Here is a 72,089-nt window from a genome sequence, read left to right on the forward strand (position 1 = left end):
GGAGCACCTTGGAAATTTCCTATTGGGTTGAACCCTGCCAGATATCCTGCTTAACACAGGGTCAACCTAAGAATCTCCTCGGCCAAGTAATCATCAAGGGCATGCCTGGATTGCCTTCCCAGTACTTGATCTATGCAGATGTATTAAGCAAACAGCAGGTGGAGATCCTTCCTCCCCATCGTGTCGACTGTCCATAGACTTGCTTCCGGAAAACATAAGAACATAAGAACATGCCATATTGGGTCAGACCAAGGGTCCATCAAGCCCAGCATCCTGTTTCCAACAGTGGCCAATCCAGGCCATAAGAACCCGGCAAGTACCCAAAAACTAAGTCTATTCCATGTTACTGTTGCTAGTAATAGCAGTGGCTATTTTCTAAATCAACTTAATTAAATAGCAGGTAATGGACTTCTCCTCCAAGAACTGGGAGGCCGCCGCCGACTCCTCCGTTCTTCGCGGCCTGGAGCCACCACCCATGCAATCTTTGGCAGGCTTGGAGGCCTGCTCCTCAGCGGCATGGATGCCTCTGACATCTTCTGTCTCTGGGTCCTCCTACTGCATGGCTGAGACACCGCTGATGGCCGACTCCTTCCTGCTTCAACATCTGCAGGGCCACTGTCCAGGTGGTGCAGATTTCCTCTGACTGCTACTCCTAAATGGCAGGCCCGTGGCTTTCCCCCATTCTTATGGGGCTAGCCAGGTGTGGTCCTCCAGACAGCTCCTACCAAGGAGTTGCCTCTTCAGCCCTATAAGAGGGCCCTGCTTTATTTCAGCTTTGTCTTCGCATCAGCTCAGTTGCTCCTGAAAACGTCTCTTCATCTGGTGGCCTGTTCCTGAGTTCTGAGTTGGGATCCTGATGTTTGATTCCTGAGTTGGGATCCTGATGTCTGATTCCCGAGTCCAGATCCTGATGTCTGTTCCGAGTCCGGATGTCCGTGAGTCTAGCTCCCGATGCCTGCTGCAAGTCCAGTGTCCGTGAATCCAGTTCCTGTGGTCCGGTCCAAGTCCGGATGTCCGCGAGTCCAGCTCCTGATGCCTTCTGTGAGTCCGGATGTCCATGAGTCCAGTTCCTGTGGTCCAGCCCAAGTCCGGATGTCCATGAGTTCTGATCCAGATGTCTGTTCCTAGTCCTGCAGTCCAATTCAAGTTCTGCAGTCCGTTCTAGAAGTTCCACGTTCCAAGGTTCTGTTTCAAGTCCTGCAGTCCATTTCCAGTCCTGAAGTCCACCCCAAGATGCTCCAGTTCTGATTCCTGATGTTCCAGTCCTGAGTTCTGATGTTCTGATGTTCCAGTCCTGTATCCTGATGATCCAAGATGTCTTGATGATCCTCGATGTCTTGATGTTCCTTGCTTGATGTCTCAAGTTCCATCTTGTTCCCGGTCCTAATGCACCAGGAGGTGGGATCCATGCCTCCAGGGATTCCCCCTGCTTTTATCTGGAGTTCCCATACTCCAAGGTTTTATCTGACTTCCTAGTTCAGACCCCGGAGGATCCTAGGGGTTTCCACTAACCTGTGCTATGAGACTACCTGATCCAGTCCCGATCTCCTCGTGGTCCGCGACCAGCCATCCAGCTGTGTAGGGCGTGAAGGGGACATTGTGGTCCGCGACCAGCCCCACTTGCTGTGTAGGGCACCTGAGGGTCTAGCTCACTCCTCTTGTTTCCTGTCTTCATCCCCGCCAGGCAAGGAACAAGACGTTCCTTGCCTGAGTCTTCAGTGTGGTCTGTGACCAGCCCCACATGCTGTGTAGGGCACCTGAGGGACTCGCCTTCCTTGTTCTACGTCTCTACATTCCAAGTCTTCAGATCTATGTCTCTACGTTCCAAACTCCAAGTCTTCAGTTCTACTTTCCAAGTTCCAAGTCTTCAGCTCTACGCTCCAAGTTCTAAGTCTCCAGTTCTACGTTCCAAGTTCCAAGTCTTCAGCTCTGCGTTCCAAGTCTCCAGCTCTATGTCTCTACGTTCCAAGGTCCAAGTTCCTAGTCGTAGCCAGAGACCTACTTCATAGCCTGTGTTCCTCGCTCCGTCCAGCTCTGCTCCTGTGATGCCTATTCCTGCACACACACCTCACCACGGGTGTGACTCATGTCCTGACCTGAGCCGCCCTGTGGCCCAAGGGTTACGCTCTCCCAGGAGCCAAGTGATGTGCACCAAGCCCACACCATCGGCCCCTGAAGGCTGCGCTCGCAACAGGATGTGAAGACTACAAATCGGTGTGGTATGCTGAGCCCAGGGTTGGACATTCGTCTTGATTCTGAAGTCTGGCTTAACAATTTTTTCTAACTTCCCTGGATGTTTCCAAGTTCCTGTTTTTGTCCCTATTTCCTGGACTTACTATGAACTCTTGTTAGCAATACTCCTTTTGCTACAAAAAATGTTTTGCTCACTTGCCTTCTTCCATGTACCTGATTCCAACTTGCAAGAGTCTTTGAAATACTCCAGTTCCTGTTCTTCAGGATCGGCAGTAGAGGTTTGGATGTCCCACTGACCAGGAGGAGGCACCTGCAACATGACCCTATACCAGCCAGCTCATGTTCCAGAGCCTCCTATGACCAGCAGGAGGTGTCTGCTATCTGACTCTTCCCTCGTCAGTTCCACAGTTTCCGTGATCTTCAGGAGGTACTTGCAAGCTGTTCCTATCAACCAGTACAAGTCCTGAGGTTTGTCCAGCCAATGGAGGGAGTCTCTATGTATTTGAGACCTTCTCCACTCTTCTGTAGAGAAGTGGTATATCCCCTGGGTTCCAGCGACCTGCAGGAGGTGCCTGCACCCAGGTTCTTCTCTGATTCCTATTTCGTTCAATGTTCTCCAGTCCAGAATTGAACTGTGAGTTCCTTCAGCACTCCAGGTCCTGGGTCTATTGACCAGCAGGAGGTGCCTGCATCCCAGGCCTGGCTTTCTTCCAACTGCCTCTCCAGCAAGAACCTACTCTTAGCAGGAGCCTTACATCAAGGGACTCCATGGTTCTTCAGAGTCTCAGTCCACGATCCTTCTGTTCCAGTTCTGTTCCTGCATCCTCCTGTTCCTGTTAGTCTGCCCATCTCTCCAGGTAGTACCTTCGAAGTGTTTCACTGGTAACTGACCTCAGTCTGATCTTTGCCTAGTCTGTTGGCCTTGGCATGTGGTGCAATGCCTAAGGTGAAGAGACTTTGATCCAAAGGTTGTGGGTTCAAATCCCACTCTTGGTGCTTCTAAGAATTGATTCCTAGTTTGTGGGTCCCAGCCCACACATCCCTGAATCCAAGAACACTTGATTCCAAGTTTGTGGGTCCTAGCCCACCCATTCATGATTCCACAAACACTTGATTCTAAGCTAGTGGGTTCCAGCTCCCACTTCCAGAATTCCACAAACATTCCTGTCTCATTCCATCTGGGTTTTTCCCCTCGTATATTTGATATGTCTATGACAAGCTTTTTTCTCATTTCAGCTCTTCATCCTGTGAAGTGTGTTGAACCCAAGTTTCACAACACTCTGCTTGCCTTCCCCCCTGAGTCAGCAAGAAGAGGCTGGGAGGGGGCCCTTGAAGGGGGGGGGGGTACTGTTACACCCCTGCCCACACTTCACACGGACAGGGCCTTACCTCCATGGCCTGGCCTGATCCCGACGTCACTCCTTGTGGCCCGGAGTCTGCAGCTGAAGCCTGAGGCAGCTGATGTCGGGTGCTCCAGTGACCTGGCTGCCATCTTGCCGGCACGGCTTCTGCCATGCCGGGTCCTTGCCTCGCTGGGAGGCCACCACCAGCTCCTCCGTTCTTTGCAGCCTGGAGACACCACCCATGCCATCTTTGCCAGGCCTGGAGGCTTGCTCGACGCAGCTGACATCGTGTGTCTCTCGGTCGTCCTCCTGCGTGACTGAGATGCCGCCAATGGCTGACTCCTTCCTGCTTCAGTGCCTGCAGGGCCGCTGTCCAGGGTCCTGCAGACTTCCTCTGACTGCTCCTCCTAAGGGGCAGGTCTGCGGCTTTCCCCCATTCTTATGGGGTTAGCCAGGCATGGTCCTCCAGACAGCTCCTCACAGGAAGTTGCCTCTTCAGCTCTATAAGAGGGCCCTGCTTCATTTCAGCTTTGTCTTCGCATCAGCTCAGATGCTCCTGAAGACGTCTCTTCATCTGGTGGCCAGCTCCTGAGTTCTGAGTTTGGATCCTGATGTCTGTTCCGAGTCCAGATCCTGATGTCTGTTCTGAGTCCGGATGTCCGTGAGTCCAGCTCTCAATGTCTGCTGCAAGTTCGGACGTCCGTGAGCCCAGTTGCTGTGGTCCGGCTCAAGTCCGGACATCTATGAATCCAGTTCCTGTGATCCAGTCCAAGTCCAGATGTCCGTGAATTCTGATCCAGATGTCTGTTCCCAGTTCTGCAGTCCAATTCAAGTCCTGCAGTCCGTTCTAGAAGTTCCACGTTCCAAGGTTCTGTTCCAAGTCCTGCAGTCAATTTCCAGTCCTGCAGTCTGCTCCAAGATGTTCCAGTTCTGATTCCTGATGTTCCAGTCCTGAGTTCTGATGTTCCAGTCCTGATTCCTGATGATCCAAGATGTCCTGATGTTCCTCGATGTCTTGATGTTCCTTGCTTGATGTCCCAAGTTCCGTCTTATTCCCGGAGGTGGGATCCATGCCTCCAGGGATTCCCCCTGCTTTTATCTGGAGTTCCCTTAGTCCAAGGTTTTATCTGACTTCCTAGTTCCGACCCTGGAGGATCCTAGGGGTTTCCACTAACCTGCGCTATGAGACTACCTGAGCCAGTATTGATCTCTTCATGGTCCGAGGCCAGCCAAACGGCTGTGTAGGGCACCCGAGGGACTTGCCGTCCTTGTTCTATGTCTCTATATTCCAAGTCTTCAGCTCTATGTCTCTACGTTCCAAACTTCAAGTCTTCAGTTCTACGTTCCAAGTCTTCAGCTCTGCGTTCCAAGTCTTCAGCTCTATGTCTCTACATGCCAAGTTCCAAGTCTCCAGCTCTACATCTCTACGTTCCAAGTTCCAAGTTCCTAGTCCTAGTCACAGACCTACTTCATAGCCTGTGTTCCTAGCTCCGTCCAGCTCTGCTCCTGTGATGCCCATTCCCGCACACACACCTCACCATGGGTGCAACTCATGTCCTGACCTGATCCGCCCTGTGGCCCAAGGGTTCAGCTCTCCCAAGAGCCAAGTGATGCACACCAAGCCCACACCATCGGCCCCTGAAGGCTGCGCTCACAACAATTTTGACCACGGATTACAAATTTACATGGATATCTTAGGATAAATGAATATCCCAGTGCAATCACCTGGGCTCTCATAGAAAGGAAATCTTGCCTCCTAGCTTGGGACACTCTTGCAAAATCCAGATATATATGAATTGATTGATCATGAAATGTAGAAGAGATATTTTTAAAATACCTCTTCATAATTTCATTTAAACCTTGTTCCATAATAAATGAAACAAGAAGGGTAGACCTCTCTATGACCTCAACAGTCGAGTCCTCCAGAAACTGAGTTAGATTGGAAATAGCATCAATATGACCGTCTTTAGGGAGACTTTACTGACACCTGAAAGGAAAATAACTTTGTTTATAGAGGGAATCTTCTCCATTTCAAACCCAAGAATTTCATGGAAGTATTTTTTCAAAGTGCTGTATATTTATTCCCCCAGCACGCAGGAGAAATTAAAAAAGCGCAAATTCAGGTGCCTGATGTGATTTTCAAGATATTCCAATCTCTGCAAACAAATCCCATAATCTTTAACCAGCTTTAAATTACAAGCTTGAGTTTGAGCTAAGACCTGTTGCAAAGACACCATTTGATTTTTCAAATCTTGAATTTGACCTTCATATTTTGCATTCTGGGAATTCAACTTAGTTGTTAAGGTCTCAATTTTGTTCTGACAATCCTTCACTGAGCTTCCAAAACTTACTATGAGGTCCTATAACGCATCTCCGGAACTAGTATCTCCCCAATCTCCTCATTAGTAAACACTGAAACAAAGAATTCATTTAGTCTTTCTGCAATGTCCTTATCTTCCCGGCATCGCTCTTTCTCACTCGATGGACCCTGGAGACGGATCGGCGAGCAGCGTTGAACTGGGCCTGCGCGGTTGGTGCTGAAAGCCCGTCGGAGTAAGGCCTCCTTTTGTTCCGCGCTCACCCCACACGGGCTCCCTCGCCGACCACCGGCCTTGCTTGTGCGAACCAACCACCAGCCTTGCTTGTGCGAACCGACTTACCTTCCGGGCCCTGCTCCACCCCAGCACACCGGCATCGTTTTGCACCGCCGCATCCAAGAATCGCCCCTCAGTCGCACCAGTGATGTCAGGAAGCCGCGACCAGCAGGGATTTAAAACCCCTCTCACTTCCCGGCGTTGCGTGTCGGGCGTCGCGCGCCAAAGGCCAAAGGCGCGCGACAAAGGGGCCTGCACCTTTGTGCGCCCCTTTGTGTGCCCTTTCGAAGCGCCTAGAAACATATTTGCTAAAACGCTTTATTTTCATTTGCCTCTCAGTATTCTTCCCTATTGAATTTCTGCCTGTCCTACCTTCAACTATGCCACCCCATTCATGTAACTGTCCCATCCCCAATCAGAGAAGATACCCCTCAGAACATTTTCCCCCTCCTCCAACCCTCCCACTCCATTACAAAGGCGACTTACCCCTATTCCCATATCCCCCTTCACTCAACTCCTCAGCCTGTTCCTTATCTTGCTACTCCTTTTCAATGCCCAGTCCTTGCAAAACAAAACCTCACCTACTCCATGATCTCCTAACTGACTCCAAACCGGAAATCTGTGCTGTAACAGAAACATGGTTTAAACCTTCTGATACTCCCCTTATCAATCAGCTTCCCTCTGATATCTATGATATTTTCTCTATTCCCCGCAAAAAGAAAAGAGGAGGAGAACTACTCCTCATCGCCAAAAAAGAACTCAAACTCACACCTCAAAAATGCAATATTCCCAACCAATACGAAGTAGGCTTTTTCAAATCAAACTCTCTACAAATTTGCCTGATTTACACCCCTCTAGGACTACTAGAGAAAGATGCCTCTCCTCTCATTGAATTCCTCGCTGACTCACTCTCTCCTGACCTTCCTACTATTCTCCTTGGCGATTTCAACCTTCATGTTGACTTAATCCCACAATCTCCATCATGCAAAGCGTTCATCTCCTCCCTAGATGCGATGGGTTTCACACAAATCATACACACTCTGACCCACAAGGCCGGACATACCCTAGACCTGATTTTCACCAACTCTTCCATTAACACCATCCACTCCCCATCTTGCCTCACCGTCCCATGGTCCGATCACTACATTAAAGCTACTCTTGCACTACAACTGCCATCCCCTTCCACTATCTCTCAGCCTAAATCCTTCCAATTCCATAAGACCTGCTCCTTAGACACTCTCACTACAGCATGCTCTGATATCCCCAATCGACTTGACTTAAATTCAGCTGACAACGCCGTCTCCTCCTGGTCAGATATTACCCTCAACATTGCAAATCAACTGTGCCCCATTTCACAAAAAACTGTTAAACCAGCCCATACAAACAAAAAACCATGGTTCTCCCCCGAACTCAAGAAACAAAAAATCCACCTCAGAGCAGCTGAAAGACAATGGTGAAAACACCCTTCTCCCGCTACTAAAACTGTCTACTACCAACTCATGCATGACTACAGGAAAGCTATTCAAAAAACAAAAAAAGATTATTAAGCCAAGAAAATTCACCACTTACAATATAATGCTAAGGCCCTCTTTACCTTAATTTCTAATCTCACTAGACCCAACTCGACACTACCTCAAGAACCCACTTCACAAAAACGTTGCAATGAAATAGCTCTTTTCTTTAAGAATAAAGTGTCCTCTATCACTGCTAAATTCTCTCCTAACACCAACAATATAACACTTCCCATCACCAACTTATCTGCCTCACTCTCATCTTTCGAATTCTCCTCCTCCCTTGAAATCGAAAATATCCTAAAAAAGATGAGACCATCCTCCCATCCCCTTGAAACCACTCCCACCAAACTCTTACTTTCTATTCCCAAAACCATAGCCACACCACTTTCCAAAATCTTGAACCGTTCCTTAGAACAAGGCACGGTCCCCAACTCTCTAAAACAGGCTGTTGTCAAGCCTATCCTGAAAAAACCCTCCCTTGATCCCACCAACCTATCTAATCTCAGACCCATCTCCAATCTCCCTTTCCTTTCCAAAATCCTTGAGAAACTTATAAACTCTTGACTATCTGACTATCTAGAACAAAACAATATCCTCCCACCCACACAATATGGTTTTCGGAAACACCTCAGCATGGAAACCTTACTCCTCTCACTAACAGACATTCTAATCAAAGGAATGGATGCTGGTAACTCCTATCTCATTGCCATGTTTGATATTTCTGCCGCTTTCAACACCGTCAATCACAACATCCTCTTCAACACTCTTATCAGTATCGGGATCTCTGGAACTGCCCTATCCTGGATAAAATCATACCTCCAAAATCGCTGTTACACAGTCATCACTGATAATAAAGAATCCAACCCTGTAAACCTTGATTGTAGTGTCCCCCAAGGCTCCTCCCTCTCTTCTACCCTGTTTAACATTTATATGCTCCCTCTTACCACCCTTCTTTCTAATCTTGGTTTCACGCACTTCATCTACGCAGATGACGTGCAAATTCTCGTCCCTTTCACAAATTCCCTTCTCACCGCTCTCCAAAACTAGGAAACTTGTCTTGCCTCCATCAACCAGCTCCTCACTAGCATGCACTTGTCTCTCAACCCCCAAAAAACTGAACTCATTTTCATCTCCTCTAAACATTCATCTATCCCTATCCCTCCCGCCTTCTCCTCTTCTACTTTCCCTACCTACACACGAAACCTGGGTGTCATACTTGACAACCAACTCACCTTTAAACCCTTCATCAAATCTATCCTCAGCAACTGCTATTTCAAGCTGGAAACCCTTAAAAAACTCAAACCTCTACTCAAACCTCAAACCTTTCTGTTGCAGGACCGATTTTGTGGAACTCAATTCCTGAACATATCCGATTAACAGTCAATCGTAACGAGTTTAAAAGAGCATTAAAAACGTATCTATTTACCTGCACATATAATATAACTGAATGACCTTCTCAATATCTGTGACACAATATCCGAATGACTATTCCAATATCTGTGACGTTCACCAATCACCGTTGCAAAGTAATTATTATGTAATGATTTTTATGTTATGTATGACGCTATTGTGCATGTTTTAATTCTTGTGAACCGCTAAGATGGATAGACTACTACCCCTAGTGCGGTATATAAAAACTTTTAAATAAATAAATAAATAAAATATATTTCTCTGATTTCCGTACAGTACTCCAGTCTATTATCTTTTCCAAAATAGACTACTGCAACGCTCTCCTGCTTGGCCTCCCTGCTACCCACCTTAAACCTCTGCAACTCCTTCAGAATGCTACTGCTCGTATCCTCACAAACTCCAATAAAAAGGACCACATCACTCCTACTCATTGGCTACCGATACAATCACATATCCTCTACAAAACTCTTACCCTCATTCACAAAAGCATTGCCAATGAGCATTACCACTGGATAAATCCCCCGCTCCTTCCTCGCACTTCCACGAGACCAACACGCGCCTCTCTCCGAGGAACCCTCTGCATTCCCTCTATCAAATCCACTAGACTCATCTCCACAACAAACAGAGCTTTCTCGCTTTCTCGCCCCACCCTTTGGAACTCCATGCCCCCTGACCTACGCACTGAAACTTCCACACCCCAAATTAAAAAAAAACCTCAAAACGTGGCTCTTCCTACAAGCCTACCCCTCTTTATCTACCCCCACTAATTCTACTCCTTCTGTGACCAACTGCTAAAAATCTCATTGCATTATGTTTGAAAAAATGAAAAGCACTCCTGAAATTTTACAATCTCTCCGAATGTCTAGTTTTTTGTATATAAACTAATCCTGATGCCAAATCCTTTAAATCTAAGCAGTACCACCTTTAGGCCATGCAATTTCCCCTGTTTTTCCCCTAAAAATTCAGCAATTACAATGAATATATTTTTGAACCTTGTACTTAGCTTTCCTCTTTTTCATTTGTTTATCCCCCTCTCCCAATTTATGCTACTCCCAGTTGAATATTTTAACTATTTTTTTCAGGTTCTTGTTGTATACCTTTGTTTTTTGTTCTTTGTAAAGGCCATGCCTATTTGATACTCAAGCTATCATTGTTCTAAGTTATCTGTAAACCGATATGAAGTGCAAACAGTTGTCGGCATTTAAAATCTTTAAAATAAATAAAAATAAATTAAGAGCCCCTTTAACCCCTCTGTCATCTAATGGTCCAACCGACTCCCTCACAGGTTTCTTGCTTCAGATATATTTTAAAAAGTTTTTATTATGAGTTTTTGCCTCTATTGTCAACTTCATTTCAAATTCTCTCTTCGCCTGTCTTATCAATATTTTACACTTAACTTGACAATGCTTATGTTTTATCCTATTTTCTTCAGATGGATCCTTCTTCCAATTTTTAAAGGATTTTTTTTTTTGGCTAAAATAGCCTCTTTCACCTCACTTTTAACCATGACGGTATTCATTTTGCCTTCTTTCCACCTTTCTTAATGTGTGGAATACATATGGACTGCGCCTCTAGGATTGTATTTTTAAACAATGTCCAAGCCTGTTGAACACTTTTAACCTTTGCAGCTGCACCTTTCAGTATTTTTCCATTTTCCTCATTTTATCAAAGTTTCCCTTTTGAAAGTTTAGTGTTAGAGCTGCAGAGTTACTTATTGTCCCCCTTCCAATTATTAGTTTAAATTTGATCATGTTATGATCACTGTTGCCAAGTGGCCCTACCATCGTTGGCTCTCTCAACCAAATCCTGCGTTCCACTAAGAATTAAATAAAAAATAGCTCCCTCTCTTGTTGGTTCCTGAACTAATTGCTCCATGAAGCTATCATTTATTCCATCCAGGACCTTTATGTCTCTAGCAAGTCCTGATGTTACATTTACCCAGTCAATATTGGGGTGATTCATTGTATATGAGTTACGGAGTTGCCTCTATAATATTGACACATCTCACTTTTTGGAACCATAATAAAAAAATATATATTGAAACTTTTGGTGGTTATAAGATTTGTCTTGCACCAGTGTCTCCTTTGGTAATTGAAATCTCCCATTATTATTGCACTGCCAAATTGGTTTGCTTCCCTGATTTCTCTTAGCATTTCATCATCTGTCTGACCATTTTGTCCAGGTGGACGGTAGTATACTCCTATCACTATACTCTTACCCAACACACATGGGATTTCTACCCATATGATTCTACTGAGCATTTAGTCTCTTTCATGATCTTTATCTTGTTAGACTCTATACCCTCCCGGACATAAAGGGCCACACCCCCACCAAGTTGATCCTCCCTATCATTGCGATATAATTTGTATCCTGATATAGCACTGTCCCATTGGTTATCCTCCTTCCACCAAGTCTCTGTGATGCCAATTATGTCAATCTTATCATTTGCTGCTATACACTCTAACTCTACCATCTTACTTCTTAGACTTCTGGCATTGGCATACAGACATTTCAAAGTGTGTTTTTTGTTTGTTTTAACAACCTGCTTTTCAGTTGTTTGGGATAATTCGGAAATCATTAGCTTTGGTGATTTTTTACATATAGGCATATGGACTATGTTTGCTTTTTTTTTTTTAATTTGTAAATTTTATTGGTTTTTCTACATGACAACAGTAAAGATGCTATATCCTTTTGCACTTTTCTGTCAAGGATTGTAATTCTATGTTTATATGTTAAGGACTATGTTTGCTTTTAATGGAACCTCTCTGTTGTGATGCCTTAACTCTCCTGTTTCATTAGTATCCTTCAAGGATACATTTCTCCGAACCATGCACTGCTGAGTGACTGTCAGCTTTCCCTTTTGTTCTAGTTTAAAAGCTGCTCTATCTCCTGTCTGAAAGTTAGTGCTAGCAACTTGGTTCCACTCTGGTTAAAGTGGAGCCCATCCTTTCGGAAAAGTCTCCCCTTTCTCCCAAAGTTTCCCCAGTTCATTACAAAGCTGAATCCCTCTTCCCTGCACCATTGTCTCATCCACGCATTGAAACTCTGGAGCTCTGCCTGCCTCTGGGGACCTGCACGTGGAACAGGAAGCATTTCAGAGAATGCCACCCTGGAGGTTCTGGATTTCAGCTTCCTACCTAAAATCCTAAATTTGGCTTCCAGAACCTCTCTCCCACATTTTCCAATGTTATTGGTGCCCACATGTACCACAACAGCTGGCTCCTCCCCAGCACTGTCTATAATCCTATCTAGGTGACTTGCGAGGTCTGCCACCTTCGCACCAGGCAGGCAAGTTATCAAGTGGTCCTCACATCCACCAGCCACCCTGCTATCTACATTTCTAATAATCGAATCACCAACTATGATGGCCGGCCTAATCCTTCCCTCCTGGGCAGTAGCCCTGGGAGACTTGTCCTCAGTGCGAGAGGACAATACATCACCTGGAGAGCAGGTCCTTGCTACAGGATCAGTTCCTGCTACACCATGGTGATGTTCTCCTACTGGGAGACCTTTCTGATCCAAGGAAGCACTGGGGCTGCCAGACTGGATTTGGGACTTGGCTACTATGTCCATGAAGGTCTCATCAATGTACCTCTCTGTCTCCCTCAGCTCCTCCAAGTCTGCTACTCTAGCCTCCAGAGATCGGACTCGTTCCCTGAGAGCCAGGAGCTCTTTTCACCGAGTGCATTCATACAATCTCTCACTGGCGGGTAAAAAACTATTCTCAAGATAAATATCGTAGAGCATATCGAAAGACATGGTTTAATGGAACACAGTCAACATGGATTTACCCAAGGGAAGTCTTGCCTAACAAATCTGCTTCATTTTTTTTGAAGAGGTTAATAAACATGTGGATAAAGTTGAACTGGTAGATGTAGTGTATTTCGATTTTCAGAAGGCGTTTGACAAAGTCCCTCATGAAAGGCTTCTACGAAAACTAAAAAGTCATGGGATAGGAGGCGATATACATTCGTGGATTACAAACTGGTTAAAAGACAGGAAACAGAAAGTAGGATTAAATGGTCAATTTTCTCAGTGAAAAAAGGTAAACAGTGGAGTGCCTCGGGGATCTGTACTTGGACTGGTGCTTTTCAATATATATATATACATGATCTGGAAAGGAATACAACGAGTGAGGTTATCAAATTTGCGGATGATAAAAATTATTCAGAGTAGTTAAATCACAAGCAGACTGTGATACATTACAGGAGGACCTTGCAAGACTGGAAGATTGGACATCCAAATGGCAGATGAAATCTAATGTGGACAAGTGCAAGGTGTTGCACATAGGGAAAAATAGCCTTTGCTGTAGTTACACGATATTAGGTTCCATATTAGGAGCTACCACCCAGGAAAAAAATCTAGGCATCATAGTGGATAATACTTTAATATCGTCGGCTCAGTGTGCTGCAGCAGTCAAAAAAGCAAACAGAATGTTAGGAATTATTTGGAAGGGAATGGTTAATAAAACAGAAAATGTCATAATGCCTCTATATCGCTCCATGGTGAGACCACACCTTGAATACTGTGTACAATTCTGTTCACCCCATCTCAAAAAAGATATAGTTGCGATGGAGAAGGTGCAGAGAAGGGCAACCAAAATGATAAAAGGGATGGAACAGCTCCCCTATGAGGAAAGGCTAAAGAGGCTAGGGCTGTTCAGCTTGGAGAAAAGATGGCTGAGGGGGGATATGTTAGAGGTCTTTAAGATCATGAGAGGTCTTGAACGAGTAGATGTGACTTGGTTATTTAGACTTTCGAATAATAGAAGGACTAGGGGGCATTCCATGAAGTTAGCAAGTAGCACATTTAAGACTAATTGGAGAAAATTCTTTTTCACTCAATGCACAATAAAGCTCTTTAATTTGTTGCCAGAGGATGTAGTTAGTGCAATTAGTGTAGCTGGGTTCAAAAAAGGTTTGGATAAGTTCTTGGAGGAGAAGTCCATTAACTGCTATTAATCAAGTTGACTTAGGGAATAGCCACTGCTATTAATTGCATCAGTGACATAGGATCTTCTTAGTGTTTGGATAATTGCCAGGTTCTTGTGGCCTGGTTTGGCCTCTGTTGGAAACAGGATGCTGGGCTTGATGGACCCTTGGTCTGACCTAGCATGGCAATTTTTTATGTTCTTATGTTCTAATGCACATCCCTAAAATTTAGTGAGCAAAAAACTCATTCCTGCATCATCAGTAAGGTTAATACTCACAAAATGTGCTTTCAAGAGAGGATAAACTTGTGCATTCAGCTGTATGCACCTTATTGTATCAGCCTGATATTAGGATTCAAAAGAGGATTGGAGAAGTTCCTGAAGTAAAAGTCCATAAATAGTTATTAGCCAGGTAGGCAGCGCTTTCCCTTGGAGTGAGATACAACAAATAGGTCAGCTATTGGAATTTGCATGCCATGGCCTCTTATTAGAGACAGAATGCTGAGTTTGATTAACTTTGGTCTGACCCAGCACGGCACTTCTTATGTTCTAACTAGGGTACATGATGAAACTAAAAACTAACAGATTTAATACAAATTGTAGAAAGTACTTTCTACTCAGTTTACAAACTGTGGAATCTGTTGCCAGAAGGCATTTATCATAGGGGAATTTAAAAGAAATGTGGACATGTTCCTGGAAGAAAAGTCCATACTATTAGTATAGACTAAAGGAAGTGATTGCTAACCCTGGGAATGAGTAAGAAGAAATAAATTAACTTTGGGATCTGCCGAGCACTTGTGGCAATGACTGGCCACTGTCAGAGACAGGATCCTAGGCTCAGTGGATCTTGATCTGACCCACCATGGCATTTCCTATGGTCTTATAGCTCCTAATTTTTATTAGTCAGTTTGAGTCTCCCTTCCTGCTTTTGTATCTGATCACACCAACACAATCTCTATGTACATTATGTACTATATATAATGTTTATTATATTCTATCCCCTTTTCCCAAGTAAAATATCCTTGAGTGCAACCACTGATGAATGCTGAGTTATTTCCTATTTCATAGTAAGTGTTCCTTAAGGGGAGGGTGGAGGGTGTATGCTGCACGTACTCTGTTCTGACCCTGAACAACATTGGGGCCAGATGAGTGCTACTCTGCCAACAAGTCGGACACTCCTGGCCTAAGTTTCTAGGAGATGGGAGAGTTTATGATAAAGGGCAATGCAATGTGGAGCATTTTCCAGAGTCATGTTTATAAAATATAGGCTATTGCTTGCTATTTTCAACATTTATTAATATTAAAATGTTGCTTCTTTGTATGCAGTATCTTTCACTCTGTGAAAATATTTACTCTTTTACTTTGTCTGAGACAGCTATCATCACAGTCTATAGAGAGGAAACCAGACTAAAAAAAAACCAGTTCTCCCCTTTACGTCAGGATTTTGGAATTAAAAGAAAATTTCAGAGGAATTTGTTCCCTCCCTACTCCAACTATGTGCTTTAGAGTATCGCTCCTCCCTATTATCTTCCCCTGACTCTGGCAGCAGCAGCTGGTCGACACAAGCAGTTTGTCACTCCACTTCCTTTCAATTAGTCCTGCAGTTAGTCTAAACTTCTGCTTGTAAACTGATTTATTTCTTAACTTTGGACCATGCCCTTTTTTTTTGTTTTGTTTTTAGTTTCCTCTTTTTTTTTTCTAGCACATGAACATAAGACATGATTACGATTTTAACTTGTCAAAGAGAAGGGATGGCAAGATAGGTAACCAAGATATGGAATGTGGTATGTAAGTATATACCTTATCTTCGGGCAATTATTTACTGTCATATTTGCATTTTGTTCAATTATCATATTACATATTTTAACTCTAAAATCTATTTAAGAAGTTTGTAGGGGTAAGAAAGGATGTGGGAGATCATTTTATAATTTGATTTTGCTTTGAATTGAAGTGATTCTGCTAAAAAAATAATTAATTGGTCTGCTATGATTCTGAAACTTATCCCAATTACTTCAAATATATCTGTACATTTGATTTGTTAATCTTTGGACAAAATATACTGCTTTGGACAAATTATATTAATTTTAATAGTATCCATTCTCCTACCTAATCCTTGGTTTTGGATTCTATTGTACATCCTTTATTACTTTCTGTTATATCAAGTTAAAATATATGTGTGTGTGTGATTTTTTTAAACAATAGTTTAAATAATTTGTGAAACTATTTGCTGTAACATGAATTGTTTTGGGGGGAGAAATTAACTACCAGATATACATATCTATGCACTTGTTATCCCAAGTTAAATGTTTACAATCTATCAATTTCTGAATTCCTACTGCTTAATAGAATTTTGAATCCATGGGTATTTGTTCTGATTTTAAAATATTCAGAGAAATAAATAATTTCACAGCTTTACAAAATGAACCCAAAATTTATTTCAAATATTCATGAATGTGCCTTAACTCACGTTATGCCAAAAAACTGAAAATCATAGACAGTCCAAGTTTGTATTACTGACAGATCGTTGATGTGCGATGTTGAATGCTTGAGGAAGTATATAAACATCTTATGCATGGGGAGGGGGATCAGCATGTGATAAGGGAACAGCAGTGAACATTTAACATGTAAATACTTACTGTGCCTGGACATAACTTGTCCTGAACTAACAATGAAAAGGTGTGAGCTAAATGCACAATAATTAATAAATCCACAATAACACCTTGAATAAGCTTGTGATATGGTGAGGGGAAGCATTGAGCATCTGAATGGGAAAGGGAGCATGTTAACCTCCAAAAGTGAGAAGACAATTTTCAAAGCAATTTACATGGAAAAAATTGTTTTACTCAGGTTAATCCTCCTCGGGCATTTTTTTCTGTGATGAGAGCGGAATATAAATCTTTCAAATAAATAAATAAAAAGAATAATCGGCTCTCTGAAAACTGCCCTTTCTCAATGCAGCTAAATGTTTGCGTGTTATTCTGAAAGCACAATTGTTAGCTACATTGAGAGGAGGTATTCCTGGAGCATGTTTGTGAGAACAGGAAAAAATATGAATGTAGATGATATTTTCAAATCTTTATGCATTTTTTCCAGCAAAAATCTACCCACATGAAAAGCAGGGACAAATAGCATACATGTTTTGTTCTTCAGCTTTTTTCAAAGCACAATATTTACATAATTTTCACTTTGAAAATTGGTGCAGGGCCTGCAGGTATAAACTAAATATGGTCATTGTCCTTTTGCTGAAAGTTTGAAAATTGTCCCTTAAAAGCATGAACAGAAGCGTGGCATTCAGGAAGAAGGAGAGATCATTGTGGGGCATGAGTTAAAGGTGAATGGGAGCACATGAAGAGAGAGAAAACTTTATATTCTCCTTACGGTTTCCATTTGTTTCCCCCTACCCTTTATTTTCAATTCCTTACACCCTCTCCTCTCCTTTCATTTCTTCTCCAACAAAGCTCTCTTTTTCCATTGGCATTGCTCTAAGTCTTCTTCTACATGTTCTGGTATACTTAAATCCAATTGCACTATCCGTACTAGTGCCAGATATTTATATGTTTCACTTCCATGCAGCTGCTGTCACTTGTCTATGCCCCTCCTTTTGGCATGTGTAGCTTCACCACACATACACTTTACTTCAATATGACTTGCCCCTCCTTTTGGTGTAGTTGCCTCTACCATTTATATGCTTCTCTCCTGCACTGATGACTGGATTGTTCATTCACTTTCCAAGCAAGCATGGTTGTCTTGATTGGCAAGCAGCTGAGTTCTCCCCCTTTAGAAAGCTGTCTGTTCTCATGTAGGACATCAGAAGGTAAACAATCAGTGCCAAAGACTCCTGAAAGATGCATGTGACATGTGTGGTCTTTCATTGCAAGTGATGGCAGAATATATGAGATCACAAAAGGAATAAGCAGCTGCACATCTTTGTCTAATATTAAAAAAATTCCAAAACAAAGATGACCATAAACATCATTTTCAACTGGCTGAAAAAAAGGACTTTCAATTCTCTTTCATTGTGCACTTTCACAACTGATCTTAACAAATAATATATTAATTTGAAAACAGTATTAAAATATTCTTTACATTTTCAATTTCAAAAGAAATAGCAAAGAAAAACATTTTCCCCTTTTAATTTTCTTTCTCATTTCAGGACACTGGATTAAAAAAAAGTAAAATCAAAGTCAGAGAGAGAAAAAAGTGAAAACAAGAGAGTTCTCCAGCTGAGATCACAGAGCAAGCTTTTTTGACCACTCTCTGCAGTTTGGCATTTGTCTGTGGACTATGCTGGCAGGAAAAAGATGCTGGCCCGGAAAAGTATTATCCCTGAAGAATATGTGCTGGCACGGATAGCTGCAGAGAATGTACGCAAACCACGTGTCTGTGATAAGCTACGCAAACCCCGTTTTATTGCCAAGAGTGGTGCTTGCAATGTAGCCCACAAGAATATTCGTGAGCAGGGTCGCTTCCTACAGGATGTCTTCACCACGCTGGTGGATCTGAAATGGCGCCATACATTGGTGATCTTTACCATGTCCTTTCTATGCAGTTGGCTACTCTTTGCTATGATATGGTGGTTGGTGGCCTTTGGCCATGGAGACTTAGACGTTATTAGTTTGCATCCTTGTGTGACAAGTGTCAGGTAGGATACAAAGAACTACTGTGGAGTTTGAATTATTATATTATACTACTTTATTCAGATTTCAGTTACATTTTCATATTGAAGATAAAAAAAAACCTGTTTACAAATTTTAAAATGTACATATATTTTTGAAAGGCAGAATAAGAAAAAGGCACCCAAACTCAAAGAACAGTAATTTTTTATTTTCAGTTTCTGACCTCTTACTTTTGGAAATCATTGTAAGAAAAATCTTTTAAAACTCAGATTAACTGAATTCATGATTTACTTAAAAAATTAGAAAATAATTATATAAGGGAGCCAATATACTTCAATGTAAGTGAATCCTATTTTAAAAGACAGCCTGCTGGACCTCATAGCTTAATTAGATTCAAGAGAAATTTAAGAAAAATGTAACAATCAGGGATGTGAATCGGGTGATCGATCGTCTTAACGATCGATTTTGGCTGGGGGGGGAGGGAAATCTGATCATCATGGTTTTTGTTTTTTTTAAATCGTAAAAAATCGTAAATCGGGGGAGGGCGGGAAAACCGGCACCCTAAAACCCACCCCGACCCTTTAAAATAAATCCCCCACCCTCCCGAAGCCCCCCAAAATGTTTTAAATTACCTGTGGTCCAGTGGGGGGGTCCCGGCGCGATCTCCCGCTCTCGGGCCACAGCTGCGTTAAAAGAAATGGCGCCGGTGGCCCTTTGCCCTTACCATATGACAGGGCAAAAGTAGTGCCGGCGCCATTTTGGTTCCTGTCACCCGAAGTCACGAGTGCAGGAGATCGCTCCCGGACCCCCGCTGGACCCCCAGGGACTTTTGGCCAGCTTGGGGGGGCCTCCTGACCCCCACAAGACTTGCTAAAAGTCCAGCGGGGGTCCGGGAGCGACCTCCTGCACGCGGGCCGTATTGCCAATATTCAAAATGGCGTCGGCGCTACTTTTGCCCTCACTATGTCGACATAGTGAGGGCAAAAATGGCGCCGGCGCCATTTTGAATATTGGCAATACGTCCGGTGCTACTTTTGCCCTCACTATGTCGACATAGTGAGGCAAAAATGGCGCCGGCGCCATTTTGAATATTGGCAATACGGCCGGCACTACTTTTGCCCTCACTATGTCGACATAGTGAGGGCAAAAGTAGCGCCGGCGCCATTTTGAATATTGGCAATACGGCCAGCGTGCAGGAGGTCGCTCCCAGATCCCCGCTGGACTTTTGGCAAGTCTTGTGGGGGTCAGGAGGCCCCCCCAAGCTGGCCAAAAGTCCCTGGGGGTCCAGCGGGGGTCCGGGAGCGATCTCCTGCACTCGTGACGTCGGGTGACAGGAACCAAAATGGCGCTGGCACTACCTTTGCCCTGTCATATGGTAAGGGCAAAGGGCCACCGGCACCATTTCTTTTAACGCAGCCATGGCCCGAGAGCGGGAGATCGCGCCGGGACCCACCCACACTGTCCCCAGGTAATTTAAAACATTTTGGGGGGGCTTCGGGAGGGTGGGGGATTTATTTTAAAGGGTCGGGGTGGGTTTTAGGGTGCTGGTTTTCCCGCCCTCCCACCCCCCCCCCCAATTTACGATTTTTTGACGATAAATCGGGGGGAATTGTTATTGTATCGCAGCTCTAACGATTTTTGATGATTTAAAATATATCTGACGATTGTTTTAAATCGTCAAAAATGATTCACATCCCTAGTAACAATATATTTTTAAAAAGTCCTTGATATAATAGTAGTCTTCCAGGCACATGTGCTGTTGATACATAGATTAAGACAGGAGAAGGACGTTTTAAAGGAATTTAATGGATAAAGTATGGCTTTAATGGCAAAACTGGTGCCTTTGAAAATGATCCCATCTGCACATACATTTACATGCCTAGGGACCCTAACTTTCAATTCTATCCACAGTACAGCATTTACGTGCGTATATGGATGCTTAGAGATTAATGCTAATATTGCATAGGGAGCCTAACTATCAAACCTATCCACAGTACAGCATTTAAGTATATATGTGGACATATCGAGATTAATACTAGTATTTTGTAGGGATGTGCAGAGGAAAATAATTTGTTTTGGTTCATTCATTTGTTTTATAGGTTTCTATACCTTTGTCTGGTTTCTTCCAAATGAAAAACAAAATTGTGTTTATTCATTTTGGGGTAGATTTTCAAACCCCGGCGTGCATAAATCCCGGGGTTTACGTGCGTGGCCGGGCCAATTTTCAAATGGCTTGGCCATGCGTGTAAACTCTGAGACATGTATAAGTCCTGGGGCTTGAAAATGAGGTGGTCCAGGGGGGCGGGACGGTCTGTGGGGGAGGCAGGGCGGGGCTAGTGGCACCCAGCACAGCGGCCATTTGCTGCTGTGCTGGCGTGTGCAACTTGCTCCTGCTCCTTGGCAGGAGCAAAAGGTAAAATATAAAAATGAGGGCTAGTTAGTGTTGCAACCATCGCTGCCTGACATCTCCACTCCGCCCTCCTTACCTCAGTGGTGACTCCCTCTTTGCTTGTTGGATGTTTGACTACCGCAGCGTCATCTTGCCGCCCTCCTCCGGTGTCCCCGGACCGGCAAGATGCTGCACTTCGCCATGTTTCCCAGAAGCCTAAGGGCATGTGCGCGGCGCAGCCCCGACTCAAGTACCAGCAGTGGCGCGAACCTCAGGGGCGTCCCTCTGAGATGACGTCATCCGCACCAGATATTTAAGGTCTCTGAATTCACTAACTAATCTAGTTAGCAAGGACTGGTTTTCGTACGCTCCTAGCTACTCTGCCTCCTCGGACTTATCAGGGGTATCCGCTCCTCGGGGGCCTTGTTTCTCTTTTGCCTTTCAGGTTGCAGTCTGGAACCGGTACTCGCTCCTTGACCTGCTTCTGAATACCACTTCTGCCAGGAAGTCATCGCTGCCTACAACACCAGTGAGTACCATCCTTCTCTCAGAGCTTCCCTGGAACCAGCTCTGCCATCCTGGGATCGCTGTTCCAGTACCAGCCGGGCGCTTCCAGCTCACTACTGCCACCTCTGGTGGTTCTATATACTGTTTAATAAAAGAACTAATGTGTGTCTGTCTCCAAACTCTGAGCCTGACCGGTGGTCCCTCTCGGGATCTTCCCCCGGGGGTGTGGTCATCTGCCACCGGCCCAAGGATCCACCCACAACTATCCCAAACAATAACAGATTGCTAACTCCATGGATCCGGCACAACTCAATGCCTTGCAGGCCATACCGGGCCTATCCCAGCGCATTGTGGAGCAGCAAGTCGCCTTGGAGAAACTTACTTCAGCGTTTCATCAGCTACACACACAGAAGGTTCAAGGCACAGCTTCCAACCATAAAGGTCAGTTACAGGAGGTAACTTTAAAGACTGCTGTACCACTGGCAGCTCCAATCCACTTTTCCGGAGAAATCCAGAAGACCCGGGGCTTTTTAAACCAGTGCTGCATGCATTTTGCCTTACAGCCATCATTGTTTCCTACGGCTCTCTCCAAGACTACCTACATCCCTTCATACCTGGATGGTAGGGCTTTGTCTTGGGCATCTACCTTGTGGGAACGCAAGGACCCCATTTTGCAGGACATAGGGTTTATGGACTTGTTTAAATCCGTTTTCAAAGACCCTGCTCGAACTTCTGTAGCCGGTTCTGCTTTGGTTGAATTGAAACAAGGCAACAGATCTTTGGCTGAATTTGCCATAGAGTTCAAAACTCTTGCAGCAGAACTCCACTGGGACCCCAAATGTCTCAAGACTCTCTTTTGTAGAGGCCTGGATACCTGTTTAAAGGACGAGCTGGCTGCTTGCGAAACACCTGACTCACTGGACGAATTAGTAGCCTTGGCCACTCGGATTTATCACCGGCTCTGGGACAAGGTGAAGGAACTCTGGTCTAAGGTTGGTTAACCTGGGTTGAAAAAGGCTAGTGCTGCATCTGCACCTCGGATGGTTCCAGGAATCCTTGCTGCTGATAAAGATTAGAGGTGTGAATCGTGTGATCGATCGTCTTAACGATCGATTTTGGCTGGGGGGGGAGGGAAATCGGATCGTCGTGTTTTGTTTTGTTTTGAAATCATTAAAAATCGTAAATCGGGGGAGGGCGGGAAAACCGGCACATCAAAAAAACCCTAACACCCACCCCGAACCTTTAAAACAAACCCCCCAATCTCCCGAACCCCCCCCAAAATGTTTTAAATGACCTGGGGTCCAGTGGGAGGGTCCCGGCGCGATCCCGGTGCGATGTTCCGCTCTCTGGCCACACCCAAAAAACCCTAACACCCACCCGAACCTTTAAAACAAACCCCCAAACCCCCTAACCCCCCCAAAATGTTTTAAATGACCTGGGGTCCAGTGGGAGGGTCCCGGCGTGATCCCGGCGCGATGTCCCACTCTGGCCACAACAAAAAAAACCCCTAACACCCACCCCGAACCTTTAAAACAAACCCCCACCCTCCCGAACCCCCCCAAAATGTTTTAAATGACCTGGGGTCCCGGCGCGATGATCCCGGCGCGATGTCCCGCTCTCTGGCCATGACTGCTGTGAAGAGAAATGGCGCAGGTGGCCCTTTGCCCTTATCATGTGACAGGGCAAAGGTAGCGCCGGCGCCATTTTGATTCCTAGCTCCCGACGTCATGCGTCCAGGAGATCGCTCCCGGACCCCCGCTGGACCCCCAGGGACTTTTGGCCAGCTTGGGGGGGCCTCCTGACCCCCACAAGACTTGCCAAAAGTCCAGCGGGAGTCCGGGAATGACCTCTTGCACTCGAGCCGTATTGCAAAATGGCGCCGGCCATACGGCTGGCGCCATTACGGCTGTATGGCCGGCGCCATTTTGCAATACGGCTCGAGTGCAAGAGGTCGTTCCCGGACCCCCGGGAGCGATCTCCTGGACGCATGACGTCGGGAGCTAGGAATCAAAATGGCGCCGGCGCTACCTTTGCCCTGTCACATGATAAGGGCAAAGGGCCACCGGCGCCATTTCTCTTCACAGCAGTCGTGGCCAGAGAGCGGGACATCGCCGGGATACTGATGCCAGGTGGGTTTTTGTTTTTTTAAGCATAATTTAAGCATGAAGACTAGAATAGTTCCAATCTGAAACAGTTTTGCTTTTTTTTTTATTTTTAAGCCTTTAGAAAATGTATATTTTTAAATGGCTAAGACTGGAGTCTTCCCATTTAAATGGGAAGCTGACTAAGGATGTCTTTCTGTTCCATATCTCCCACATGAATAATCATACGACTGATAGTTTGAAGAAACACACTTGCTTTATTGCCTGAAAGCATAAAACAAGCGAAGGTGTAGGTGGCTGTCCCTTGGGAGGACAGAACCTGAAGGAAGGGTGTCATTTTGCCTTCTGATAAGAATGTGGTTTTCTTATTTAATGGTTGGGAGCATCACTTTCACTTCTAGTAAAAGTGAAAAATGCTGTAAGTCTGAAAGCAAGGCGCTTCTGTGAGTGTAATGTGTATGTGAGACAGGGAGAGTGCTTCTGTATGTGTGTGGTGTATATGTGAGTCAGGGAGGGTGCTTGTGTGTGTCAGTGTATGTGTGCGAGAGAGATGGAGCATGTTTTTGGCTGGCTTGTGGCTGTGAGAGAGGGCATGTGTGTGATTGAGCCTGTTTATTTATTTATTTATTTATTTATTTTAAATTTTTATATACCGGAATTCCTGTATGCAATACAAATCAGTCCGGTTTACAAGTAACGAAAGAGGTTGCCCTGGTCTGGGAAGTTAGACCTGGGTTTTTTTACATAGAACATGGAACAATAACAATAAACCATTGAACATTATTACAAGTAACATAGAATGTAACAATAGCATTTAACAGATTTAACCTTTTTTTACAAAGAACTTTAGAAGCAAATATGGTCTGCAGTAGACGGTTATATAAAGGTGAATAATGACTGTTAGAATTGCGAATAAGCAAGTACGGTATGAAAATTAAGTGGCAAGGTGTTGGTGACACCCTGCAATGGTTGGATCTGAAAGTCAGGAGGAGGTGCCTATTGGAAAGCTTGCCTGAAGAGCCAGGTTTTTAACCTTTTTTTGAACTCTAGTAGATTGGGTTCGAGTCGAAGGTCTGGTGGGAGCGCATTCCATTGGTGTGGTCCCGCAGTGGAGAGTGCTCTTTTTCTTAGTGTTGATTTGGCAGGAGCTGCGGCTAACGTGCCTTTGTAGGCGCTTCTGATGGGTCTGGAAGATAAGTGTGGACAAAGTTGGGTTTGTAGAGATATAGGTGCGATGTTATGAATTACTTTATGAATGATGGTTAATGTTTTATATAGGATTCTCTGTTTGATGGGTAGCCAGTGGAGGTTGCTCAAGATGGGGGTAATATGGTCTCTTCTCTTCGTGTTGGTTAGGATTCTGGCTGCGGCATTTTGTACTATTTGTAGGGGTTTGATGCTGTTGGAGGGGAGGCCAAGTAAGATTGAGTTGCAGTAATCAAGTTTCGAAAAAATAATGGATTGAAGAACGAGGCGAAAGTCATTAAAGTGAAGGAGTGGCTTTAGTTTCTTTAGGACCTGTAGTTTAAAGAAGCAGTCCCTGGTGGTTGTGTTTATGAATTTTTTTAGGTTAAGTTGATTGTCCAGCCATGCTCCAAGATTCCTGACATCAGCAGAGAGCTCAATGTTTAAAGATGTGGTTTGTGTCAGGTTAGGTGTGTGGGTGTTCGGGTTGTGTGAAATCAGTAGCAACTCTGTTTTGCTGGAGTTTAGAATCAGGTTCAGGCTGGAGAGTACTTGTTTAATTGGTTGAAGACAATTCTCCCAGTAGGCGAAGGTTTTTTGAATAGATTCTGTGATAGGGATGAGGATCTGGATGTCGTCTGCATAGAGGTAATGAGTAAGTTTGAGCTGTGATAGCAGATGGCAGAGGGGGAGGAGGTAGACGTTGAACAGGGTGGGAGAGAGGGAAGAACCTTGAGGTACACCTTGGTCTGATAGGATGGGGTTAGAATCCTTGTTATTAATTCTGACCTGGTAAAACCTGTTTGATAGGAATGATTTGAACCAACTGAGAGCTGTGCCTTTAATTCCTATGTTTGATAGTTGTTCTAGGAGTTGTGAGTGATTTACCATGTCGAACGCTGAGGATAGGTCTAGTAGGACCAGTAAGAATGATTGTTTTTTCTCCAGGTTCAAAAGTAAATTATCAGTGAGAGAAAGCAAAAGTGACTCTGTGCTTAGTGATTTTCGAAAACCATATTGTGCAGGGGAGAGAATGTTGTATTCCTCGAGATAATCGAAAAGTTGTTTATTTATGGCTTTTTCCATCAATTTGGAGATCAGGGGCAGGTTTGCAATGGGTCTGAAGTTAGCTGGGTCCGTTAGTGATGCATTTGGTTTTTTCAGTAGGGGTTTGATGATTGCAAGTTTTAGTTGGTTAGGAACTGTGCCCATGGCCAAAGAGGTGTTGATGATTTCTGCAATAGGTTTTGCGACGGTGCTAGGGATGGCAGTGAGCAGATTAGTAGGGAGTGGGTCCGATGGATGTGCAGATGGTTTAATTTTTTTAAGTAAATTTTCAATCTCCATGGCGGATGTGGGCTCGAATGACTCTAGTCTAGAATTCAGAGTGGGTTGGTATGAGCTATGAGGTATTGGTAGAGTTTGATGGGTTGTGAGGGAGCTAGTAAGGTTTGAGATTTTTGTTTTGAAGTAGGTGGCTAATTCGTTGGCCTTGCTGAGCGCTAGTTGGTCTGGAATGGATGGTGGTGTCGGTTTGGTGAGAGATGATACGTAAGAGAATAACGCTTTAGAGTCGAAGATGAAGTTATGAATTCTTTTTGCATAGAAGTCCTTTTTTGTTTTGTGTATGGCGTTTCTGTAGGTGTTAAGGGTGGCTTTGTAGTCCAGTCTGGATGTGGGTGTAGGGTTGATTCTCCAGCTTTGTTCTTTGTTTCGTAATTTTTGTTTTAGGGCTTTTAGTTCCGGGGTGAACCATGGTTTTCTGTTGTCTCGTGCCGATTGGATTACTTTTGAGGAGGTTGGACAGAGTTGATCCGCTATTTTGTTCGTGAGTTTGATCCATGAGGTGGTGGCTGTGTTGGCGTCTGAGAGGTCTATTTGTTTGAGATCTTTGGAGCAGTGTTCTGTGAGTAACTCCAGAGAGCATGGTTTCCTGAAATGAATGGTGGTTTTGGAGATGTTTGGAGGTGGTGAGATTTTCATTTTGAGGGTTGTGTCTATGATCTGATGGCCTGACCAGGGGATTGGTGTGCAGGTGGGATTGGTGTGGATGGACCAGCTATCGTTGATAAATATGAGGTCTAATGTATGACCTGCTTTGTGGGTGGGCCCGCTGATTATTTGTGAGAATCCAAGGTGACTGAGGGAGGAAAGGAAGGTTTCGCAGTTAGTAGATTGAGGGATGGAGTCCACGTGAATGTTGAAGTCTCCCAGTATGATGGTTGGTTTGTCTGAGTTTAGGTGTTTGGCTATCATCTCTATTAGAGGGGAGGGGTTAGCCTCTAGAGTTCCTGGTGTGGCGTAGATGAGGAAAATTTGTAGATGTTGAGATTTGAATATGGAGCATTCAAGATTTGAAGTGGCGTATGATAGTTGTAGGGTTATGCCCAGTTGTTTTTTTGCAGCAAGTAGAATTCCTCCTCCTTTCTTTTTTGGTCTAGGTATTGAGAAGAGGTCGAAGGATTGTGTAGGTAATTGGTTAGTTAATGATATGTCCGTGGGTTTTAACCAAGTTTCTGTTATTGCACATATGTCAGGGTTGTTGTCAATGAGGTAATCATTGAGAAGGTGCATTTTTTTGGAAAGTGACTGTGCATTGAATAAGGTTAAAGTGAATAATGAGAGGCCTAGAAGTTGTGTAATGGGAGATGTCATGATGTTGATGAGTCTTTGTTGTCTGGGTGTCTGAATGGGGTCTGGTGGAGAGTTATTTCTGGGTTTTCTCTTGAGTATGGGGATGGAGTGGCGGTGTGTCATTGTATGCTGATTTGCTAGTGTTATAAAAGGAAGGTCTGTGACCGGTTACGTTCAGAATCTGCTAGGATGGATGCTGGAACAGCTGGAGTGGAAGCTGGAACTTGTGGAATGGATGCTGGAACCTGTGGAGTGGATGCTGGAATAGCTGGAGTGGATGCTGGAACTTGTGGAATGGATGCTGGAACAGCTGGAGTGGATGCTGTAACAGCTGGAGTGGATGCTGGAACTATTGGAGTGGATGCTGGAACAGCTGGAGTGGATGCTGGAACTACTGGAGTGGATGCTGGACTGCTGGGGTGGATGCTGGAACTACTGGAGTGGATGCTGGAACTATTGGAGTGGATGCTGGACTGCTAGAATGGATGCTGGAACTTGTGGAATGGATGCTGGAACAGCTGGAGTGGATGCTGGAATAGCTGGAGTGGATGCTGGAACTGCTGGAGTGGATGCTGGACTGCTGGAGTGGATGCTGGAACTGCTGGAGTGGAGTGGAGTGTGGAGTGGAGTGGAGTGGAGTGGAGTGTGGAGTGGAGTGGAGTGGAGTGTGATTGAGAGCTTGTGTATAAGTGAAAAAGAGAGAGCATGTGTGTGATTGAAAGCCTGTGTGTTAGTAAGAGAGAACGAGAGCATTGTGTGATTGAGAGAGACTGGCCAGAGAGGTGACTGGTATGTGTGTGTGTGTGTGTGTGAGAGAGAGAGAAGAGACTGGTTGTGGTCCCTAAGGAAGAGGACTGTGAGGACAGCTTCAGCAGCTACTGCTGCTTCTGGTATGGCCTGCAAGGGAAAGGAGTAGGAGAACACTGGAGAGGGTAAGTAAAGGTGGCTTTTTAAGTTCATTTTTCTTGATGGACTACCATTTTAATTATTAGGTAGTATGTGACGTGTCTGCTGTTTGAAATATTTTATTGGTGTTTGGTAAAGCTTTCAAAATTTGCATTAATCTTTAATTATTGGATATTCTATTCATCAGCTGTTTTGAAATTATCTTATTTGTATGGTTTTATAATTATGATTAATGATTTATATATCTTTATATTATTGATTTGTTTCACAAGGAATGGTGACATTTTTGTTTTTCCATTGTTACACTGTATAGAGTCTGGCGTGATACGTTTTACAGTTCAGTTTTTGCCTGCACATTTCTGTTTATACTTTATGTGGCTTTATTCTGTATTTGATGAGAGGTCTGTCTCTGCTCTGTATGTGTGACCATGATGAGAGATTCTGCTTGCCTATAGTGTCTGTATAGGGATCATTAGCAATCGGGTTTGTTTTGTTTCCTCAGTAGGTGGTGTATTGGTATTCTAGAACCCAGTGTAATATTTACCCTTACTTTTTCAAAGGTAGGGTTATTGTTGTTTGAGTCCTTGGTGTTATTACTGTTATGTTACGATGGGATTGCAGTATAGATTTTGAGTGTCTTTTTTGCGGGGTTTTGTGTTAGTTCACAATGTGCCTGGCAGTGGAAGGTGTTTGTGCTGCTGTTACTGTGAGGTGACACCAGAATTTGAAAATATCTTTTAGTATGATGAGCTGTAAGGGAAACATCCAAGCTCCATTGTTTGGGGGAATTTCAGTGGATACACAGAGTTAGAGAACTGGAGGTGCAGGATTTATGTTGACATTCTGTTCCTTCCTATATATTCCTGACTTCACTCTCATAGCCCTATAGAATTAGTTGAATGAGGCTAACAAATAATTTTATAGTGTGAAACTGGCCAGCTTTTTAAAATTACCCAGAAGAGCCTTTGGAATTTTTTATTAACACTTTTTTTTTAATAACCAATTTGAAAGCACGATCCATGCTATAGATGTGGGTGTGATGAAGAAATGTCATTTTGGCTCCCCCCTCCCCCCAAATTCTTCTGTCTAGTGATACCACTGATTTTCTGTGACCTTAACCATTAGTACAAGAAGGATTAAGGGGGCGATGCTGGAGAGGCACACAAATGCATTGGCCCCTGGGTGCCGGAGATCCTTGGAGCGCCACTGGGTGCGAGTCATATGGGGCCGCAAGCGATGGCAAAGAGGAGTGGAGATTTGTCGGGCCGCGAGCAGTGCCCAACCTGCTTGTGACCGGAAAACCACACAGTCAACAGGCGTGATCGAGAATGAGGTAGGAATTGGGGCTGAGACCGGGGGGTGGCAGACCAACGGGGGGGGGGGGGGCGCAAGGGAGAAGGCTCGCCTAGGGCGCCAAATCTCCTTGCACCGGCCCTGACTACCTGGCATCCCAAATTGGAGCAAGTTATAATAATCTAAGGTAGAAAGAATCAAGGCCTGGAAAACAGTTCAAATTTCCAATATGCCTAGTAAAGGCCTCAGCTTACACAGACAACTTTAAAAATCCTGTCTTAAACGCATGTTTATGCTTATGATCCCCAGGCTTTTCACAGATATTTCACAGGCTTTGAACTTGATAGAAAAGGAAACCTTCTTGGAGACCAATATCTGAAGAATGATGACCTCAATCTTTTTCAGGTTCATGGCCAATTTATTAAGAATGAGCCACTGTATTACTGATAAAAGACATATTGATTCCATATTGAAAGTAACCATCCAATACTGTAAACCTAGATAATACAGGTATGAAAAACTGTATGTTCAGTGTATAGGCAATAGCCTGCACCAAGACCAATTAGCAAGTTGCACATTGGAGCCATATTCTGTATATGTTAAATAACATGGCCAATAAAGGCAACCTCTGAGAAAGCCTAGTAAAAATAGGATGCCAGACAGAGATATGCGAGCCAATTCTGGCTCTCTGCATTCTATCTGCAAGATCTGTTGTAAACCAGTTTAAAATAATTCCTGATATTCCAGACTCTGTAAGAAGATTGATTGGAGATTGAGAATATCAAATGCTGTGCTATATCAAGCAGAACAAGTACATAACTCTGACCACTGTCAAATGCTCTACTAAACATATCCATATTTGATAACAACAATGTTTCATTATTCAAGGCCTTTTGAAAACCAAACTGAAATTAATAAAGAATAGAATTCTCTTGAATGAAATTATTCCAGTTCAAATATTTTTTATTAGTGTAATAGGTATGTATTTTAAAATAAAAGAAAACATGCAATGAACAAACAAGGTCACTTAAAAGCCACCATGCAAGCAAAATAAAGATACATCAATATTAGATAATATAAAACACTAGTGAAAAACATTTTCAACCAATTAAATGATATAGTAACGATCTGTGGAATCCTACATTCTCATCCAGCTAGCAATGTTCTGTAATGTATAGCTGTTGTTTTCTCATACTTGTAATAGAGGCATATAGTATTCCACCAAAAATGGACATTAAAAGTGTTTGTTGATTTTCTATTGGATAACACTAACTTAAGAGTAATAACCATAAAAAAATCCAATATATGACATTGAGAAATAGGCAATGGGTGTTGAAAAACTCAAAATATCCAGTATTCTATCGCATATGTCCTAATAGTATGTTCTAGTTACAGGACGATAAAACATATGTGACAGGGTGGCTTGTAACAAAGTCAAGACCAACAACAGTAGAACATCAATAAGCCAGCTTTATGTAGCGACCACTGTGTCCAATAAGCTCGTTGGGCTAAAATATAAAATGATTGTGTGATATGGGAAGCCAACAAATTCCGAATTAAATTTTGTCAATAGCACTTCCAAGGAATAAGGATATCCAATGCAAGTTCTGTCCGTCACAGTTTCTCTAATCGTAAGCATCAATGGAATTTTATCCCTTTAATCAATTTATAGACTTCAACCACTATATAGTGTTGAATATGTTGAGTAGTCAAATGTCATCTCTCATGATCTTCAGAAGTACCATTGTACAGGGATTGCACATTGTACAGGGAAAATCAAGAGGATGAATTCATTCCCATGATACTCTGACTAATATCACTTTGAGTCACTGACAAAAGTGGTTCCATATCGAGCCAACATCTTCAAGGGAGTTCAAAGACCAGTTAGAGCTGATAGGAAATCCTCACAAATGTTCACAATTTTATCAGTAAAATATTGAGCAAAATCTTCATAATGAGTAGGTATTAATACTATTTACCAGAGAAGCATTATCACATGAGCGAATTAAATATTACACTATTAAGAAGAGCTCCAGAGGTCTATTTCCAGCTTGTTTAAATTATAAAGAATAGGGAGGTTCATATTCAGTCACAGTCTGGATAGTAAAGTTAGCCAGATAAATGTATCCAGCTCACCTTGGAAGTACATTCAATAGTTCAGCCACACTATTGAATGTAGCCGGCTATCTTAAAATTAGCCAGCTAACTTTGTGCAGTTAACATTTGGACAGCTCTTTGCCTGACCAAATTTAGCTGGCTATCCCTTAGATACACTAAACCATGATATTTTATTGTAGCAGGGGTCCTACTATTATGGAAGGGTGTTGCTGCGAAAATGGGGCCCCTCTCCTGAAAAGCATGGCAGCTGTATGGCATGCTCATTTGTCTCATGGCCAAATATGCAGAACAAATGAACATGGCGAGCAGCCCTTTAATGAAATGGTGGCCCCAATCTCACGGGCCCACCATTGCCTTAAATGACCACTAGCTAAAAAAAAAGGTCACATGCAAATGGGGGAACAGGGGAGGTAGAGCGGGGATTAGTACTGACCCCCTTCTCAACCCAAGGAAGCCCCGAATCCCCCAAAATTTTAAAAATAAAAAAAGACTCATGATGTGACAGCCCTGGCCCCCTTTCTCCATCCCCAAAGCTAAAACAGAAAATGTGGCCCCGGGTCCCCGCTGCTATAACCTCACCCCTGAGTACAGGATCCCCCTGCTGCCATGTCCCCCACCTATCACACCCCATGTGACAGAGATCCCTCTGATGCCATACCCTCACCCCTCCAAGTGACAAAAAAATCCCCCACTGCCATACCCCCAAGTGACAGAGATCCCTCTGATGCCATACCCCCACCCACCCCCCAAGTGAAAGTGACAACCCCCTCCTCCCACACTCCAAGTGACAGTGATGGCCCCCTCCCCCCAAGTGACATCAATGGCCCACGTGATAGTAAAAAAAACAAAGGGTCTGGGCCCCACCACCACTGAAAGGAAAAAAAAAAGTAGTATCCTGGCTCCCCCTTCCCACTATCCCCTAATCAGCAATCCTCCTCTCGCAACCCTATACCTCATAATGGATCTTGCATTGGGCCGGGTACACCCTCGCACCTGGTCCAGTTGGTGCCATTTTATAAAATGGCACAGACCTGATCTTGCCCCAGCATGTGACTGGACTTTATCTCAGTCACATGCCTGGGCAAGATCAGATTGTTGCCATATTTCTTTCTTTTGGGGAGGAAGGTGGGAAGGAGATGTAGGGTGGAGCCCAGAACCTTTTCCTTTTTTTATTTCAGTTGGGGACTATCGCTGTCACTTGGGGAATGGGGGAATATGGCATCGGTGAGATCTCTGTCACTTGTGGGACTTGGGATTAGGGGGTTTGGCATCAAAAGGGATCTCTGTCACTTTGGGGGGCTAGGAGGTATCACAGCAAGGGGGGTTCTCATTCACTTTAGGAGTGGGAGGTATGGCTGTGGAGGGGGGCTGGGGCCACATTTTCTGTTTTAACTTAGAGGAGGTAAGGCCAGGGTCATCGCCACATGGGTCTTTTATTTTGAATATTTTGGGGGAGTCTGGGCCACCTCATGTGTCAGCCCCGGGTTGAGACTGGATCATACTGACACCAGCTCAATCTCCCTGTTTGCCGTGATATTTTTTTTCCCTGCCATTTCAAAAGTATGGTGTGAGCCTCAGAACCCACGTTAGGGTCCCAGGCCTCCCACCGCATATGTAACACATTTCAAATAGGTGTTATTTTATCATGGCTGACCATCTTCTCGGTTGGCCACAATGAAATATTTACATCAAATTGGCTAGTAATGACCTTCTTTGCATGCATTTGCACTATTTATGCATACAAATTGCATGCAAAGAAGGTCATTGTAATAGAGGAGGGTATCTGGGTGGGAAGATGCAAAAAATTGCAGATATGTGATGTATACAATATAATATGCATTACAGCACAACTGCTGCTTCATGAATCACCCCCATGAATATTGGAGTTAGCCAGATAACTTAGGCCTAGATTCATCAAAATGCTATAAATATAGCAGAAATAGCGCCCGCAATACAAAAAAAAGGGGCATGGTTAGGCTAATTTCTTGTCTACTGCAATGTGTAGGATATTTCTGTGTAAAGCATGATACCTTAGAGGGTCATGCAATGAGTCAGTGCATTGTGCATAATTAGCCACATGGCGTATCATTAGCCTCGTCGCGAGTAGATTTACGCGTGGTATGCTATTTTGTTTGTTTTTATATACCGGCTTCCTGCAGCTGCTCATTTAAGGGTGTGTTGGAAGCTGGAGAGAGAGGAGGTAGGTGCTGGTTAGTGAATAGTTGGATGTTCTTACGATTTCTGAGTGAGTTGTCCTGTTTGTTTTCTCATCTGTTTTCCTTTTCCTTGGCTCTTGTCTTTTTCTGTGTGTGAAAGTTTTGTTTGTCATATTTGTCTTTCTGTTTTTTTATGTGGAGGAGGAGTAAGGAGGAGATATGTGGTGGAGAATGGAGGAGTACTGTGGTGGTGGAGGAGTGAGGAGGAGAAAAAAGAGGAGGTGTGGTTGTAGTAAGGAGAAAGTAGTGGTTGTGGTGAGGAGAGTTGAGGAGGTTGGAGCATAAGAATTATGGGGAAAGAGAAGAGGAGAGGCATGAGGAAAGGAGGTGGGTGGATGAGGGCAGGAATGCTAGGAGGAGGAGGAGGAGGAATGGGACAGGAGTAGAGATAGGCAGGAGGGAAGGGATAGGAGGAGAAGGGAGATGGGAGGGGAAAGGGGATAGTCGGGTGAAGATGGAGGGAGGAGGTCGGCAGGCTAGGGATGGAGAGAGAGGCAGAGGGGAAGGGAGTTTGGAGGGCAGGGGCAGGAGGGTGGAGGAAGGAGGGGAGAGGGGAGTGGGAGGGAGAGTGGGAAAGGGAGGACACTTCTCCAGAAGCAGAAGTGGCATCTCCTTCTGGCAGCCAGGTAGCAGTACGCTCTAAAGTTCAGTGTGCAGGACAATGAGACGGTGATTGTAGGGATCCTTGAGAATTATGCCATACTCTTTGGCAACCATGCAGCCAAGACCTTAAAGACAGCCAAGGGCCAGATATGGTGCACCATAGCCCATGCAATCTGCAGGCACAGTAGTGTCCAAGGCAGCACGGAGCAGGTGGTTCACCAAGTACTGGTACATCAAGGTGCAGTTGAAAGCAAAGGTGGTGAGCTGAAATAAATACATACACCAGACCAGAGAAGGAGACCTTTGTCCCATCATCCTCATACCCATGGAGGAGCATCTCATGCAATGGCTGGGACTAAATGTGTATGAGGGCATGACTGAGCAGCTGGACCACCATGTGAGCCACAGCCGGTAAGGTCACCTCACCTGTAAATGGCCAGGCTGCAATGTTTGCACACATAATTTGACAAAAGATGCTCACAATGTTTTAGATGCAAAGTGCGCCTCTGATGCCAAATGGAAAATGGATACTTCTTGCCATTGGTACTTATGTCTTCTCCATTTACTCATCTCTCACCCACAAAGCTGTTGGTCCCAATTATCAAGCCCCATGGACCAGACAACAAGCCCCGAGGATCAGCAGCGCACCAGCCCTTTTGCAGAGGTCTTTGCATATGGATCCCCAGACACAGGTGAGCGAGGAGGAAGAGCAGCAGCAGCAACAGCCTCAGAAGGTTATGCAGGTCCGTGAACCCCTTGGGCTCAGCCAGCACACTGAATATGTCCCTGAACATCTCCAGCTTCATGGAGGAACCCAGGCTGGACTAGGAGCCAGTTGATGCAGTACAACTTCAAGCCAGCACACCATAGCGCCAGCCTGAACCACAGGCCCCTGGCAGAACAGCCCAGCAGCCTCCTCTTGCCACATTTGGAGGCCCAAATTTCAACACTCCTCACCACCAGAAGAGCACTTCCTGCAGCACCAGCACCAGCCCCAGCACCAACAACATCCCTGCCACCAACAGACAGCATATTTTTAGCTAACTCTTGGTTACAAGGTCCTGTATGTGAGATAGACACTAGCTACCTATTGTTCAGCTCCATATACTGTCCAGTACAATAGGTGTCAAAATGCTTGGCTACAGGTGCAGTAGCTATGTCTTTACTCTGTGGGGGGGCCCAATGGGTTGTAGAGCTATGCACCGGTCATAGTGGAGCAATACCTGTACTTGTGGTCAGTTAGATTGAAAAATCTAAAGTTAGACATATTATAGTTTGCTTTCTTGGTGATGTTCTTCTGCATTTCTCTATTGCATACTTTCTAACTTTCTATTTTTCTAGGTATTGATATTGCTAGTCTGTATTAAGTAGCTGTGGGGTCTATTTTAAAAGGAACATGTGTCCATTTGCACGTGGTTCCCGATGTGCATACATGGATGGGCCGATTTTATAACATGCAGGTGTTGGCGCACGCATGTTATATAATACGGTTCCCACGTGCTCATGCGTGCCGGATTTTCATGTCCATGCGTGCATATGCGGGAGTTACGCGCACAGCCAGCCCTTTCAAAAATGCGTGTGGCGCACACAAGGCCCAGCCACATGCGTAACCCCCGAATTTTACATGCAGGGCTTACATAATTCGGGCTTGTGTTTGTACATTTTTTTTTTAAGGGTGGTATCCACAAGAGTTGTGGTGCTTATGTCCCAAGACCTGACATTTGGAAACTTGAGAGATGTCCAATTTGCTATCAGCCGTCTATAATTAAAAAACAGTTGTCATATCTGAAAGAGGACTTGCTCAAGTTTCAGAAAACCTCCCCTCCCAGGCATCAACCAGACTATCTCCCCCAGCTCCCACAGAGAATTCATAAACCCACAGATAAATGGCTCACAGTGGGCTCTGGTAGAAGAAGAAATGTGGCAATACAACGCCCAATTTTCCTAACTGTGCAGCATCTTGAATATCCAAACCCACTCCCATAGAGAAGTCAGACATCCAGGATTCAGAAACCCAGGAACAAATGGATTACAGTGGGCTCTGGCAGAATACGGGTGTGATGAAACGACTCCCACTCTCCCCACTGCTACTCTTACATAATACCTTTTCTGCATTGGATAACGAAGAAGCTCCAGAAACAGAAAATGAGGAGATATCTGGGAAAGAAGATAGAAGTGCTGATTGTTGGAGATTTAAATCTGACAGACGTAGACTGGAGAATCCCTTCTACAGAAACCTACCAGAAGTAGAGAGATAGTAGATGCCCTGCAAGGGGCTCTGTTCAAACAAATGGTAATAGAACCCACGAGGGAGGGAGTTATTCTTGACTTAGTGCTCACTAACAGGGCTAATGTGTCTAATGCCCAGGTGGGTGCCCACCTCAGCACCAGTGATCATCAAACAGTGTGATTTGATATCACAAATAGGATATGGAGAAGTAACACAACGATCCGAGTTTTGAATTTCAAAAATAAAGACTTTGTTGAAATGGGGACTTACCTTGAGGTAGAACCAGAAGACTGAGAGAAAATGAGAGAGGTGGAACAACAGTGGGCCAAACTAAAAGGAGCAATTACAAAGGCCACAAATCTATATGTTAAAACACATAAACAAAAGTAAGAGAAATAAGAAACTGATCTGGTTCTCAAAGGAGGTGGTTGATAAAAGTAAAAAGAACAGCGTTCAAGAAATATAAAGAATTCCAGAAAGAAGAACACAAGGAAGAATATCTGGTGAAACTGAGGGAATTAAGAAAGTAATCAAGAAAGCAAAAAGTCAAGAGGAAGAAAGTAGTGCCAAAGAGATAAAGCAAGGTAACAAAACATTTTTCCTATACACCAGAGAATGAGTCCCAGACTCAAAACTGCTATATAATTGACCTGGACACAATAGTCATCACACTCATTTAACAACTAGCATTGATTAAAAACTATGTTACCGAACCTAATGGCACCTGTGTAAACTGTTAGATTTTAATAAAATTACGTTTTGTGCCTTACTGTAAACCGATGTGACGGTATCCACCTTAATGACGGTATAGAAAAGATTTAAATAAATAAATACATAAATAAATAAATAAATATAGGAGAAAGGTCCAAAGTGTTATGTGAAATTAAAAGATGACAAGGATTATTGTGTGGAGAGAGATAAAGATATGGTGGAAATATTAAACAAATACTTCAGTTTGTGTTCACTAAAAAAGACCCTGGAGAAGGACTGTCACTAGTTAGCAACTCTGTGGATGCGGGTGAAATAGAAGACACTCTGTTTACAGAAGAGAATGTATAGGAAGAGCTATGAAAACTGACAGTGGACAAAGCCATGGAGCCTGATGAGGTTCATCCCAGGAAACTGAGGGACCTCAGAGGTGTGTTGGCGGGTCCACTTCATGACCTGTTTAATAGATCCCTGGAAATGGGAGTTGTGCCAAGTCATTGGAGAAGAGCGATGCTGGTCCCAATTCACAAAAGTAGGAGCAGAGTGGAGGCTGGAAACTGTACGCCAGTTAGCCTCACCTTGGTGGTGAGAAAATTAATGGAGACTCTGCTGAAGGAAAGGATAGTGAACCTTCTACATTCAGGAGGATTGCTGGATCCAAGGCAGCATGGATTCACCAGGGGAAGGTCCTTTCAGATAAAACTGATTAATTTTTTTCTTTGATTGGGTGACTAGAGAATTGGATCGATGAAGAGCGCTCATTGTGATCTACTTGGATTTCAGCAAAGCTTTTGATACTGTCCTGCACAGGAGGCTTGTGAATAAAATGAGAAGCTTGGGAGTGAGTGCCAAGGTAGTGGCATGGATTTATGGATAGAAGACAGCATGTGATGGTAAATGGAACCTACTCTGAAGGGAGAACTGTGTAAAGTGGAGTGCCACAAGGATCGGTGTTGGGACCGGTCCTGTTCAATATCTTTGTGAGCAACATTGCGGAAAGGATAGAAGGTAAAGTTTGTCTATTTGTGGATGATACTAAGATATGCAACAGAGTGTGTAACCGTCTCTTTTTAGTCAGTAAGGAGGCCCAGACAACTGATCCGTAAAGATAGACTTTTATTGCCAGCAAGATGCAGCTAAGACAAAGGCTCAGTACAACTGCATGCCACGCCCCCTTAGGAGCAAACTTTTATGCACTTTACAACTCTTATCTTTCACACATGCGTTCTGGTTTTTGCTGAACAAACATTTCACAAACTGCTGAACAAGCATTAGCTAGCATGGTCCTCTAGTAGGTGTAGCTTACGATCAGACTATCGTTTCGTCATTTAATTGACGTGTTAGACATTTTACAGCGGCGTTCGTATTAATACAATACAAATTATTATTCCAAAATGGAGTTACGTTACGCTAAAGGTTAGTGCGCAACTGCGTCATTACGCATTACGTGTCATTTGCGTTGCAAACATTAGTACGTTCAAAATGGCTGTGCGTTTCACTGCTGGCATGGTTAGTCGGAAGACTTTCAGGTGTTTCATTCTTCAGGGGGTCACGAAATTGAGCCCCTTCATTCCCCCCTTTGATACTTCAACTTCGGGTAGAAGGCAGAAGTATCACTCTTTATTAGTGAAGTAACTGAAACGACAAACAAGAATTAATACCAGTGTCATTTAACGTGAGCCCTAAGGCGTTGCTAGGTCGTTGGTTGCTTCACGGGTTTGAGACGGGTGTACCCTATTGGTGTCACCCCCCTTTGTAGCCCGACTTACCCCAGCTAACAAAGTGGCTCAGTTATGTTAGTTGCTTAGAATTCAAGAGAAATTACAAGTTAGTGGTTAGGTACTCATTGTCAGAATCAGCATCAGAATCATCGGTAGTGTCGTAGTCAGATGAATCAGAGGAAGGGAAAGTGGAGACAGACACATACTTATTCATCATCATGACGTGAGCAGCTGCTCGGCGATCAGCAATCTTTTCAATCATGGAACGGAGATTTCTGAAAATAAGAGGTAGACACAAAGGAAATAGAGTACAGGTCAAAAGAAGAAATATCAAAGGAAGGAAAAGCTCTTTAAGCCCCGGTATGGAGGTCAGCCAGTTGGGCAAGGAGGCTGTCCAATCAAGTATTCCAGTCCACGTTTGTACGGGAACATGTGCCAGTCGTATCATTCGATCAGTGATCTCTTCAATGACCTTACTCTTGTCATCAACCTGTAAACAGCAATTAGAAAGATTAAATTTCCCACACACACCCCCTTCCTGTGCCAGGAGGTAGTCCAAAGCCAATCGATTTTGGTAAACAGCTGTTATGATTTTGGTGTTCTGCTTGGCTAGGATGTTGAGAGCCAAGGCAGAATCATTTGTCAGGAGTTCAAGTACTGCTTGTAGTCGGATAATACGATTTAGCATATAAATAGGGGTTCTATACCCATAAGAGCCATCCTCAGCCCATGTGGCAGGGCCGTAATATTGTACAATTCTTTCAGGAGGCCACTCCTGATCTTTCCAGTCTCCAATGGATACTTTAGAATTTCTGCGACGTTTGTTGGGTCTCATGGGACTGTACACTGGGACTCCCAAGGTTTCTCCAGCAGTAATGGGGAGTAGGAAGAAACTGGGTCGTTTTGTAGCCAAGAAGCAAGTGCCATACCAGTGTGTGGGCAATTGTTCATAGGCTCGTCGCCCGCATACAAAATAGTATCCGTCTGGGGCGTTGAAGATGGTAGTTGACACGCCCGCTGCAGTCCATGTCTTGTTTAAAGTTGGTTCAGTCCAGATGGGTGTAGGCATGGTAGAATTTTCAGTTTGCCACCATGTATGGTTAGTTAGATTGGCAGTAAGAACCCCTGTACATGGAGAATTTCCAACAGGTATAGTATAGATACGGGAATGTTGCCGAGATATACATTGTCTGCCAATCACATCAGTCTGGAGTGCCCACTCATATGGATGAGTTTTACGGTTGTAGGTTACAGTTGTATTTAACGTATTAAGATCAGATTGGAATGTCTCTTTGGCTTCCCAAGGCCATTGCTCTCCTGTATTTGTTCCTCCACATACAAAACAGTTCGTGACTTCGAGAGAGAGCGCTATATTCTCAGCCAAATTAACGAACATGTTCTTTGCTTGCTGGGAAATTGTATGTTTCTTCAATTCCTCAGTCACATGAGATATTTCATCGAAGAAAGACTGATAGCCCACTACAGTGGTCTGGTGAATAATTGGACGAGGTTTGTCTCTCCGCTGTGTGATAGTAATGTAAGTCATGGGGTCTTTTCCAGTTCCGTCGATACCAAATCCCCAAGTATCTTGCCAGGGGGATCCTTCACTTCTTATAGGCCATTGTATAGAGACAGTGTTACCAGTTATTTCAGTTAGCCGGCCTATTCCGTGGCAGCCATGGTAACCTCCTCCAGTATAGTCGCAGACTAGAGCCCAGCCTGACAGCGTCAGGTCCCCTCCACATGGTATCCAACTGGATGGATTAGCGGCTCGGTTGTATGGACAGAGGTATTTGTGGTTGTAGACATAGGAATTTTTCCAGGCTTGAGACCCACAATGGAGTGCATTTGGGTGTTTATCAATGGCCTCACAGGCATCGAAGGTTATTGTGACGGTAGTCTCTCCTCCCATAAGAACTTTAGTGGAGTTGATGTAGTACAAGATGCCCTTTCCTTCTGGGATAATACTTGATGTATAGCTTTTTGGTAGACCTGCAGTGAGGGTAATATTGTAGTATTTCTTTTGCTGTCTTATCTGCCCATTGGTTTCCTTTTGTGATGGGATCTGATTTCCCTGTGTGGGCTTTACAATGCATGACAGCTACCTTCTTTGGTGCCCACACGGCATCTAGCAATTGATGTATTTCAGATGCATTGGCTAGTTGTTTCCCTTCAGCTGTTAGGAATCCTCGTTCTTTGTATAAGGCTCCATGTACTTGGATAGTAAGGAAAGCGTACTTTGAGTCAGTATAGATGTTAACAGTTCTTCCCTCTGCCAACTGTAGAGCCCTGGTGAGCGCAATTAGTTCTGCTTTTTGCGCCGATGTCCCTGGGGGTAGGGGCTCGGCTTCGATGATGTCATCTTCGGAGACCACAGCATACCCAGCAACCCGGACTCCATCCATAACCTGGCTGCTTCCATCAGTGAACAAAGTCCAAGCTCCCTGCCAGGGTTGATCGCGTAGATCGGGTCGGCTGGAATGTACGGTGGCCATGATTTCCTCACACTTATGAGTAACTGAAGTAGGAGTTGGAAGTAAGGTTGCAGGATTCAGATTTTTACTGTCTTGTATTTGAATTTCTGGGGTTTCACATAACAAAGCTTGATACTTTACGAGACGTGAATTAGTCATCCATTTTGGCCCATGAGTCTCTAGCAGTCCTTGAATAGTGTGGGGAGTTGTTACGTTCAGAGTTTGACCAAAAGTTAATTTGACTGCTTCTGGAATGAATAAGCATGCAGCCGCGATGCTTCGAAGACACCCAGGCCATCCTTTTGCAACATTGTCCATTCCTTTTGACAGATATGCAACAGGTCGCTCCCATAAGCCTAAGGTTTGAGTCAATACCCCGATGGCCATTCCCTTCTTCTCATCGACGAATAAATGGAATGGTTTCATTACATCTGGCAATCCTAGAGCAGGTGGTTCAATTAAAGCTTCTTTTAATTGACGTAAGCTTGCCAGCTCGGTTCCTTCCCATTGAAAAGGTTGGGACTCGGGTTCTTTACCCCGCAATTTGTCGTACAGGGGTTGAGCAATGACTGCATAGTTAGCAATCCACAGTCTACAGTATCCTGCAGCTCCAAGGAACGCTCGGAGTTCTTTCTTGCAAGTGGGTACAGGTTGACCTCTTATCGAACTGGTGCGAGAAATTCCCAGACAACGTGTTCCTCCACGGATCTGGAAGCCTAAATATTCTACTTCCAATTCACAGATTTGCGCTTTCTTTTTACTTGCACGATATCCTTTTGAGTACAACGTCTTTAGCAGCTGAAGAGTGGATACTGCACATTCGAGATACGTCTCTCGAAACAACAGAAGATCATCCACGTATTGTATTACTGGCCCATACTTCACTTGATACATCTTCAAGTCTTTTGCCAGTTGCTCACCGAACAGCGTAGGTGAGTGCCTAAACCCTTGAGGCAAACGAGTCCATGTGTACTGCTGCTTTATTCCAGTATGTGCATTTTCCCATGTGAAAGCAAAAATCTTTTGACATTCCTCCGCCACCGGGACGGAGAAGAAGGCATCTTTGAGATCAATGACACTGTACCACTTTGATGCAGGGGAGACTTGGGCTAGGATTGAATATGGATTTGGCACGAGGGCTACTAGATCTGCTACTTGACTGTTCACTTTCCTTAGGTCTTGTACTGGTCGATAATCATCAGATCCAGGTTTCTTTACGGGCAACAAAGGGTGTTCCAAGCAGATCGGATTCGTCGAAGAATGCCCAAATCATACAGTCTCTGCAGATGTATCTGGATTCCTTGCCTGGCCATATATGGAATGGGGTATTGAGGTTGATTGATCACCTGTGCATTCTGTTTCATCTCGATCCAAATAGGGATAGCATTGATGGCTATTCCTCCTGGGTTTTGTTCGGCCCACACTTTAGGTACACTATCCATTAGCTGTCTGCGCTTTTCGTTGAGGATGGTGTTTTCTCCATATCGGTGCGTAGTGATGTGTTCAACTATGGGGAGATGCAATCTCCATTCTTCTTGGAGTGGGCAGATGAGAGAGACTGGGTTATCAGCGAAGGATGCTTTGATTTCTCCAGTAGATTCGAATTGTAAATTGGCTCTTAATTTGCAAAGGAGGTCTCTCCCTATGAGTGGGACTGGGCATCCCGGGACATAGAGGAACTGATATGATACTAATTGTCCCCCTACTCAAACCTGTCATTTTTGGAGAAAAGGAGCGATGAGTGGCTTTCCAGAGGCTCCGACGATGGAAATATTTTTTGAAGTGGGCGTGGTGATAGCGGTAGTCATGACTGATCTTTGTGCCCCGGTGTCTAACAATCCTTTAAACGTCTCAGTCCCTACTTTAATTTCCACTAAGGGATCCAGGGGAAGATTTCCCCTGTCTAGTCATGTTTCACTGTCTTCGCCAGAAGTTTCTCCTACGGCCATCTGCCATTCAGCTTCTTTTGGTTTGGACGGAGTATATCCTTCCTGCTTTACTTGCAGGGATTCCGGGCACTCAGACTTCCAGTGTCCTTCTTGTCTACAGAATGCACATTGATTGGCTCCCAACGGCATCCTTCCCCCTCTAAACGATCCTCCTCTACTTGCTCGTCCACTGGCTGGCCCCCTTAAGGGCGACCTGCCCCTTCCTCTCGGTCCAGGATATCCTTGATAGTGCCTGGACGAGTTCCCGAAATTAGTTTCTTCCAACGCTGCGGCTAACAGACTAACACTTTCTCTTAACTTTCTACTTTCTTTCTTTTCCTTCTTATCTCCGTCCGGCTCTCGGTTTACATAAACTTTGTCGGCCATAGCTTTTAATTGGCTAATAGTCATTCCCTCAAATCCTTCTGACTTCTGTAACTTCCGGCGGATATCGGGACAGGATTGTCCGACGAAACTCATCACTATCACGGACTGACTTTTGGGGTCCTCTGGATCAAACGGACTGTATTGCCGATATGCGTCCATCAATTGCTCCAAAAAGATTCCGGGGGTCTCGTCTCTCCCTTGCACCACGTCTTGGATCTTTCCCATGTTCACAACTTTCTTCTTTCCTTTCTTTAATGCTTCAAGAAATGCTTTTTGATATGCAGCAATGCGCTCGCGCCCTGCCGTGGTCTGGAAATCCCAGTGGGGATCGGCGACTGGGGCTTGTTCTTTCACCGCTTCATCTGGATTACCATCTGACCCAGCTCCCAGCCGAACTGCTTCTTCCAGATTTAATTGTATTTGTCGGCGCTCTTCGGTGGTGAAAAGGATGGAGGCGAGATGCCGAATGTCAGCCCAGTTAGGGTTATGGGCTGCAAAAATTCCCCGTAAAAAATCTATCATCTGATCTGGTTTGTCAGCATAAGAGGGGCCAAGCTGTTTCCAGTTAAAAAGATCACTGGAAGTGAAAGGTATGTAAGTAAATAACTTTATTGTTTGCGTAGTATGATATTCGTTTTCTTCAGTCGGGACCACGGGAACTATGGTGGTCATTTCCCTAATTGGTAGTTGCAAACTTGCGGCTTGAGTTTTACTGCGAGTGCCGCCGGCTACGGACGACTCGCTGCCGTCTTCAACTTTTGCCGCTGCTGCTTCAAGCCGTGCTTCGGGAATCGGCACTAGTTCAGAATCGGCTTGGGCATTGGCGGGGGCTGAGGGAACTGGTGGCGCATTAAACGGTTGAGGGTAGCTGGGGGCATACGGTGGCAGCAGAAGATGTTCTGCGTCGGACGGTACTGCAGGCGGCAGGGGTTTAATTTTTTTTTCTTGAGTCCGTGCATTCCCTTGCACTACAAACATGGCCGCCGCAGATGACGCATGATCTTTTATTCCCAAGATGGCCGCCCTTCCCTTTCTCTTCCGGTTTGGGGACTTCCGGTCTCCCATCTTGTTCACTTGCGCCACCATTACGAGGGCGGCTCCCTCCACTAACTTCTTCGCCCATGACGGAGGATTCTCAATAACTGCAATCCAAGCAGTTATGTACGGCTTATCCTCAGGGCAACCCGAATTCCCTTCTTGCGTAACTATATTCAGGACCCTAATGGCCGTTTGGAAATTGAAAGTTCCTGCCGGAGGCCAATTTACACACAAACTGGGCCACCTGTGGGTGCATCGCTGAATCATTCCGGGTTTCGTACATTTACGTTTATCGAACACTTCACTGTAGTGTTCCGTCATAGCTTTTAGTGGAGTTGAGTAGCCCCCTCCCATTAGGATAGAATCACAGACAGAGAAGGGAAGGGAAGACGGATAGGTAAGGGGTCCGTATCCGCCAGACACAAAAGGGTCACAATCGCCCCGACTAGGACGCGGTCAGCCCGGCCTAGAACTGCGAGGCCATTCACTCTCTTTCACACAACAAGAAACCTATTTCCGCTATCATATACTTTACTTTTAAATTTCTTTTTATGCGCGTGGCTTTCGGAATACAATTCCTACTAAACCACGGCGTGGGGTGTGATCAAAGCCCCCTCGGTCCGCTTGGGGATGGACCGGTTATTTGCTACTCTTTTAGCTATTCTTCACTTCTCCCACCATTCCCATAATACTCGCCTGCAGGGTTCTTCCGATCGTCACGAAAGCCTTCTTCCCGGATCACCAGCCCAGAGGTCTCAGGAGAATTTCTGCGGAACGGTCCCCTCAGAAACCTGATCGCTGAACTCAGCGGTGGCCACTCACCAGGTGCGTCTGGGGGATCGCTCCGCCACCAAACTACCGGACCCACTGGGGGGCTAAAATAGCGTCCCCGGTACCTCCTGGCTGGCTCGCCAAATGTAACCGTCTCTTTTTAGTCAGTAAGGAGGCCCAGACAACTGATCCGTAAAGATAGACTTTTATTGCCAGCAAGATGCAGCTAAGACAAAGGCTCAGTACAACTGCATGCCACGCCCCCTTAGGAGCAAACTTTTATGCACTTTACAACTCTTATCTTTCACACATGCGTTCTGGTTTTTGCTGAACAAACATTTCACAAACTGCTGAACAAGCATTAGCTAGCGTGGTCCTCTAGTAGGTGTAGCTTACGATCAGACTATCGTTTCGTCATTTAATTGACGTGTTAGACATTTTACAGCGGCGTTCGTATTAATACAATACAAATTATTATTCCAAAATGGAGTTACGTTACGCTAAAGGTTAGTGCGCAACTGCGTCATTACGCATTACGTGTCATTTGCGTTGCAAACATTAGTACGTTCAAAATGGCTGTGCGTTTCACTGCTGGCATGGTTAGTCGGAAGACTTTCAGGTGTTTCATTCTTCAGGGCGTCACGAAATTGAGCCCCTTCAAGTGGACACACCGGAAGAAGAAGAGAGAATGAGACGAGATTTAAGGAACCTTGAACAGTGGTTGATGATATGGCAGCTGGGATTCAATGCCAAGAAGTGCAGAGTCATGCATCTGGGGTGTTGTAATCCAAAAGAGCTGTAAGTAATAGGGGGTGAAGGGCTGTTGTACACATAGCAAGAGAGGGACCTGGGGGTGATATTGTCTCGCAATCTGAAGACGGCGAAGCAATATGACAAGGTGATAACTAAAGCCAAAAGAATGCTGGGCTGCATAGAGAGAGGAGGTGATAATCCCCTTGTACAGATCCTTGGTGAGACCTCACCTGGAGTATTGTGTTCAGTTCTAGAAACGGTATCTCAAAAGGGACAGAGACAAGATGGAGGTGGCCCAAAGAAGGGCGACAAAAATGGTGAGGGTTTCCATGAAATGGCTTATGAGGAGAGGTTGATGGACTTAAATATGTTTACCCTGGAGGAGAGGAGGTGCAGGGGAGATATGATACAGACCTTCAGATACCTGAAAGATTTTAATGACGCAAAATCAAGGTCACGTGATGTGATGGGCTGAGGAAGACGTGCTTTCTTGAGATCTGAGGACCAGCTGCCTTTTATCCGCTGATATCTTAGCCATCCCGAGCAAAATCGGCCAGATTCCTTTCCAAACCTGAGGATCTTTTGTCAATTGACAAGTATATGCATAAATCACTGGGAATCATGGCTCTTAAAGGAAGAAAAAAGAAAAACTGAGGCCTGCTCCAGAAAAGCACGCTGCAGACGTAGGGGATAGTACAGACCTGGCCCCATTGCAGGCCACCTTGGATGTTCTTTCAGAGAAAGTTATGCTAGCAGTAGTGGCGGCATTGGATGCTAGGTTTGACAACCTCTTCTCTCAGATATCCACGGTCCAGAAATCGCTGGAAGATTTACATCCACACCTGGAAGTATTAGAGGGCTGCATATCAACCTTAGATGATGACTCTAACACCTCTGCCAGGCAGCTAGCGTCCCTGGAGACCCAAATTAAATCATACAAGGAAATGCTGGATGACCTGGAGAACAGATCCCGATGAAATAACCTGCTCTTCACAGGTCTCCCAGAATCTATCACAGAGGCTAATTTAGCCAGCGTTTTGGAGAAATGGCTGCCTGATGCACTAGAGATTCTGTCACTTGCCACCTTTTTACAGATAGAGCTCACAGACTGGGAATCAGAAAACCTGAGGATTCCAGACCCAGAACCACAATTCTTAACAGAGCTCACAAGCAGGAAATATTGGCAAGTCTTGTGGGGGTCAGGAGGCCCCCCCAAGCTGGCCAAAAGTCCCTGGGGGTCCAGCGGGGGTCTGGGAGCGATCTCCTGCGCTCGTGACGTCGGGGGACAGGAACCAAAATGGCGCCAGTGCTACCTTTGCCCTGGCGCCATTTCTATTAACGCAGCCGTGGCCCGAGAGTGGAAGATCACAACGGGACCCCCCCACTGGACCTCAGGTAATTTAAAACATTTTGGGGGGTTTGGGAGGGTGGGGGATTTATTTTAAAGGGTCGGGGTGGGTTTTAGGGTTGTTTTAGTGTGCCGGTTTTCCCGCCCTCCCCCTTCCCCTCCCCCTCCCCCAATTTACGATTTTTGACGATAAATCGGGGGAATTCCTATTGTATCGTGCCTCTAACGATTTTTGACGATTTAAAATATATCGGACGATTTTTTAAATCGTCAAAAAACGATTCACATCCCTACTTCTTTGATCCTCTCGCATTGCTTTAGAAAACTCCTGCCAGTCCTATAAACCTTGTACCCCTTTGCCCCTTTGTGAAACATTAGTCTGCTATTTATGCCACTTGTGATGCTTCACTCTTAGCTTTTAATGGAAAACAAAAAAACCTAATGAAATGAATAAACAAAATTTTTGTTTGTATTGAAACTAATGAAACAAATATGGGTCCCAACAAAATGAATGAATGAATGAACCAAAACAATTTTTTTCTTCTGCACATTCCTATTAAATAATAGAGTTTGCCATACCTGCTGTTTCTCAGGATCATTGGAATCTCCTTAAAGCTTCTGCCTACATAAATAATATCATACAATGACAGAGGAAGAGTCAATAGACCACTCAGCTGCTTAGTTGCACTTGGCATGCAAAAAGGAGCACACAAAGGAGCTCCTTTGTGCATACGATGGAGAGTGCAATCCTTGGTGCATAGTGTTTTCAGCATCCTCCCACACTAAATATGCCATTGGGGGATGGGACTACAGCTGACAAAGACAGCTCAGTGGGCAGACAGACTTGACAATCTTAGGCAAATTTCTCCCGCAAACAAGCACAAGATGACAAATGCCTGGAAGCTCTGGTGGGAAGCAGTACAAAGAGGCTAATTCAACTCTGCCCCATGGATGCTGGCTCTGGTAGTGGGAGGCCCACCTAGTAACTCGAGTTGAGGTTTAGGTATTAGTGTAGGGGTTAGGGGCCACTTTGACATTCAATGTGAGACGTACGAACAGAACAGTGTTCTCTTGTGAACATTTGATGACCCTCGGAGTGAGGAAACTCACCCAAAGATGAGATTTGTGCAATGTTCTCTCAACCTAGCTTGATGTTACCCAGGTAGAGAGTACTATATATGTCTTTTGTCCTAAGCATCCAGAGTTCCATGTATTTGTTACTAAAATTAGAAAACTTGAGAGAATTTACATGTATATACAAAAGGCTGAATTTTTAAAGCATTGCTCATGCTAAAAGTTCCTTATATGTGAGTATGTGAGCAGCGTGTGAGTGATGTGGATTTTAAAGGCCACTAATTATGTGAATGTATGCGTGTGGGCAGGCTAAAAAAACGGGGATTCAGAAAAGGGCCAAGGCATGGATTAAGCATGGGTGTTCTGTAGTGGGGCCAACAGTTACGCATGTAAATATATATTGAAACTGAAGGCACAGCATGCGGCAGTTTGTTAGCTGCATATATTTACTGCTGCTTCTGATGAAGTGTAAGTCTGCAGAAATCGCATTTTAGTCCTTACATGACAGGGTATGGGGTCCAGGTCCACTGGGGGGAATACAGGCTGAAAAACCAGAGGAATCTGGATGACCTCAAGATAGACTGGGCAAACTGGTAGACTACTTGGTAAAACTGGGAATGTATTTCGTTTATGTTTTAAAATCTGCTTACCTGCATTAATTAAAATCGACAAAGTCCTATGGAAGATATGTGAAGTATGTTTGCTTCAGTAAAGTCTTAAAATTAGATGCACACTTACATGCAACAGGCATATTTTACATCATACGCATGCATGATTTAAAATTCCTGCATATGTCCGCCCGTGAGCTCATACGCGCATGTTTGGACACACACATGTTTGTTTTAAAGTTACTTCATCCAAGGAGATGCAGAAATATTAAGTCAGTCCCAAACTTCAAGGTTAATAATGTAGAAATAATTTTTTTATTTTTCATAGCGGCAAACTCCATTGCTCAAAACAGCTCAGATTTCAAAAGAGGGTTCCCCGACACGGACCCGTGTTTCGCCAAACTCGGCTGCATCGGGAGGGACAATAATTTTATGCAGCATTCATAAGCTATAAAATAAAGAGAATTTAAATGAAGTAGTAACAGGGACAGGTACAAAATGGATCAAATTAATATACAGCATAAATTCAAAATCGTGACACATACCTTCAAAGTTCTATGTTTTAGCATAGTTTCATTGCAAGGAGAGCAAACAGTACAAACAGACCTTGGCATTTAAAGAGACTGAGAATTTTAGCGCCAAACGTTTTGGCCAATCAGAACACACCAGCACTGTACAGTTTTAACCAATCAAAATCAAGAACCAAAAATGTAAGCAAAAATACAATGAAAATAACAGTGATGATAGAAATACGAAATTAAAAAAAGAATTGCCACTCTATTTCATTATTTAACCCTTGGGGTGTCAGGCTATTTAGTCTAAAAATCCACTTTTGTTCCCGATGAGTCAAAATATCAGAATAATTCCCACCCCGGGGTGGCAACGGCACCACATCAATAACATAAAATTTTAAATCGCATTCAGTGTGACCTGAGGTAATCCAATGGGTAACCAAGGGGGCTGTTTCCCTGCCATTTTTGATATTTGAATGGTTCTCGATAATTCGGGTCCTAATGGGGTAGGAAGTTTTCCCCACGTACAGTTTTGAGCAAGGACATACTATCCTGGTATCGCACGCGATAAGGGACTTTTCCCGTGCGAAAGGTCCCTTATCATGTGCAAGCTGCTTGGAAAATGAGGCCCGGAATTTGCTGCTATGAAAAATAAAAAATTATTTCTACATTATTAACCTTAAAGTTTGGGACTGACTTAATATTTCTGCATCTCCTTGGATGATTGAACTTAATAGTTGGAGTGCAGTTCCCTGCTCCTCTACTGTGCTTTTGTTTTAAAGTTACTGTCATAGTGTATAGTGTAGAATTGGGCATGTATCTGGTATATTAGAATAAGTGTGAGTGAGAGAGGGAGTCAAAATGAGAATGAAAGGAAAATTATATCTAGATTAGGGCCTAATTCACATGATCGGGCCAAAGGCAGTGGGGTGCTATTTTGGACCATAGTACCGCCTGGGCCCAGAGCCTATAGGGTGCTCTGGGCCTCCATTACCCCATCAATGATTATTTTGAGGTAAATGAAGTCTGGGGGTGGGGGGGAGGGCGCTATGGATAATATTTGCTTGTAGGGATTCTGGGGAGGGATGGATACATTTGGCCTACAGGGCCAGGTTTTATTGTAAAGAGTCAGGGATGGGAGAAGGGGGTGGAGTATCGTTTAAGGTATAAAAAAAAGTATATTTTAATTTTAAAACATCTGGCAGCCGGGGAGATGGGACAACAGGTCTAGGCAGAACCCAGGGGCTTTTATTAGACTTGGGAGGTGGGGGGGGGGGGGGGGGCGCGTCTATGGCAATGAGCAGTCCCTTTAAGACTAGGTCGTGGGTGCCTTGGGATGTGCATTAACTCCCAAGGTATCCTTGGGAAATTAAAAACTCTGTTGTTAATTTCAAGTTAAATAATGTGCCTTGGGAAACCGAGCAGCTTTATTAGGTTTACATATTTTAAGGTAGTAATGAACTCATTAGCATGAATTTGCATGCCAATGAGTTCATTTGAATAAGTGAAGCTCCGGGCCTAACACAGCTTTAATGACTGAGGTCCTTAGTTTGAGAGATGATATGAATGTTCTATGGAGTATTCATTAAAGCAGGTCAAAGTAAGAGACAAAAGCAAGTGCAACATTACTGTCAAGAAAAAGTTGCACTGTCCATTTAAAAGCTGCTTTTGCATGGGAAAAGACTAAACAATCTTAAAATATAGTGGAAACGAGAAATTGTGAATATGATCTAGCAGAGTCACAGGCTTGTGTAAGATCACTTTATTATTTTTTTCCATATATATACAAGTTTTAAAAGTTTACACATTGTTCCTATAGGGCTTGATGTAATAAGGGAAGCATTAAAATTTGGCATGGAAATTCAGAGCATGGTTTTTTAATGCACTCACTAACATTTTTTTAACTCTTGAAGTAGTAAACTAATGCGCATTTACTTGCACAATACTCAAAGAAACCAGAGTTGCCTAGGCAAGAAGTGCACATTAACTCAGGAGAGTCTCTACAATGTACACAAGTTTAAAATTAAAACAAGTACAAATCATGTTTTATGCATATTAAAATGTTTGTGCACAAAATAATCTTTGCTTATATTGTAAGCAGAAAACATGCTTTGTGTGCGTAAAGCATGTTTTCTACATATAAGTCCCAACTTCAGGTCCTGACAACAAACTCCTGCTTTTGCCCATAGACTAAAACTAGCACTGGAAACATTACTCCATCTCTGATCAGGAGTAAAATTTTCAACATTAAGGGGCGGATTTTCAGAGCCCTGCTCGCGTAAATCCGCCCAAAACCGGGCGGATTTACGCGAGCAGGGCCCTGCGCGCCGGGAAGCCTATTTTACATAGGCCTCCCGGCGCGCGCAGAGCCCCGGGACTCGCGTAAGTCCCGGGGTTCTCCGAGGGGGGCGTGTCGGGGGCGTGTCGGGGGGCGGGCCCGGTCGTCGCGGCGTTTCGGGGGTGTGTCGGCAGCGTTTTGGGGGCGGGTATGGGGGCGTGGCTACGGCCCGGGGCGGTCCGGGGGCGTGGCCGCGCCCTCCGTACCCGCCCCCAGGTCGCGGCCCGGCGCGCAGGAGGCCCGCTGGCGCGCGGGGATTTACGCCTCCCTCTGGGAGGCGTAAATCCCGCAACAAAGGTAAGGGGGGGTTTAGATAGGGCCGGGCGGGTGGGTTAGGTAGGGGAAGGGAAGGGAAGGTGAGGGGAGGGCAAAGGAAAGTTCCCTCCGAGGCCGCTCCGATTTCGGAGCGGCCTCGGAGGGAACGGGGGTAGGCTGCGCGGCTTGGCGCGCGCCGGCTATACAAAATCCATAGCCTTGCGCGCGCCGATCCAGGTTTTTAGCAGATACGCGCGGCTCTGCGCGTATCTACTAAAATCCAGCGTACTTTTGTTTGCGCCTGGAGCGCAAACAAAAGTAGGCTATTCGCGCGCCTTTTAAAATCCGCCCCTAAGAAAACATGATTTAAGCCAGAACTCCTCTATGCATTGGAGGGTAATAACTAATCCTTCATTAACATGGGATTTCCATGCAAAGGTGCTAAGCCATGCTCATATTTTATGCACATTTAGGGGTAGATTTTTAAAGGTGCTCATGAACTTCCATGTGCGCGCTTCCTGGTGTGCACACATGGACACTCTGATTTTATAACATGCGCGTGCCGGCATGCGTATGTTATAAAATTGGTGGGCCGCACGCACATGTGTGCCGGATTTTGTAATACGCGCACGTATGTGCGGGCGACAAATGCAAGGCGTGGAGACTTCCGCAATTTTCACATGGCGACACATTCCAACCTTCCCCAGTTCCCTACACCCCTACCTAACCTCCCTTCCCCTTCCCCTTTCCTCCTTACCCCTAAATCCTACCTTTTTTCTTTTTTTCTTTTTGTTCTGCAACTTACTTCAACTCCCGAGCTAAAGAAAGTTGCATGCGCTGGCAGCCAGCCAGCGCGTGAGGCTCTGGGACAAGGAACAATGGCGCTATCCCGGCCCGCCCCTTGCCGGAAGGCTGGCACTTGTGCACGTACCAGCCTTTATGCACGTGGCCAGGCTTTGTGGCAAATTCTGGCTTAAATCATGCATTTCATATCCTCCGTATCTTCCCCAGCTTACATCTTTCTGAAGAAATTAACACGAAACTGTACTTAAACATATGCAACACTATATTTTATCCTGTTACCAGATTCTACCAAGTTCAATGTTATTTACTTACTTATTTACTTATTAACCTGCTTTTTAGTTATTAACTGGTTAACCATTTTATATACTTCTCTCAAATTAACTATTTATGTTCATTTATGTTTATTTATGTTTCATTATGTTTTCTCAAATTAACTATGTTCAATGTAAACCGCTAAATGTTCAATGTAAACCGCTAAATGTTCAATGTAAACCGCTAAATGATCGTTTCCTTAGCGATAGTTATGGTTCCTTGTAAACCGGGGTGATATGTATACTATACAGGAACCCCGGTATATAAATTCTTTAAATAAATAAATAAATAAATTGGCTCGGTGCACACAAGGCCCGGCCACGTGCGTAAAGGACGGATTTTATGCATGCAGACAATTTAAAGTATACCCAATATTTTTATGTGCAAAACTCCCCTCTGCATTTGGAGTAAAGTTTGCATATCAAAATGTGCACACATCTGCTAATAAAACTGTGTGTTCTGCTGAGCGCATCTTATTACACCAGGTCTATCAAAAATGATGCTGCAGCATTCCAGCCTGAGCTTGCATCAGCTTAAAGCCAGGAGTCTGTTAGATTTAGAGACATTGTTGTATATGAGTTTGGGTGAATAGATATAGGTAAGGCTGTGAATAGAGTTTGGAACATTAGTGGGAGGATATGGTAGCCCCTGCTCCTGCATGCTCTGAATATATATACGGTATATATTTTTTTTACAAAGAACTGATTTTATAACTATTTTTAATAGATTATTTAATCATATTCACCTTCTAGAGGTCAAAAGAAAGTTGAAAGAATTCAATTTATATTTATGATGACTAGGATGGTAATTGAAATCAGTTGATCAACATCATTCAGTGCATGATGTAATCTCCGTGAATCATGAAAGAAAGATGGTCTTGTAGATAAAAATTGTGGGTGCGCATGCATGTGTGTGTGTGTGTGTGTGTATTTATTTATTTATTTATCTATCTATCTATCTATCTATCTATCTATCTATCTACAAGACCACCTTTGTGATAAGAAAACGTTTTGGGTACTTTTGTGTTGCTGCTGAAAGAGTACATGTAATTTTTGTTTTGAAAAAAATCGGCACGTCTGTTTGCTGGCACAATTTTGAAATGTCAGGTTTTAGCCAAGGATTTAATTTCCTGTAGATTTTTGAAAACAGAAAAGTTGCACAGAAAATTTACACAAGGAAAAATGTAGGAAAAAAATGATGTGAAACATTTGCCTTAGCATTTGTGGGTTGTTAGACCTCTAACCATTTTTATAATTTCTGTTCAATTATTTCATGGATTTGTTACTGAAATTGCAGGAAAGAAAGAAGTATTTTTTCAAAAGTGTACAAAGAAACTGATTTACAAATGTTGGTATATTTTGTACCTGCAGACTTTATCCTAATGCAGGAAGTTTGAAAATTGTTCTTTCAATATTGTTTACTTGTTCAGTTTTTGGTTTGATATGCATAGGTAACAAAAGTTGTTTTTTCATCTTTTCTTTAGGTCTTTCACCTCAGCTTTTCTCTTTTCCATTGAGGTTCAAGTAACCATAGGCTTTGGGGGAAGAATGATGACTGAAGAGTGTCCTTTAGCAATTACAGTCTTGATTGTGCAGAATATTGTGGGTTTAATCATCAATGCAATCATGTTGGGATGTATATTCATGAAAACAGCTCAGTCTCACAGACGGGCAGAGACCTTGATTTTTAGTCGACATGCAGTGATCACCATACGGAATGGAAAGCTTTGTTTCATGTTTCGGGTGGGAGACTTGAGAAAGAGCATGATCATTAGTGCCTCAGTGCGTATTCAAGTAGTCAGAAAAACAACTACTCCTGAAGGAGAGGTCATCCCTATTCACCAGATAGACATTCCAGTAGAAAATCCTATTGTAAGCAACAACATCTTCCTTGTGGCTCCATTGATCATTTGCCATGTCATAGACAAACGTAGCCCTCTTTATGAAATATCTGCTTCTGATATCATAAGCCAAGACCTAGAAGTTATAGTGATACTTGAAGGAGTAGTTGAAACTACTGGCATCACAACTCAAGCAAGAACCTCCTACATAGCAGAAGAAATCCAATGGGGCCATCGTTTTGTATCTATTGTTACAGAAGAAGAAGGGGTATATTCAGTTGATTATTCAAAGTTTGGCAACACAATCAAAGTTGCAACTCCTTGCTGTAGTGCAAGGGAGTTGGATGAAAAACCTTCCATACTTATCCAAACTCTACAAAAAAGTGAGTTGTCTCATCAGAACTCTTTGAGGAAACGTAATTCTATGAGGAGGAATAACTCAATGAGACGGAACAACTCTATGAGGAGAAACAACTCATCCCTCATAGTGCCTAAAGTGCAATTCATCACACCAGATGGGAATCAAAATACATCAGAAACATGATGACTGTGAAAGGAGAGCTCATAGTTATCAAAGTCTGAGATATTAAATAGCATGTCAACAAACTGCTATGTGAACTTGTACAATTTATTGTTAAAATGTTTTTAATAGGAATTAAGAAAACACTTAAGATATCAATAAGTAATAATAGAACCTTAAGTAATGAAAGAATCAGTCATCAATCAATCAATCAATCTATGTATATATATATATATATATATATATATATATATATATATATATATATATATTTAATAGAGATGTGAATCGTGTCCTCGATCGTCTTAACGATCGATTTCGGCTGGGAGGGGGAGGGAATCGTATTGTCGCCATTTGGGTTTTTAAAATATCGTTAAAATCGTTAAAATCGTGAACCGGCACACTAAAACACCCTAAAACCCACCCCGACCCTTTAAAATAAATCACCCACCCTCCCGAACCCCCCCCCCCCAAAATGCCTTAAATTACCTGGGGGTCCAGCGGGGGTCCGGAACGACCTCCTGCAATCGAATCGTGTTGTCTTCAGCCGGCGCCATTTTGCGCCGCCATTTTGCAAAATGGCGGCGATAAAAGGAGGGATAAGGGTGTTGGATTTGGGAGGGAGAAGGGAAAAGGGAAATTAAGCTGCTGGGTTTGAGCAGGGGATGACAGTATAGGGTTCGAGTAGGGTAAGGGAATGGGAAAGAAGAGTAAGGCTGCTAGGGTTGTGGGGCTAGGGTTAGTGGTAGCACTAGCCCTGAGACTGCTGGGGTTATGGAGATAAGTGTAGTGGCAACACTTGCCCTGAGTGCTGGAGTTGAGGTGGAAGAGAAAGGATAAGAGTGCTGGGATAGGGTAGGGGAAGAGGCATGAGAGATGAGACTGCTGGGGTCCAGCAGGGAGGAGAAGGGGAGTGCTGTAAGTGGGTCTACTAGGGCAAGGGAAAGAAAGGATGGCACTGCTGGAGTCTATCAGGTGTAGTAAGGATAATAATGCTGGGGTTGAACAGGGGAGAGGGAAGATGAGAGATTAGAATGAAGGGTTCAGGTCCTGTGGAGGCATGGGAAGGAATTTTTCACTTAGCTCACATAAAATTGTGGAATTCATTTGCAAAGGATGCAGTGAAATCATTGGGCCAGATTTTAATAGGTATGCGTGGGCGTAGATTTGTGCGTGCAACCCGGTGCGCACAAACCTAAGCCTGATTTTATAACATGCGCGTGCAGCCGTGTGCAGCCATGTGCAGCTGCACGCATGTTATAAAATCCAGGTCGGCTCACGCAAGAGGGTGCACACTTGTGCACCTTGCATGCACCGAGCCCTAGGGGAGCCCCAATGGCTTTCCCCATTCCCTCTGAGGGAGGATGTAGGTCCCTCTCCCTCAGCGCCAGGCCTTGGAGCGGCCTCGGAAGGAACTTTCTTTTCGCTCCCCACCACCTTCCCCTCCCTTCCCCTATCTAACCCGCCCCCAGCCCTACCTAAATCCCCCCCCCCCCCACACCTTTGTTCTCTTTTTTATGCCTGCCCGAGGCAGGCGTAACTTGCACGCACCGGCCAGCTGCCGTGCCGGAAGCCTCGGTCCTGCCCCCGGACTGGCGCCCTGCCCACGCCCCCACCCCCTTCCCACCCCTTTTTCAAACCCTGGGACATACGCTCATCCTGGGGCTTGCACGCGTCGCCGAAACTATGCAAAATAGGCTCGGCATGCACAGGATGGGTTTTAAAGGGTAACACGCGTATGTTACGCACGTAACCCTTTGAAAATCTGCCCCATTTAGCGCAGCTGGGTTTAAAAGGGTTTAGCAAATTCCTGGAGGAAAAGTCTATAAACCATGGACTTGGGAAAGCCACTACTTACTTTTGGTTGTGAGCATGAAGGATTGGACCAGATTTATGAGGCAATTCGGCAAGATGTGTTTTAGTTTTGATATGCTATTGTTATTTATTCTGTGTGTTCTTACTCTGTTTTTTGGATTGATTTTTATGTGCTATTATGTATGTTTTAACTTTGTGAACTGCTACACTTTTCTAAAGTACGTGTTATGTACAGTAACAATTTTAAAATAAATAAATAAAATATTCCTTGGGATCCTACTTGTACTAGTGACCTGGTTTGACCACTATTGGAAACAGGATGCTGGGCTTGATGGACCTTTAGTCTGACCCAATATGGCATTTCTTATGTTTTTATAAAGGACGAGACTGCTGAGGGTGGGGGAGAGGGAAGAAATGGAAAAAAGTTCTGGGATTGAGCAGGAGAAAGAGAAAGATGGATGAGACTGCTTGGGTGGAGCAGGAGAGGGGGCATGGGTCCGATGGTGGGATGAGCAATGAGACTGCTAAGGCTGGTGGGAGGAAAGCGGGATTAGAGTGCTGGAGTCGATGGGGGTGAGGAGGGAAGAGAATGCTGGGTTCAAGATAAGGAGCATGGAAGGGATGATTATGCTAAGTTTGGGTCAGGGGAAAGAGAAAGGCGAACTAGGGAGTCTGACAATGTTGCATTTCAAGCGGGGGCAGTACCCATGGCAGATTGGCCTATCGAGGGATTGGGCATCCCCAGGTGGGCCAGTTGCACTGGTCACGTGGTCTGTTGAGAGGGGCCTTGACAAAGTGCAACCTGCCACGGCTGGATGAAGGGCTCAGTGGTGCCATGACAGAGCTCAAACCACTGCAGCTCGATGAAGGGCTCAGAGGGGCCGCGTCAAAGCTCTACCTGCCACGGCTTGATAAAGGGATCTGTGAGGCACGATAGAACTCTACCCACTGCTCACTGTGGGCCGAAGAGAAAGGTCTACTTGGTTGCAAGAATGACATATCTGGCAGTTGCAGGGCCACCAGAAGCATTGCCCTCCTCCCACCTACCCTCTGGCAGTAAATAGGGACCAGCATGGGCGAGGCCAAGGTCCAGCAGAAAGCAGGAAGCCTAAGGTATGTGTCTATGAGAGAAAGCATCTGCATGTCTCTGTGTATGAAAGAAAGAGCCTGTGTGTGTATATGAAGGAGCCTGCACGTGCGTATGCATTGGGGAGAGTGCCTGTGTATGCACGAGAGAGAGGGGAGAACCTGCATGTGTGCATGAGAGACCGAGAGAGAGAGCCTCCATGATGAGTGATTGAGATAGAGAGCACTTGCATGTGTGTATGAGAGAAAGAGCCTACATATGTGCATGAGAGTGCCTGTATGTGTATTGAGGGAGTGCCTACATGAGTGCTTGAGAGAGAATGCCTGCATAATTGTTTTGAGATGGACCCTATGTGCGTGAGCCTGAATATGTGCATGGGAGACAGAGAGAACCTACATGTGTGAGAGAGAGCGCCTGCATGTTTGTATGAGAGAGAGAGCCTGTATGTATATGAGAAAAAGAGCCTGCATCTATATGAGTGAGAGAGCGCTTGCATGAGTGTAAGGGAGAGACTGAGCATCTGCATGTGTGTAGGAGAGAGAGAGTGCCTATGTGTGTGAAGAGAGACAGAAGATAATGATTGTGTGCCCCCCTTCCCCCAAATCCACAACAATCTCTGGATAAGTGGAAATCAAAAGATCCTGGTATTTCTTTATTTATTTTATCGTATGGAGAGCTGGATATTTTTTAATCCTATTTTAAAATTTGGGGTTCATTTCATGTGTCTGTTGTTCTGAAATATTTAGGGATATTTGGAAAATATTAGAACAAATTTATGTGACATTTTAAAATTATTAGATGTCTGCGGCATATTTTAACAAGTGAAAGTCAAATACCTCGTGGGCCCGTTTTGAAAAAAATCCCCTGGGCTGACAGTTTTCTGCAATCCACCCCTGGCAGTGCCCCCTCTATGCCCCATCCCATACAAATATTTCTGAGCCAACACTAGTTTCAAGGCAGAGCCTGACTTAGAGAGGGGGGAACTGTTGATATGCACAGGACAGAGATGAAAGGGTCTGCCTGAGAAGGAGGGGAATGAAAAGGATCCTCTGAGGAATTTCCCCGGGGGATCAGCTAGTGGTTCAGTTTTTTGTCATATTGACGTATGTCTGTCTTCCTGTATGTTTTAATAGCATGTAAATAATGAAAGAAAAACTTTTGAAATTGCACATTAAAATTCATGTTTTTTAAAATTGTGAAGTATTACAGAGATATCACACAACCTAGCTACTGAACATAAACAGAAATCTGAAGTTAATCATGTTTCTATTTTTTGTCACATTCTTACCAAGGTGATTTTGCTTATGAAAGATCATGTATTAATGTTTTTGTTCCTTTGAGATAACTGGCATTCCTATGCATATCAGATATACAAGGAATACAGATCTCTTGGATTGCCATAGCATGTAGCAAGTCTTTATTCATATACGTATTTCAGATTAGCATTTCTGGATTCAATGGGAAAAACTACTTACTAATAGTAATTCATAGGATACATTTTTTTAATTGTTTTACTTAATAACTTTCCTAATCCTTTATTGGGCTTCCAGCTCAATTAAAATGAGGGCTGGAATTGGCATGTGTCTTCTTTCAACTACCTAGGGATTTTTCCTTTATTTTTATATTCCCCTCCAATTTATTAGTCTAGTCATTGTAGCAGTGGTTTTTGGCCAGGGGGCTATGCACCAGAGCTCCTTCCAAAACCCTGCATTCATCATCATTAGGGAAATGCTGTACCCTTGCACCCGAAAGCATTGTGGGCAGTTTCAAAATTTCCCTCCCTGTGAATAAATGGTGTTTCCAAGGAAAGGCATCTTAAATAGAGCTGTTTACCATGCATTTAGTACCGTGGTTTTTAAATTGGCCAACAGACCTATCTAGTAGAGATGTGAATCGTGTGATCGATCGTCTTAACGATCGATTTTGGATGGGGGGGGGAGGGAATCGGATCGTCGCGGTTTTGTTTTTTTAAATATCGTGTAAATCGGGGGAGGGCAGGAAAACCGGCACACTAAAATAACCCTAAAACCTACCCCGACCCTTTAAAATAAATCCCCCACCCTCCCGAACCCCCCCAAAATGTCTTAAATTACCTGGGGTCCAGTGGGGGGGGGTCCCGGTGTGATCTTCCACTCTCGGGCCACGGGTGCGTTGATAGAAATGGCACCGGCGCTACCTTTGCCCTGTGGGGCACTGCCAGGGGTGGGCAAAGGTAGCGCCGGCGCCATTTCTATCAACGCACCCGTGGCCCGAGAGTGGAAGATCACACCGGGACCCCCCCACTGGACCCCAGGTAATTTAAGACATTTTGGGGGGGTTCGGGAGGGTGGGGGATTTATTTTAAAGGGTCGGGGTGGGTTTTAGGGTTGTTTTAGTGTGCCGGTTTTCCCGCCCTCCCCCTTCCCCTCCCCCTTCCCCCGATTTACGATTTTTGACGATAAATCGGGGGAATTCCTATTAAATATCGCCTCTATTGATTTTTGACGATTTAAAATATATCGGACGATATTTTAAATCGTCAAAAAACGATTCACATCCCTACTATCTAGCCTGCAAGGTCTTCAGGATATTCTTAACAAATGTTCATGAGATATATTTGTTTTGTGTATTAAAGGTTGTCATGCATTTGCAATGAAAAGGAAATACTGATGATATTTCTTATTTCTTGGGTTAAAAAAATGAAAGAAAAAATCATGAAATTTCATGTATTGTGTTTTTTGGGGGTTTTTTTTTAAGGTGCACAATATTTAATTTAAAAAAAAACAAAAACAAGGAGATCACGTGGTGCAGTGAAGGGGGAGGATGTAGGTCCCTCTCCCTTGGCACCAGGCCTGCTTAATTGGACTTCATCCACCCTTTTACTGGCGCCAAAATCGGCTTAACTTATCAACCACCTGCAGGCGAATATTCAGGACTCCGATTTGGCTGGAATGCCCACCCGTGTGGTGAGGAAGGACAAGGAAAGGGGAAAAGAACATCCTAAGCCTACTGAAACTCCTGTCATGGCTGCCATCAGTGAGTATGTCAATCCCCCCGTTATGGCAATCGCAGATATTAAGTGCGCCATTTTGGAGGCTTTGGGTCCTGAACTTAAAAACCTCTCCTCCAAAATAACTGAACTTTTGGCCAACTTTGGTAAATTTGAGGGCCAATTTGAGGAGATCGACTCCCAAGTGTCTGAGGCGCAAGATGGCCTCTGCGTGGCCCAAACCGATATAGGAGCTTTGCAAACGGTGGTAGCAAAGCAAGTAGCCCATATAGAAGATCTTGAAAATAGATCCTGCAGGTCTAACCTGTGGTTTATAGGGCTGCCAGAAACGCTTGAAGATCGAAATCTCGCTACGACTTTGGAGGCCTGGCTGGAGAAGGATCTTGCTCTCTCCCGCGCACATGGTCGACTGCGCATTGAGAGAGCACATCGCTTAGGCCCACGGGTCCCCAATACGACTAAGCCACGTGTAGTGGTGGCAAAAATCTTTACACGCACAAGCAGGAGATATTGGAGGAGGCACGAGGAAAACAGGAGCTCACCTTTGAAAATTCATGGATCCTGGTGTTCCAGGATTTTTCGGCGGCAGTTTCGACGCAGCAGCGTCTTATGGCCCCGATATGTACCCAGCTTATCGAGCAGGGGGTCCGGGCTACTTTGCTTTATCTGGCCCGCTTGCAAGTGTCATCCCCGAACGGAGTGCAATGGTACAACACGGCTGAAGATGCGCGTAAACTCTTAACTGAAAAGGAGCCCGAGTCTGAGCCCTTACTGTCTGGTCTGGTGGAATCTTAAGCTCTTTTTGGCTCTTATTGAGGCGCTTTTTTTAGTCTCCTTTTCCTAATTCTCACCTGATTCATGAGACCTCGGGTCCCAAAGACAGTTGCTTTAGCCGGAGCGGTTGAAGTTTTTTTTTATCCCAACTGATTTATGTGCTGCATGGCCTTAAGCTGATACAATTGTTTGTATTATTCTAGTTTCTTACATGTGGAGTTCCTTCTCCTGGGGTTGGCTATGCTGCTGGGTGCCGGAGTGTTTGGTTACAGAGTTTATTTTCTTTTTTCTCGTATCTCACGTTCCGGTAACCTGTCATGGGCCTCGAGTGAGCTGGTCCTAGGTTTTTTTTTCTTTGTTCTTTTTTCTCTCTTCTTTTATCACCAATACTGGGGGGCTTCAGACCAGAACAGTGACATAAGATGGTTCTAGGGCTTTGGAGACTTGTCGGGCATGCCTTTTGAAAAGCCATTATTGGGGCGGTGGTTGTGGATCATCTTTTTGGGGGAGATCCCATTGTTTTAGCCCCAGGCTTTGGTGGCCCTTGTTTCTGGTTTGACCCCCTTGGAAGCTGGGCATGGGAAACCCGATGCCCACGTAATTGACCTTCCCCATTGTCCTTCATTTGGGGTCCGAGGGTTTTTTTTGGGAAGGAGGTTTTCTATAAGTCCCTGCATTACTGGACTTTTCCCTGGGCTCCGAGGACCAAATGTTTTTTTTCTCTTTTCATTCCCTTGCTGGAGGCCGATTTGTCTTTCCAGTCCTGGTTGCTCTTTCGTGGGGCTTGGCCCAGGGGAATACTTTTTTTATTGTTTCATTACCTGGACAGGGCAGATGGGCACTGGGTATTTTCCCTGCGTGATTTTTGCATGGCCCGGCTAACTTTTCTAACTGCCTTGCTGAGACTACAGCTTTTCTTTTATATATTCTGGTGTCTCAGTTCCTTTTTCCTTTTCTTTTTCCTCTTTTTTAGACCCACACTGCCCAGGACAGGCCAAACTGCCATGTTTAATCAGTTTGAGTTATTAAAGTCATGTTGTGGCATACCTGCCTGACTCTTGGGTAGGGGGGTGGTGGGGTGGATGAAGTCTGAGGGTGGGGGGTGGGGTGAGTACGCATGGCAGTGATCTCGATCTTTGGTGAAGGTTTAGGGCATGTGGTACGAAAGGGTGCTTGGGGGAGGGTGGGGGACTTGGGGTGTTGCTGGGAGTCCTTACAGTCTGTATTCTCATGTTTTGTTTGTTGTCATTGGTCATATTATGCTCAAAGTGGGAAATTGCTTGGTGGGCAGTTGGGGGCCTCGGCTGGGAGGGTCCCCGCTGTGTTCAGTCTTCATCATGGTTTTTCATAAAAGTTTCTGTATTAAGTAATCTCTAATTCTGTCACTAATGTAATTTCTTGGAATGTCTGTGGAATCAACTCACCTATTAAGCGTTCCAAAATTGTGTCTCTTCTGAAACAGCGGAAAGTTAATGTGGCATTTTTACAAGAAACACTCCTGACTGATGCAGAACACTTGAAATTGGGTCGACACTGGGGTGGGGATATATACTATGCCTCTGCAACCACTAAGTCTGCGGGTGTGGCAATTATGATTCAGCAGAACCTGCCCTTCACAATGCATACAGAAATTAAGGACCCCGAAGGGTGGTACCTTATTTTGATTGCGGATTTGTTACAAACTAAGGTAATCCTCTGTAACGTACATACACCTAATACTCACAGTCCTAATTATTATAGGGAGATCTATCAACATTTGCTCCCATATTTGGGGGACCTCTTAATAATAGGCGGAGACTTTAATACCATTCACGATCTAGCTTTGGATAAAACCCCTCCTGTTCGCCCGCCTTCTGGCTTTGGCAAAGGTCTGTCTTTTTTAGAGAGCTCTTTGCATTTGATGAATGCGTGGCGGGTGCTTCACCCGGGTAAAAAGGACTTCACCCATATATCCCGCACCCATTGGACTTTATCCCGCCTCGATTACTTCTTGGTCAGCATTCATGGCTGCTCGCAGATACGTGCGGTTGTGATCGATGACATAGTCATCTCTGACCATGCCCCCGTCCGGTTGGAGGTACAATTGACTTCAATATTCTGGGTTCTTTTCACTGGAGATTCCCTTTTTATTTAGCTTCTGAGGTTAAGTTCAGGGAATATTTTCACCAGCGCTGGGCAGAATATGCCGAGTTAAATGCCCAACAGGCGTCTTCCCCGGTGCTTTTTTGGTATGCTGCAAAAGCGTTACTCAGGGGGGACATTATTTCTTTCATGTCTCATAGGAAAAAGGCAATGAATCATAAACTCCTGGCCTTGAGAGCCCAGCTGAAAAGAGCACGAGTCTGGTTGACTGGGAACAATACAAGTGAGGCTAGAGCACACTTTTTGACTATACAAGGAGAGCTGAATACCTTACTGCACCAGAGAGCCCGCAAAAGCATCCTGTACTACCAATATAAGTTGTTTCAACATAGCAATAAGTCCGGTAAATTACTTGCTAATCTGGTGCGCTCAGCGCGGGGTTTGCATCACATTCCGGCATTGCGTTCACCTTCAGGTCAGTTGTTAATGGATCGTCCGGCCATTGTACGGTGTTTCAAAGATTTTTATAGCTCATTATATATGGCGGATGGTTGGAATAGTGAAGCCTGGAATCAGTTTTGTTCCAAATTTCAGCTTCCTCAGTTAACGGTTGAGCAGAAGGGAGACTTGAACAGGCCTTTTTCTTTGGATGAGGTCCTTTTGGTTATCTGAAAGGCCAAATGCTTTAAAGTTCCAGGGCGTGATGGGTATGGTGCAGAGTTTTATAAGTACCTGATGGATTTTGTGGGTAATCCCTTGATGACTGCATTTTCTGCGATGCTGGAGGACGGTTCTTTCCCGGCTCATTCGAACCGGGCACATATTACGCTTATTCAAAAACCCGGGAAGGATCCGTTAATGCCGGAGTCATATAGGCCCATATCCCTTTTAAATTTTGACCATAAGATATTTGCTAAAATAATGGCCGATCGTTTAGCGGAGATTCTCCCGACTCTTATTGGGATTGATCAGGTGGGTTTTATTAGGAAACGCTATGCGCTTACTAATATTGGAAAATTTTGGCTGCTATGAGGATGTGTCAACAATCGGAGGCCCCATTTCTTGCCATTAGCTTTGATGCTGAAAAAGCTTTGGACAGGGTCGAGTGGCCTTACTTATTTCATATTTTGCACAAGATGGGGTTTGATGGATTATTTTTTAATGCAATCAGTCTTTTATATTCTTGCCCGGAAGCGGTTATCTTAGCAAATGGCTCTCAATCTGAGGCTTTTAGTATTTCTTGGGTAACGCGGCAGGGGTGTCCCTTATCTCCTTTATTGTTCATTCTCCAGTTGGAACCTTTACTTTATCTATCCAATTAACTAAAGAGATACGGGGAGTCCGGTTTCATTCCACCCTTTTTAAATACGCCGCATTCGTGGATGACATGCTTGTCTTCCTTATGGATCCATCTCATTCCCTTGGACCTCTTCTTCAGTTAATCTGGGCTTTTGGAGTCTTTTCGGGCCTACATCTCAATATGTATAAATCCATGGCTTTAGCCTTTCCGCTAGATCTGCAACGGAACTGGGTAGATGATTTCCCCCTGAAATGGGCAGCAGACTCGTTCACTTATCTCGGGATTGTTATCCCCTGCAATTTGTCCCGTATTTATGCCCTCAATGTTAACCCTCTTTTGCAGACCACTATTGATCGCTTACATGGTTGGGCTTCTTTACCTTTGTTGCTTGGGGGCAGGGTTCAGTTATTTAAGATGGTCATCCTACCTAAGTGGCTTTATCTTTTTCAGAATTTGCCTCTTATTTTACGTCACGCGGATTTAACGCTGTTAGATAAGACACAGTGGAGTTTCTTTTGGCAAGGTGGGAAAGCTAGGGTCCCCTTGGCTTGGTTACGCACGCCTTGGGGGAAGGGTAGCCTGGGAGTACCAGATCTAGTGCTTTATAATTTGGCCTGTAACCTTCGACTAATCCGGGATTGGATTTTGGGCACCTCTACTTTTCTTAGCCTTCTCTCGAATCAAGCTTTTACTAATCCACTCACTCTTACCTTTGTTTTGCAAGCGGAGTCTCCTAAACTTCATACCTTTCTGGTGGAGAGTGCTCTCACTAAACCCCCTTCATCAGTCATGGGTTAAATTGGTACATATTTTAAAGCTGGATCGCATTTGTGCTTACCTTTTGCCTATTCAGGTAAACCCTGACTTTCTCCAAGGATTACAGACCGTTTCTTTTCGCCGGTGGGAGGCTCTTGGTATTACTCATTTGGGTCATGTGTTAACCCCAGAAGGTCAGCTTATACCTTTTCCTGAAATTTGTGAGATTTATGCCTTACCCGCAACAGAGGTTTTCCCATATTTACAAATCCAACATTATATTGCCTCAATACCTCAGGCCTCTAGACAGGCTGCGTCCTTTCACGCTATAGTGGCGATTTTATTATTGGAACAGACAAAGACTCCATCTCTTTCAACATATTATCATCTGCTTAAGCAATTAACTCCCCTGGACACGTGTTCCATACTGGTGGAATGGTGGAATCGTGACGGGGTGTTTGTGATAACTAACGCTATTATTACAGCTTGTTTTCGGCGCGTCTCTCAACTCTCAGTTAATATGTATTACCGCAAAATGCAGTATAAATTCATCTGCCGTGGTATAAATGCAGTATAAATTCATTTCCGCTCAGGATGCCTTTGACTCAAAAATGTCCTCTTCGCCTAATTGCGGGCATTGTGGTTTTCTATCTGGTTCATTGTCCCATGCCTTTTGAGCGTGTCCACCTATCCAGTCTTTTTGGCACAAAGTGGTCTGTTTCTTGGAATCAGTTTTAGAGCTTAGTATTCCTTTTTCCCCTTTTTGGATGCTCTATGGCTGCATTTCGCCTTTGCGTGTGAGAGTTTTGGGATCTCGCTTGTTTATTCATAAGGCCTGTTTAGTAGCCAAAAAGGTAATACTTTTACATTGGAGAGACGCCGACTCCCCATCTTACTGGACCTGGCATAATAGCCTACATCGTATGTTGCAAATAGAGGCTGCAATTACACGATAACTGCCGAGTCAAAGGAAGAAGTTTCTCGCTATTTGGGATCCTTACTTGCAGCATCTTCCCCATCGAGCCCGCAGCTTGATATTAAATGAGAGACAGTATGCATCATGGTGATTCCTTCATGTGATTTTTGGCATTGACTGATGACTTTGTTGTAACTCTTGGTTATGGGAATATGGACTGGAGGGGAGGGGGTGGGTGACTGCTGGGGGTTGATATTACATTCTGTATTCTTGCAGTTTGGTCTATGTCAGAGGTTATCTCAGGAACCCGACACTCTCTGTATTGTTCTTATATATTTTTAAAAAATGAATAAAAATAGTTTTTTCAACCCCCCCCCCCCCCAAAACAAAATATCCACAACCCACCCCAATTCTTCCCCTTTATTAAGTGATTCAACCCTGACCACCCGAGCCCACCAAAATGAGCCCCCCCCACCCCTAGATTCACCAAAATGTCCCTAGTGGTCTAGCTGGAGCCCAGGAGTGACCTCCTGCTCCCAGACCGGTGGCTGGATTAGTGAAAATGGCACTGGCCACCCTTTACCACTATCATATGACAGGGGTTACTGTGGACGGGTTGGGGGCAGACTGTTGTATCCCTACACAGAAACTACATGCCAGCAGAATACATGCCTTTGATCACACATGTAGAGCATAGAGGGATTAACACCAAATATAGTTTATATTATAAACAGAAAAGTACAGTCAAAAACTGAACTGGAAACTGCTTGAAACCAGACCTGTATGCAGTACAACAATGGAAAAATAGAAACACATCATTACTCATAAAACAATAATAAATCAAGAAATAAAACATTAATCATAATAGTAAAACTATACTAATAGAAAGAAAAAATATTTCAAAATGGCTGATGAACAGGACATCAACATTTCTTTTAATATTCTCAAAAAAACAATAACATATTTCAAAACAAGACACATCAAATAACATTCATCAGTTAAATCTAATAGAATAAAAAAAATTCCCCACTCTCCATACCTAATATCTTTTGATTTCCAGTCACCCTAAAATTGTTGTGATGGGGGGGGGAGTTGTTTACTCTCTCTCTCTCTCTCACACACATACTCACATGTCCATTCTCTCTCACATAACTGTCACATACACACACATACATACTCTTATACACACCCACAACCTCTCTGTCTGGCACACTCTCAGGCTCTAAGACCCCCCTTTCTCTGCTCAACCCCACACACAAGCTCTTACTCCCCCAGATTCTCTCATACACACACATGCTGTCACTCTCACTGACTCCCTTACATACACACACACACCCAGGCAAGCTCCCATTCATTCTCACACTGCTCCCCCCTAACCCCAGGCAGGCACACATTCATTCTCTATCTCTCTTTTACACACACACACACACACACACACACACACACACACAGAGTCCCCAGGCAGGCATCAATTAAATCTCTCATCACACACACATAGACCGCCAGGTAGGCACCAATTAATTTTCACACACACACACACACGCACGCACACACAGGCAGGCATCCATTCTCACACAGACATACCCCAGGAAGACACCCATTCATTCACACACACACACACCCGCAGGCAGACTTCCATTCATACACATGCACACACTGAAGGCAGATCCCCTCTCTCTCTTTTGCCAGCAACCTCGGAGCCTCTCTCATTCCTCTGCAGCCACTGTCACTGCTACCACTTGGCTATTGGGGAGGCACCGATCGCTGCTACTGGCATTGAAGCTGGTTCTACTGCCTCCTCTGTGCAGGCCTCACAGTATTAAAAATTTGTGGGGCTTCCAATTCCTCCATGCTGATCTCGTACATTGTGAGATTGTGCTACTCTTGCACATTCCCAAAGATAACATAAGCTAATCACTAAAAATTCAAAAATTATTATTATTATTTTTTACCTTTGCTGTCTGATCTTAGTTTTCTAATCGGTTGGTCATAGGCTTTTTTTCCCACCTTCCCTTCCTTGGTCTTTTGCCAATTCCTTTTATAGGGTCTCTTTTTTTTCTGTTTCTTTACACTCCACCTGTCTTCTTCCCTTCTTCCCTCAAACACACACTCAGGCTCTCATTCTCACATGCTGTCTCTCTCTCACACACACACACTCTCTGGCTCTCTTTCTCACACATACACACAGGCACAGGATCTCACACTCACATGCTGTCTCACTCTCACACACACAGGCTTTCTCACTCTTACCGAACATATAGGCTCTCACTCCCACACAGTCTCTGTTAGGTTCTGTGGTCCCAATGGCAATGTAACAGCCTTACCTGAGCTCAAACGTCCAATCCAAGTCTGGGGTGGCAGCAGGCAAGGCGGAATCCAGGAGCAGTCTGAGTCCAAGGGCAGGCAGCAGGCAAGGCAGAATCCAGGAGCAGTCTGAGTCTGAGTCCAAGGGCAGGCAGCAGGCAAGGCAGAATCCAGGAGCAGTCTGAATCCAGGACAATTAGGGTTAAATCACAGACAACAACACCAGTACAAGCAAGCTTGTAGCCGAGGCAAGGGCTTGTGCTAGGCTGCCAAACTAAATAGTCAATTTTTCCCGTGCTAGGCGTAGGGAGTGTCAGGAGGAGCGCTGATGTGAGGGGAGGAGCATGGCTGCACTGACTCGCGCACTGAGTTGCGACACACAGCCTCACTGGAGATGGTCCAGATCACGCCGGGAAGCGGGCGGCAACGTGGAGGTACAGGTCCAAGCCCTAACAGTACCCCTTCCACAAGGGCCTCTCCTCTGCCTCTGATGTCTGGGTTTGAAAGGAAACTGTAAATGAAATTTGTGAATTAATTGGGGAGCTTGCATGTTCTTGGTTGGTTCCCAAGAGTTCTCCTCTAGAGCACAGTTTTTCCAGGATATTAAATATTGAAGTGTCCGTCCTTTTCATCTCATGTCCAAAATTTCCTCAACTTCATATTGTGTGTCCTCCTCTACTATGACGGGTGATGCATGTTTAAGTTTTCTAGAAGACCAAGACAAGATTGCTGGTTTCAGGAGGGATATATGAAACACATCATGAATGTGGAATGTTGGAGGTAAATGCAATTTATAGGTGACCTCCCCGATCTGTTTATCGACTGGGAAAGGTCCCATGAAGCTGAGAGCAAACTTCAAGGAAGACATGCGGGTGCTCAACCAGACTAGATCTCCAGGATGGAGATAAGGAGCTGGTCTTCACTTCCTATCTGCCTGTCTTTTTGTCTTGATTGTTGCCTGCTGTAAGAGGGCATGAGTATTTCTCCACAGATCCCTCAGGTTTTGGGTGGCCAAATACACAGCAGGGCAAGATGAGGATATAGCGACAGTAAGAGAAGTTTAAAGTTAAAACGACTAAAGAATAGGGCCCATTGGGCCTGTCGTGGATTCAGGCATTGCGCGTGCGAGAGGTATGCCAAATTCTTATGATCTGTATAGATAGTGATAGTGTATTTTGCGCCCTCCAACAGGTGATGCCACTCCTCTAATGCTAACTTAATAGCCAGGAGTTCCCGCTCCTCGATGGCATAGTTCTTCTCTGCTGAATAATTTTTTAGAAAAATAAGCACAGGTGACAAAATTCTTTTCCTCTGATTGTTGTAAAAGGATGGCTCTGATGCCCAGGGCAGAAGCTTCCACTTCAATAAAGAATGGTCTTATAGGATCTGGGCGCTGCAGACATGGGTCCTTTATAAAGTCTTCCTTTAATTGTTGGAAGGCTTGAATGGCCTCAGGGCCCCAATTACGGTCTAGGATTGTCTTAAGCTTCTCGGGATCCATTTGTAGATCTAGATCATCTGAGAAATAATGTAGCCTCAGAAGGGGCATTCATCCTTGTGAAACATATATTTCTCTATTTTTGTGATTAGTTTATTTTCACGAAGGTGTTGGAGGACCTGACGAACATGGAGAAGATGTTGTTCCATGGACTTGGAAAAAATAAAAATGTCATCCAAATAAACAAGGACGTGTGAGTAGAGAAGATCCAGGAATATATCATTGACCATAGCCTGAAAAGCTGCTGGAGCATTGCATAATCCAAAAGTCATTACCAAGTATTCATAATGTCCATCACAAATATTAAAGGCTGTTTTCCACTCATCCCCTTCTCGGATTTATACAAGATTATAAGCACCCTGAAGGTGCAACTTAGTAAAAGTTTGTGCACGTT

General features: G+C 44.4%; 1 protein-coding gene across 2 annotated transcripts; it reads left to right on the forward strand.

Moving 5' to 3' along the window:
• Positions 1 to 15,529: 15,529 nt before the first annotated feature.
• On the forward strand, positions 15,530 to 56,404 carry KCNJ8 (potassium voltage-gated channel subfamily J member 8). Of its 2 annotated transcripts, none has more exons than XM_029600178.1 (3): positions 15,530 to 15,772; positions 18,138 to 18,626; positions 55,298 to 56,404. In XM_029600178.1, exons 2-3 carry the CDS (start codon positions 18,286 to 18,288, stop codon positions 56,196 to 56,198), a joined length of 1,242 nt encoding a protein of 413 aa, XP_029456038.1. In that variant the 5' UTR covers positions 15,530 to 15,772; positions 18,138 to 18,285; the 3' UTR covers positions 56,199 to 56,404. The 2 variants fall into 2 exon arrangements, with proteins under 2 accessions (XP_029456038.1, XP_029456039.1); XM_029600179.1 differs by having other exon boundaries at positions 15,530 to 15,768.
• The last annotated feature ends 15,685 nt before the right edge of the window (positions 56,405 to 72,089 follow it).

The sequence above is a fragment of the Rhinatrema bivittatum genome, chromosome 4 (assembly GCF_901001135.1).
Source record: "Rhinatrema bivittatum chromosome 4, aRhiBiv1.1, whole genome shotgun sequence".
Classification (NCBI taxonomy): Eukaryota; Metazoa; Chordata; class Amphibia; order Gymnophiona; family Rhinatrematidae; genus Rhinatrema; species Rhinatrema bivittatum.

Coding starts and splice junctions, on each gene's coding strand:
- KCNJ8 (XM_029600178.1), top strand. CDS start 18,286: ATGCTGGCCCGGAAAAGTATTATCCCTGAAGAATATGTGCTGGCACGG. Junction 18,627..55,297: donor CCTTGTGTGACAAGTGTCAG/GTAGGATACAAA, acceptor TCTTTTCTTTAG/GTCTTTCACCTCAGCTTTTC.